General features: G+C 47.2%; 2 protein-coding genes across 7 annotated transcripts in view; one reads left to right on the forward strand and one right to left on the reverse strand.

The window, feature by feature from the left end:
• Positions 1–3347: 3347 nt before the first annotated feature.
• Positions 3348–47302, reverse strand: TSC1 (TSC complex subunit 1). 4 transcript variants are annotated; one of them, XM_065879640.1, is made up of 23 exons: positions 47247–47302; positions 37957–38019; positions 30487–30672; positions 28936–29039; positions 27725–27877; positions 25640–25784; positions 23947–24101; positions 23485–23558; positions 17616–17791; positions 16884–16999; positions 16437–16548; positions 15984–16102; positions 14134–14203; positions 13618–13722; positions 12772–13330; positions 11654–11697; positions 10854–11020; positions 9873–10055; positions 8858–8968; positions 7619–7741; positions 4541–4728; positions 4297–4458; positions 3348–3888 (listed from the first exon to the last, which is right to left on the reverse strand). In XM_065879640.1, the coding sequence occupies exons 3-23, from the start codon at positions 30590–30592 to the stop codon at positions 3348–3350; spliced, it is 3513 nt and encodes a 1170-aa protein (XP_065735712.1). In that variant the 5' UTR covers positions 30593–30672; positions 37957–38019; positions 47247–47302. The 4 variants fall into 4 exon arrangements, with proteins under 4 accessions (XP_065735712.1, XP_065735715.1, XP_065735714.1 ...); XM_065879643.1 differs by lacking the exons at positions 27725–27877; positions 37957–38019; positions 47247–47302 and having other exon boundaries at positions 8900–8968; positions 30487–30592; XM_065879642.1 differs by lacking the exons at positions 27725–27877; positions 37957–38019; positions 47247–47302 and having other exon boundaries at positions 30487–30592.
• Positions 47303–69036: 21734 nt separating this feature from the next.
• GFI1B (growth factor independent 1B transcriptional repressor) overlaps positions 69037–71019 on the forward strand; it is a 4437-nt gene continuing 2454 nt past the window's right edge. For all 3 annotated transcript variants that reach the window (XM_065879088.1, XM_065879089.1, XM_065879091.1), the window contains exons 1-3: positions 69037–69136; positions 69897–70037; positions 70461–70732. In XM_065879088.1, the coding sequence (XP_065735160.1) occupies positions 69037–69136; positions 69897–70037; positions 70461–70732 (513 nt within the window). The remainder of the gene's footprint in view (positions 69137–69896; positions 70038–70460; positions 70733–71019) is intronic.

Consider the following 71019-nt stretch of genomic DNA (forward strand, 5'->3'; position numbering starts at 1 on the left):
ACTACATGTGCTGTTGCAAACGGGGACGGCCCAGGTCTGGAGTTTTGTTTCCCACTGTCCCGGTTTTGCCCAGTGGGAAGCCGGCCTCTGTGGCCATGGTGGCACGGTGGGCTAATCTTTCCAACTGTCAGTGGCTTCCAGGACACTTCCCTGGATTGTAACAGTTTACCTTTTAAGAAGAGTTTGGACTATTTCCACCTAAACACATCACATATATTCTGGCTCACAAAGCAGCTTATCTGTCACTTCTCTCTCCACTCACAGAGCCTAATAGGAACCTTCAGCAGCTTATTCCCAAAGGTTGGGCAGTTTTCCCTCCTGAAAAACCCTGCTGACAAACCTAGGGAGGTCACATCTACCCATCCACCTTATATGGTTGGTCCCAGCACTCATCTCCAAGGAAACCTCTGACCCAAGAAATGGTCTTCATCCCCTACCTTTGGATTTCAGTTAGTTTTCTTATTCATGACCAGGTATTTCTTCCAATTCCACAGTGACAGATTTCATAGACTTGTGACAGAACCTTGTCAAAAGCTTTTAAAATCCGCGAAAGCTCTGTCTGATAGAGATTCGTGTACTTACCTACCTGTAGTAGATTCAGGAGCCCATTCTCTCTATGGAGACCATGCTATCATCTCCCCTCCCGCCCTCCGCAACGATGCTGCAGTGCTCCCTTTTAAAACAAGGGTTCACGCTCCCGAGACTCCCAAGAAGCAGACTCCAATCTTCTCTCGGGGTCTACGCTGACCCTGGCTAGTGTCAGGTGCTGAGTGGAACAGGTCATGGACACTTTTGGCCAAACAGCTCTGAAGCAGAGGCAAGCCTGCTCCAAGCGACTCCGGTGGAGGTTAACCCTAACGTCTGTGAATACAGGCTCTGCCTCAAATGTGACGGTTCTACTGCCTTTGCCCCGCCTGTTCCCAGGCCTGAATTCTCTCTCGGGAGCTCCTCTACCACCGTCACCTTTCCATCCTTAAAAATACTCACTGCCGCACAATCGAGTGACCCGCTGACTCTTGGCAAGTCTACCATTTTCAAAACCAAACCAAACTTTACTATCGACTCAAGTCCTCTGCAATATAAAAGCCTAAATTTTCAGGCCGGGTAACTTCAGCATGACTCCAGGCCTCCATCCCCGAGCCTTGGCTGAGTAAAATCCATGGCCTCCTAGAGCCCAAAGGAAGCCGAGTGCAGCTGCTGGGGTCAGCCATGGTTATAAAGCTGAGCAAACGGATGCCCCGGCTGGAGGAGTATGCCAAGGGCCTCCGGCCCGGGGCCCCGGTCCACTTTACCACGCTGCCTCCTCCTTCCCTGTATTTTTACAACCTGTCCATTAAAAAATTTTTTTCCTTTCTTTACATTGGCCTCCTTGCTTTTGCAGTTAGGGTAAAGGCTTTGATTTAAGCGCCTGGTATCTTTGTTCTGTGGCACAGATCTCCTGGGCTTGGGGAGGGGATAAGCATTTAGAAACAGTTTTAATAGTTACCTTGTAACTTTTCTTTTCCTGGATTTGTTCACGTTTTCCTTTTCTAAATAAAACTTAATAAGAAACCAGAACGTACTGGATTTTAAGCTTTCCTTTGGAAAAAGCTGAATTAAACATCCATGGTGTCATTAATACTCCACATCAGGCATCCAGGGGCAACTGCTGGCCCCACGCTGGGCTGGAGCAGTCGGGCACACACCCTTCCTCAAGCTGGGATCCATCAGTCACACCCAGAAATCCCGTCCCAAGGAGGTGGCCTGCCAGTACAGCCATGGTGACGTCGAGTCTCATTCTCTAGCTCCCTTTGGTTATTTAGGAGGCTAGAATATTTATTGCCACACTTTGAAAAACAGACTTTAACCCTCATGTGCTGGAAGCTTCCATACGCACTAAAGTTTCGTACCATTTCAGTTTGCCGTTTCCCTCTTCATGGATGAACCCTTCTACACTTTTAACTGAAAGATGAGAAAGAAAAAAGCCAAGTTCACTGGCTCTTTCCTACCAGTCTCCCCCTGCCTCAGCCTCGGCTGGATCACCAGGCAACAATTCTTAGGCTTCTAGCATTCATTTCAGGAGCACCTGCTGAGTTCAGATTCTCTGCCACGACCCATGTTCTGACTTGCGTCACCTCTCCCGAGCACGTGCAGGCAGCCCACTGGGTCCAGGCAGTCAGCTCTGTCAACCCTCTCCAGGACTCTGCTTTAATGCTCTGCCATGACCAACACGTGCAAGGGGAGCAGCATCAAGCCCCCTGCAGGGTCGGCCCCTGAAAGTCAGCATTGGGGTGAAAAAGCTGTTACCTTTTTCGTGGCCTAGAATCTACTATAGCGAGGCAACGCTCACAGCCTGAGACACGATGGTCGTAAAACTTTGAAGAAACTCTTTGGACCTCCAGAGCCTTTCTGCTGCAGCATCCCAGAGAAGCTGACGTAAACAGGAGGCACACGGGACAGGGAAGAGAGGCAAACAGCTAGCACCGCCCCGCCTGCAGGGGCAGGTCCTCATCCCCAGCACTGTCCTTTTCAGGAGGCTGCTCCAGCCACCATCCTCCCTCCTGCAGAGAGCACGCCTGACCACCCACACCCCAGCCTGTAATCAGAGCAGTACCAGCTTTCAAGCAAACGCCACATAGGCAAGAGGTAGTGGGGCGGGGGGACAGAGCGTTCCCGAAGGGGAGCATGGTCTCCACAGTGCCAGCTCCAGACTTTTCCAACAACAGACCTTTGTTCACATGGAACTTTCTAGGAAGCTTGTCAGAACGGCCAAAAGAACTCAAGAGAATAAACCATCGTTTTTCTGGATCTGCGGCTTTAGATGATGGATGTTAGAACCAAAAGCAGTGACAACATCTCACGTAAAAGCTCTCACGGGAAGATGATCGACTTTGCATGTCACATCCTCCTGGAAAGGGACAAAACCAGACTTACCTGTGATGCCAGCAATGACCTGGGCTCACGGAGAGCCCGCCCAGCTAACTGGGCTTCAGGAAAGGAGCGGGTGGTGTGGTGGGTTAGACTCCAGGATGAAATTTGGCCTCGTATTGCACAGGTTCAAAGGACACAACAATTTGGGGGGAAAAGGAAGAAAATAAAGCTAGTGAGGAACGCACCCTGGCCCTCGGGTTAGTACACGCTGCCAGGTAAATGAAAGAGAGGGTGGCCGAAGGGAAACCAAAGAGGCATTTCAATGCCAGATGCAAAAACCGTTCTGCGTTCAGTCAACCGTCAAAGGACCCCCATCCCATTTCCTCTGCGGGAGCTACAGCCCCTCAACGCCTGGAAACAGGAAAGCTCTGAGACGGGCACTCGCGCCTCCCGTTCCAGGCCGGCGACACACAAGTTAACACTGATCGACACCGTCCCTAGCTGTGCTCGTGCTGTGCCTCGTTGTAGTCCATGATGCGGAGCTGTCCCACGCTGTCTGGCTTTGGGGGAGGTGGCTGCGGGCCGTCTAGGTTCAGGGGTGGCTTGGCTTCCACACCCGAGTCTTTGCCCAGCTCTGTCTTTAGGGTCTCAGAAAGGCTACTGCTGGTCAGGCTGTCCTCATCGCACTGGCTCTCACTCTTATTACGAAATAGCTCTCGAGCCTTCATGCCCAGGAAGCTTTTTGAACTAGGAAGTGAGCCGACAGTCATAGGGATGCCCGTAGTGGGCTCTCCCACGGCAGTCTCCCACCGACTGCTGCATGGGCCCACCCTCGGGTTTGGGGGTTTCTCTGGGGTAGAAAGCTCACTGCCGCCGCCGCTGCTGCTGCTGCTGCTGCCGCCTCCGCCTCCTCTACTTCCGCTACCGCCCCGGGCGCCGCCGGGCCTGGGGGGCTTGGTCTCCCCGTTAGGGCCAGATGCCTCTTCATTGTTGTGCCCTGTCACAGAATCCGAGCAGCCGTCACGACAACAGTCGAGCCTGTAAGAAATCCGAGGACGAGAAAGGGAGCCGGTGGTTGCAGTGCCCGTGTTTGGGAAGCATGGAATTACCCGGACGCGCGCTCGCACCGACGCTGAACTCTGCCGGCCCGCTCTATGTTCTAGAAGAGAGGACTCCCGTGTTGAGAGCTCATGAAGAGAAACCTAAGCCACAACCAGGGATATCAGATGGCGATCTTAAATAGGAACGCTTCCCAGGACCATTATCAAGTGCCTCGGGCCCCAGGACAAGGAACTCAGAAGGATGGCTGGGTGCTCTGAGGGATGCAGCTGAGAGCTGCAGGCTCGCCTGTCAGTCTGGGACCGCTGCTAACACCACGCGATGCCTCCCTGCTCTGTCAGCGGCAGCCTCACGATGAGGCCATGGCTGCCGACTCTTTGCTCCTACCTTTCTTCCGCTGCTTCGGCTGCTTCTGTTTTTTCTTCTTCAAGTTTTTTCAGGAGGCCATCCTTCTCCAACCTGCCGTATAAATCTAAGATCTCCAATTCAAACACTTGGGTGATCCTCTTCTGAGCTTCATACCTGCTCTCTGCGGCCTGCAGCTGTCCTCTGAAAGATACAGACCACCCCAGAATGTGGGAAGTTCTACTTAAATACATCAGAGCAAAAACCTTTCCCCCTGAAAAGTTACCTTGCCTGGAGTTTGACATCCTCTAAATATTTTTTCTGTTCCAAAAGAAGGTGGTCTTTCTTGGCTAGATGAGATTCCAGTTCCAAAATCCGTTTCTGAGCAGTATCCAGCCTCTGATTCTGCTGGAGAACATGGCTTCTGTTTTTTTCTAGTTCTTTCCGATATGCAGTTTTCATCATTTCTACTTCCTGAAAACAAAACAAAACAAAACAAACAAACAAAAAAGGAACTGGAGTACTTCTAAAAAATGAACATGCCGTATCCACTTTGAAAAATCAATGTAACAAACACTGAGAAGGTACTTTACTAGTATATTGCTAGTGGAAATAGAAACTAGTACAACTTTCTGGAAAGTAGGCTGGCGGTAAGTACCTACTAATCCTTCCCTGAAACCTATCCCTTAGGAAATCATTTGAAACATGAATAGACATTTGGGCACAAAAATAATCAGCACAGCATATTCAGAAGAGCAAAAAACTAGAAACTATGAAGTCTAGCGTCAAGAAAGTAAGTAAATTAAAGTACATCTTCTATTTAATAAGATTTTAAAAATTATGTGTATCAGTAAAGGATAAAAAAGCAGATTATAAAGCCACGTGAATAGTGTGATCAACTATGTTAACACACACATTCTGAAAACACGCCAATATTCAGTTATGATTTCAACACGGTGGAGGCGTGGGCCGGCACAGTGGCGTGCAGTTTGGAGTGGTGGCGGCGGAGGCTGGCGCAGGGGCAGTACGGGTCGTTTGTTTTCTTTTCTACTCTTCTCCCTCCCCTAATACCAACTAAGAAAAAGCTAGAGACGCAACAGGAATGAACATCTGCAGACCAGGTACCCTGACAAGGTTTGTCAATCACGCCAGGAAGACAACCTGCCTGCTGACCGATGGAAACAGCAAGTGTGCGCTATGCTCAGAAGAGAGGTGGAAAGGATGCTTTTCTAACAAGTATATGCAACGTTTGTGTTGTGTGGCTTTTTTATTGTGGTAAAATATGCATAAACTTAAAATTACCATACATGTGTCTTTTTAAAAGAGATAATAAACCACACGGAGCAAGGAGATGAGCTTCCCTGAATGCACCCCACCTCGAAGATGACCAGCAAGCCCAACGCTTCCTCGGTCAGAACGGGATCGAGTTAAGCTCAGGACTGGGACCAGATAATGCGGCCGCTCCAGCTATGCCTGAGGGCTCCAGGCTTCGGCATAGGTTAGGTAAACAAACTGAACTCTTGTCGGAAACGACAGTAAGTACTTATGGAGAATCAAACAAAGCATTGAACTAGGAACATCTATGCACTATCACTAACTCTCACAGCCATGTAAGAGGCGCTACACCCAGTACCTACCAGCCATTCCCCACCTGACGCTCAGATACCCATTTCTCGTCCCCTACTTGACTGAACAAGAGGAAGCCCAGCTCCAGGTCCAAACACAGGTTCAAAGCCATGGCTAGCTAGGGATGGACACATGACATAATCGTGGCCAATAACAAGGGTGGGAGGTCTGGTGGAGAGTTCCTGGGAAAGGTTTCCTTAATGAGAGAGACCTGCAGGAGGCGATGCTCTCCTCCTCCAGGGGACATCATGACATCTACCTGTGACAGTGTTAACTGTGGCACACACTTTGCAACCAGGAGCACAGACCGCCCAAAGACAAGGTTGAGAGGATAGGTCGAGTGGTGCAGAAGAGGGGAAAGAACGAGGCTCCTTGCTGCTGTCCCTCAGCTGCTGACTTGACCAACCTGGAACTCACCTGCCTCGGGACTTCTTGTCAAGAGATACAATGAAACTCTTTATGGCTAAGCCGGTGAAGTCTTTTTCTGTTGCTGCCTACAGCTGAAGGCTGCAAGTCAGTATCACCATGCGCATTTTATGAACGGTGAAGCCAGGCCCAAAGAGGTCAGGTGGCTTGCTTGAGGTCCCAAGGGGGTAAGTGTTCTAACCAAAAGACGGCACCGTGGCACGCATCCACATTTCTCTCGGGAGAGTTAGGAGTGTGTTTAAGTAAGCTTTTTCAGAGGTTCTCTAGTCCCTCAGGTCTCTTTTCCCTTCTTTCTTTTTCTGAGGCCATTATACTTCCAAAATGAACGAGAGCTGGTTTCTAGAGAAAGTTCCACATTTAACATCCTTCTAAAGGGAGTCTGAATCTGAGAGTTGAGAGAAGCTGAGAAATAAGAATAACTATTATGAAAATTCAATCTCTCTGATTCTAAGACTACTCTCTACATTTGGCCAAGGGAAAAGAAAACAAAGCTTTACAAAGCAAAAGCCCAAGAAATCCTAAAAAGAAAGCCTGTGTTTGATGAAGAAGTTAGTGACAGGAAGCATCTAAGCATTTCTTCTTAAAATTCCATTCCCAACTCATTCACCAACATTATCCAAGGCTACTTATAAAGTGACATAAAACTTCTGCCTCGACACCACTGGTAAGGCACTAATTCATGTAAGATCATCCCGACACTGGCCTTGTCGCTAGGACTGAGCCACCAACTGCTGAAATCAAATTCAACATTACGAAGAAGAAAAATATTTCTAGCAGTATAAACCCACAGCCCAGAGAGTTATATGCTAAACAGAATTGGCTCCCCATCCTTTTTCTTTATCTGTTAGCCTGTCTCTCTCTCTTTAAAGACGGGGGCATGGGTAAGAGAAGGAAAACACTTTTGGGACTTCCCTGGTGGTCCAGTGGTTAAGACTCCACGCTTCCACTGCAGGGGGCACAGGTCTGATTCCTGGACAGGGAACTAAGATCCCGCATGGCACGCGGTGTGGCCGACAAAAAAAAAAAAAGAAGAAGAAAAACACTTTTATCACCTAGTCTGTACCAATTATCATTATGTGCTTTCACATATAACTGATTTAGTTTCAAAGCAACCCAACTAAGGGAGACAAGTTTGTGTGACAGCTGAAAAGTGCCTGTGTTGCCAGACCAGGGAGAAGTGGAAATGACACTAGGTCTGCCACGCCATCTTTCAGGAAACAGTTCATAAGCCATTCTCCGTGCTGTGCCACAGACATATTGCCCGGGTCCTAACAGCGTCCCAGGTAGGGTCTGGCTCCTCAAGCCCACATACCTTTGTGGTGTCTGAATGCTTGTTCTGCAGTTGTTCCAAATACAGCTCGTTGACTTCCCCAAGAACCAACAGCTGCCTGTTCAAGAACTCCATCTGCTGTTGGACCGACTCACTATTTGAGAGCTAACAAAAACACAGAAACAAGCAAAGTGAAAGATCTGACGACACAAAGCTAGCAAATGGACATTAAACAGGGAATCAGCTAGGAGCACACTATCTCGGGCTGAGTCAGTGTAAACAACCCCCATGGTTTCAAAGGCCACACCAAAACGGCTGGTGGGGAGGAAGGGATACAAGGGCAACAAAAATGGACAGAAACGTACTTCAAAATTGTCCCTATGCAAAGGGGAAGAGGCGCAAATGCTCCACGTCAAAACTGGCCACCCACAGGGCACCTCGAGGAGATGGGTATGTACACAACCACCACAGCAGGGACGTTAGGTCCAGTGGGATAAAGCCCTGGGGTAAACCCACAGGTTCTTGAGTAAGTGATTTACATATGAGTGCAATGACTTCCAAAGAGGTAAAGATCATAGCTCAAAAGCCTGAACGAACTCTTCACATTTATGTAAACGAAGTATTAAGAACAAGTTCCCAGGATACACATAGACCAGGGCTCAGGCTAGGTAGTTCCCTGCTGCAGGGCCGTCCATGCACTGTCTGATGTTTAGGAGCACCTCGGCCCCTCCCACTCAATGTCAGTAGCATCAAAAACGTCAACCAGTGGTGGTGCAGTGGTTAAGAATCCGCTGGCCAATGAAGGGGACGTGGGTTTGAGCCCTGGTCCAGGAAGATCCCACATGCCGCAGAGCAACTAAGCCCATGCGCCACAACTACTGAGCCTGCGCTCTAGGGCCTGTGAGCCACAACTACTGAGTCCACGTGCCACAACTACTGAAGCCCGCATGCCTAGAGCCCATGCTCTGCCACAAGAGAAGCCACCGCAATGAGAAGCCCGCGCACCACAGCGAAGAGTAGCCCCAGCTCATTGCAGCTAAAGGGGGCCCACGCACAGCAATGAAGACCTAATGCAGCCAAAAATAAATAAAAAACAAAACAAAACAAAAAACGTCAGCCAAAAATGTCTCCAGATATTGCCCAATGTCCCCTGGGGGGAAGGGAGCAGAATCACTCCCTGTTGGGAAGCCCTGACACAGACACACGAGTAATACACGTGTCCTGTCTGGAGGAAGGACATCAGCAGTGGTGTGAGCATGGCCCAGCTTGCCCGCCTCTTACCTTCTGAGACACCTGGCTGAGCAGCAGCTCGGTGTGGCACACCTTGCTGTTGGCCTTCTTCAGTTCTATGCGCAGCTCCGCGATCATGTTCCTGCAGTCCTCCAGCTTCGTCTGCCCAAGGAGACGTGCCAGGAAGTTACAGGGTGCCAGCAGGCCAGGCCACGGGTGCACCTGGCCATCGGCCCACAGAGAACCGGGAAAGCCTCGTGCCTCTGTTGCTCTACTATTCTTGGGCCATCAGGCTTAAAACTAACTTCTTAGCTTTAAAAAGTAAGTTATAGTTAATTTCTGAGTTTCTGACTGATTATCAAAAGGAAAAACAAAAAAGCGCTTAAATCTGCAGTTCCCAAACTGTGCACCAAAGAGCCCTAGGGCTACACAGCAGGCTCACAGAGGCGCTGTGGGGCTAGTTTTAAATTTCGAGGGAAACACAGCGACATCTACTGGTCATGATGTGAACTACTAGCTAGAGGGAGCTCAGCGTTTCAGTTATCAGGTGCTCTACGTGCCCGTGGAACACGTATCATCTTTGCAAAGCTGGGCTTGTAGGTGGTTGCTGTGATAAACATCACCATGAGAAAACCAATGTGAAACAGGAATTGAGACAGGAATTGAGGGCGTCAGTGTCTCATCTGATTCCAAGGTCTGAGACTCGGCAGTGCCCAACAGGTACACACACCGCATTTGTAAGTGACCATGGTCACTCAAAAATGAGATTGAAAATTGAAAAAAAAGTATGTGTATTATTTTCTAACAGCTACTAAGTCGTTAGGACCTAAATCCTAAGTTGTCTGGATCTACGTACTAGGCAGAACTGTTAGATGTTTCTTTTGGCTGTGGAGTACCAGGAAAAAATTAATGAAATGCCGACAGAACCGTGAACCCAGAAAGCTGGGGACCCTCTGCCCTAAATAAAAGGTACCTGACATGAAATCTACGTGCCACGATTTCAGAGATGAAGCAGGTGCCTTCCCGCCCTTTCCTGGCGGCCTCTGCCGGGCGCCGCAGCGCGTACCTGTAACTCCTGGCTCTGGTTGTAGAACTCCTCCCGGTCATGCTGAAGCTGTCTGATCTGGCTGTGGAGCTGGGTGACCACCGTGTCTCGCTGCTCCTGAAGCTGACTGTATCTGGCTTGTTCCTTCTGCAGACTAACCTTCCATATCTGGATGTCTTTCTCTTGTAACTTCAACTGGTCTTTCTAGCAGAGACCAAAGAGGCCATCATCTTAGCTGCCTTCCAGCATGGGCAGCGACCCTCAAGTTCAATGCATGCTGCAGACACTTCGTCTGAACAGGCACGAGCTAAGCACAGGCCCAGAATCTGACAGCTCACTGCTGTCTAACTTGGCTTTTGGGCGAGGGTTTCCAAATTCCACATTAGCCAATGGATCAAAAGTTGCTTAAAGGACTTTTCTCAGCGATCACCTTGCTCCTGATACTTTCAGAAGTCCTAAGCACCAGCAATGAAGTGCGTGCTGGTACCGGCCAAGGTCGCTAAAGTGAGCAACACTGACTGAAAGCTTACCTTGCACCAGCAATGCGCAAATGCTTACTGACGCGGTTTTTTTAACCACCACAGTTAGAAAGTAGATGCTGCTATTATTATTCTCATTTTACAGAATGGGTAACAGAGGCCTCCAGAGGCTAAATGACTTTCCTAAGGTAATGAGTGTTAGAGCCAAGGTCACTCTCCAGGTCTGACTGGCTTAACTGCCCTCCAAGTTTCTGCCATAAAACTGCTTCAGGAGAGCTGGTTTTACACTTGGAGAAACAAAATCACCTTTTGCCTCTGTTATCATCATAGCCAATTACAGACCAACAGACACACAAAAAATCACTTGTCCCCACGGGTTAGAAGAGCTGCAAGGGAATTCAGGGATGTGGCCGTTCACGTATTAGCCTCAGAGACTAAGTGACCTGCCCCAAGCCACACCAGCGGGCAGAGCCGGGATGGAGAGCTGCGGCCTCGACCCCCGCCCGGGCCCCGAGGCGCTCACCATGGCAGCGTTGTGCTCCTCCAGAGCGGCTGCCCTGGTCACCTTGCGCAGGAGCCGCCTGTTCCGAAGTGCGTGCTGCTGCCTCTTAAAACGCTCATAGAGTAACTGGTCGTGCAGTAAAAGCAACTGGTTACGGAGGGCGCGGGTCTCATCTGAGGGAGCGGAGCCTGATTGTAAAGCAGAGGGAGGGTGGCAGAGGTGCCTTTTACATAGCGTTCAGTCAAGCCCCAGCCAGTGGTTTGTTAGCTTAAGAAACACGATTCTTGAAGGAACAAAGTCACTCACTTTGCAAATGACCACCTGGTTTCCAGCCACAGTCACTCAATGGGGAAGGGGGAGGGGCAGTACCTACTACCCGTCTTCCTTTTAAAGGAACGCACAGGGGTACAATGTAGGATGGCTCTTTGAGAGCTCCAAGTGTTTTTCCCCACAAATCTGCTATCTATCTATCTATCTATCTATCTATCTATCTATCTATGACTCCATTTCTTGCTTCTTGGTAGGCTATCGCTCAAGAACTGTCCCAGCACCCCTCACTTCACTTGGATCTTTTCTAGGGAAGGCTGGCATGAGGCCTGCCTCTTTGCACTTCTGTTCTCAAGCACGTGGTACTTGCCACTTTTCAAAAATAGGAAATGCTGACTTTGCAACATGTGAGAGACTCTGTACCCAAGCAGATAACCCAGCTGGAGCAGTAGGGAAGGGGAGATGTTTCCTATAGGGCACCTCCTTCAAGGACAGAAAAGGCAACAAAGCAGGATCTCTATGGGCTGGCTTTGGAGCTAAAGTAACAACTTTACCTCCGAAGTGGGTCCAGTCGACAGACTTGCTGGGTAAAGACAACCTAGGAAAAAAAAGTTTTTGAGTGACAAAGTTACAGATCTTACCTAGAAAAACTTAACTGGACTTTTAATTGCAGCAACATTAAGTCACTTCCTTGTGGTCACAAGTGCACAGGCATGAGAAAGTTTCAAACACAAAGCCCACCTGGGGTAAGAGGAGGGGCCTTATAGCTGATGGAACGGGCCCCCATTAAGCACCACCAAGTTTCCAGAGTGGAAAGGCCCTAACTCGGAGCTCATACTGTAGCCTCTGAATTTTGGTCAGCTCTCCAAGGCAACTGAGTGATCAAACACACTGAGAGCTGTTTTCAACCCTCTCTGTTGAGAAGCTACTGTCACCCAAGGTTAAGGAAAAAGCAGGTAATTTACCTGAGTCTATTACACTAAACTTCATTCAAAAAGGGACCATAAACACTACAGCTATCTGTCAAATTCCACCTTAGGTTATCCTACAGAAGAAAAATTAAAACTAGCATTCCCTAAGAGCCTATTTAGAAATGGCATCACCATGGACTAGTGATTCCCTTATTCTTTCTCTAGATCACCTTTAAAAGTGTAATAAAGAAGGGGTGAAAACAGTGCTCTCCGGCAGGTTCTTAACCCATGTGAGCAGGGGCAGGCCGCCATGAACTTGCATTGAAATGCTGACGGTTTTTATCTTCCATCTAATGGACTATGTTACCAAAACAACAAATCTGCAGCTGGAGAAGGAGACTTGGTGACCACTATTTCTATATTATTTGAACACCATACCTCATCCTCAAATTTTCAGAGAGCAAAGATGAAAGCGTTTGAGCTTCTTCACAGCACAGTGGCACAGAACAGCCCAAATATAAAAGATTCATTTTTAAATGGCCTGTAACCTAAGGAATTACCTGAGTTTAACGCGCCTGTGTGGAGGATACACACATTCATGTACATCAAAGGCAACAGGCTAGAAGGACGCCTGACAAAACAGCAAACCAACTGCCTCTGGTGAGCACAAGAATAATTCCTGTTTCCAACCACCAGCTTCTTGTAGTTTATAATCAAACGGAACGTTTAAAGGAAAAGAGAACAGCGCTGCCGCGCCTCACCTGTTGAGCTCCTTGCTGTGCGCGTCTGCCCCTTGCTGTATCAGTCTGTCCAGCACTTCCATGGGGGAGGCAGAGGGCATGAAGTCCTCCTCCGTGTTCCCTTTTGCTTTCTTTAGCAGTCCCTCCGTCTTCTTGCTGACAAAATGACGGGCAGTCTTTGGCAGTGCCACCTCAAAAAGATGATCGTATGGGGGAGGCTGCCCACCGCCAAACCCCACTCCCCTCTGAGGTGGGATTTTAAAAGGGCTGGGAGTGAGGATGCTGCTCTCCAGAGAGGCCTGGTGCTCTCTGTCCCCGGCAGGGCTCTCCTCGGCGCCTCCGCAGGGCAGGTCTATGGGGGTAAAGGCTTGCTTTGGGGTGTCAGGCCCCAGCCTGTCCAGGGCGGAGTTCAGAGGCTCAGGGTTCGCACCGGTGCCCTGGGCACTGGAGACAGCTGAGTGGGTCTTCCGCGGGCAGCCCGGGAGACTGTCCCGGTAGAAGGGAGAGTCAAAGCCTCCGCGAGGAGCTAGGGGCTCGGCGTCGGCTGTTGTGATCTCGGAGAGTTCTTTAGATATTGCCGCTGCGAGCAGGGAGGGAGAGAAGAGACAGCACAGTCAACAGGCCAACCTGGGTAAGGCCAGGCAGTGTGGGGTTGCACGCTGCCCTGGGCCCCGCAGAGGGACAGATAAACAGTGGCCTCCCTTTACTGGGCACAGGACTCAGAATACAACTCCCATCTCCTCCCCCAAGAGAAGAGAAACCAAGCAAGCCTGCATGTGTTGATGCTAAGTCCCGGTACTAGGGCAGAACGAGGGCTTTATCAACTCGCAGCAATCCCACACGAACCCAGAATCCCGCACGTGTTACCTTCTTCTTTATCCTTTTCAATGCTATCTTCTTCAGAAGCCAGGCCACCTAAAAACCCTGGCAGGTCACTGAGAGCGACAGACCCTTTGCTCCCAGGCAGCTCTTCTGAAGAGAAACAAAGACAATGAAACACACTGGCCACCCCCGTCACTGTGAAAACTGCTTCCACTGTAACAGAATAGGCGTACTATGGTTCCTTCTGCTGAAGACAGAAAGCTACCACAGAAAGCCAAAATATTACAATAATCTAACTAAAGGTACCAAAAAATAATCCCACAGAAAATATAACTCTCTGTTCCTAACATCTCAGAGAACAGATAAAACCACAGTTCGACCAGCTCAAAACACAGGCACTTAAAAGCTTTGGGGGCTGTTGTTATGAGGCTGGCTTTTCGAATTAATTATATGTTTCATTATCTCTGGGCTTCAGTGATTTGTGGTGTTCCAGAATTTCCCTGTTTCCACATATAACCCATCAAGAATCAAGCAAGGTCTACTGTTACCCAGAGATTTTACCTAATCCTCTGTCATTCGGAAGATGGTGTTGTCTATGTAGACAGGGCCTTGCAGAATCTGTTCTCTCTTCCTGAAAAGACAGGTACCATTTACATCACAAGGCAGAAATCTGTGTACATGTTCTCTAACGTTAGAGAAACATCCTAAACACCTACAATTTTAGCATATTGTAGAGGAGTTTAAAGTTCAGCCCCACGGTTCTCAAACTGTTCGGTCTCAGAATGCCTTCCTATTCTTAGTAATTATTGAGAATCTCAAGGACTTTGTTTATGTGGTTATACCTATTGATAGTTATCATGTTACAAACTAAAACAGAATTTTAAAATTATTAATTCACATAAAATTAACAAACCCAGGAATTCCCTGAAGGTCCAGTGGTTAGGACTCTGGCTTTCACTGCTGAGGGCGCGGGTTCAATCCCTGGTCAGGGAACTAAGATCCCGCAAGACGTGCGGCACGGCCGAAAAAAAAACGACCCAATACATGTAAACATAAATAACATTTTTATGATAAATAAAAATAAGTTTAGTGAGAAGCGTCAAGCTGTTTCACATTTTTGCAATCCCTTTCATATCTGGCTTAGGGGAAGAAAGCTGGGTTCTTATGTCTGCCTCTGCTCTGCTGCTAGGCTATTCTGGCTCAAGTGTATGAAGAAAACTCTAGGGCCCACAGATAAGTAGTTATAATAAGTAAGCAGACTGTTTAGATAACTGTGGATAGCCATCTTTGATACTACACTAAAACTTGACAAGGGGTGTTTCTTCAAGGTTAGCTACAGTGCAGAATCTGAAACCATGGCAATTCACTCTTCACACCGTGTCAAGATCCACTGGTCTGCCTTGTCCCCCAAATGCGTCTTTTACCTACGTGTGATTCTGTAACATATACACTGGGCGTGTAGAATACTGGGTCACCAAGTTATGCAGATCTTCTGAGTGTGGCAACATTTCATTATACAATATCAAAACCTCAAATTATTAACCAAGCTTCCCAAGACTTTTCAATCTCATCATAAAAGACTTGGGGAAACTATTAAGCTCTTGGTGCCAGATATAAGTTTTTTAATATTCTAGTTTCACCTTTTTATCACTGGCAACAAATACCGTCAGTTGTTTATCTTGAAGTGACAGACCCAGTTTGTCATCTAAGAAGCTAACTGCCTGCCAGACACTCAGGTATGAATAACCATAGTTTGTCACCAGTTGTTCTTTCAAACAAAACTGCTGCTCCATGAAAAAAAAGCAACTAGTCCAGCTCTTAACTCAAATAATGGCACAAGTGCTTGTGGTGGCCATCACACACTGGTACGCACTCAGGTGCTTGATGTCCATTTCCTACTTCATCACAAACAATATTAAACATATGCGTTCTTTCTATGGAATACTCAAGGTTTGTTTTGTTGTTGTTTCTTTTCTTCTGTTAAACTGAAAGAACACATCGAGGAAGAAGAATGCAACGCTTACTAGGAGAGTACGATTTATACTAAGGGGCCAGCCCTTTTACCCATTGTTTCTGTGCCATGAGTATAAGTGCCAATGTGGTAAAAAGGGCGAATAACCACTTAGTATTACTAAGAAAGTAGTTCTGACCTGGCAGATGCCCTTAAAGCGTTTTGAGACCCCTGCAGTGCGCAGATCACACTCTGAGAGCTGCTGGTTAGTCTAATTTTTCTACCTCAACATAATAAAGGCCATATAGGGTTAGTCTATTCTGAATTGATCTGATTCAAACCCATTACATTTTAGGTCAAACTTCTATCTGGCATAACAGGCTTCACAAAGTGAGGCTGGAAGCACGTCACCGTGCTTGGGCGGGGGGGTGGGGAGGGCAGCAGAGGAGCCCAGGCAAACCTTCTTGGGGGCTGTGGCCATGGCCTGCGGGAGTGAAATGTGCACGTAGTCGTCCGAATGGCAGGGTGGGGCTGGAGGAGGAGAGGTTGCAGGGGTTCCCAGAGGAGTTCCTTTTCTACCTGCTCAGAGACAAGAGCAGAATATACACACTTTGAGGAAGTAAAACAATTAGGAAAATTGCCAAATTTTTTTCCGCTTAACTATTACTGCAAAGAAAGCTGCTAGAGTTAACTTTCTGGGGATCTAGATCAGTCTTTTTTTTTAATTTTTTTTCAGTCTTTTTTTTTTTAGGTTCACTTTATGTGTTCTGAAAGCTCCAGGGGTTTGTATTGTCAAAAATAGGTTTACTACTACAAATGGCTCTCAAACTCACTATTAGATCTAAGAGATAGTTCCTTATCATAAAAGGCCGGCCCCAACCAACCAGTCAAATCTAACCTAAGACATACATACCCGCTGTACCAAAGACTTTACTGTAAGGGTGTGACAAATCAGGTGGGACATTTCCAGGAGAAGTTGGAGGAGTGGTCATCCCACAAACCACAGATGGGCTCCAAAGAGTAGCCTAGAAGTTAATAAGGCAGGTCAGCGATGAGGAACGAATAGCTATGCTTCCCAAGGTTTAAGTCCATGATCAATGATCTTAAACTTAGCCTTTCAACTGGAATAAGGCATCTTATTAAAGCCTTAACAAGAGACACATTACATTTTGTAAGTCTAGACTCCAAGAGAAACCCAAGTGGCAACAGTAACTTTTCTTGCAAATGTCATGCATCCTTAAAAACTAACTCCTGAAATGAGCAGTGAGAGATTTTCCCAACCATAGGCTAAATCCTGACCCAAATGGTCAGCTTCACCAGCAAGCAGAGAAGAAAGCAGGCACACTATTTGACACCATACTTGTGGCGGCTCAGTTAACAGCCGTGTCGACAGGGAACTCAGAGTCTGAGGTAGCTGCCCTGGCGTGTTTAACAACATCAGCCGAGAAGTGGAGTGAGGGGTAGAAGTAGCATTGCCTACAACGGAAGGGAAAGAACACAGGGGGTCAGTGTGTGGCTTCAGATTATTCTGATAAAGAATTACGGTCCTCGAGACCATTTGATCATTTAAAAGCCTCTTTAAATACCCTTTGGAAATAAAGTTTAGTACGGTTTGATGTCTAGTTAAGCTTTAGGATAACTTGAAAAAGCACAACCTGTATGACAACTTCGCTGGGTGCTACCTATAGATAAGCCTAGACTTTTACATGAATCCAGTTCTGAACTGTCCAGGTTCATTCAAAACTGTGTCAATGTGACAGCCCAGAGGGCCTCACTAAAAGTGTCTGAAAAAATCTAAGATTCCTTTATGAGCTGGAGCCTAGAAGCCAAATCCTTTAATCCATTTTCTTTGTTAAGTGTTGACACACCCCAAGTCTGTTGACATACTATCAAGAAGGAGATCAAGGACATGGGACTGTAAATTAAACTTAGGGGAAAATGGAGGCAAATTCAAATTTTAAATATTTGGGAAACAGTTCCTAGGAGCTGACCTAAATCTTATTCTAGGAAAGGGAAAAAAACTCAACAAAAATAAACAATGCTTTCTAGAGACGAAGTTGTAAAGCAGATAAGTACCAAAGTCACTTTTTACCATAGCTATTCTGTGTGTCAACATAAGAGCTGGCGGTGACATCGGCTGAACGATGAGGAAAACGGGCTGAGATTTGGTGAGACACAGAATAGCCATCTTCATATGAGGCTTCTGTAGGGTCCAGAGAGATTTTGGCACATTCTATGACAACATCATGTGTTTCTAATCTCTTCCACCTGTGAAAGTCAAGAAGTGCATGTTATAATCCATCTATTCAAACCATCAAACACTGAAGAGTGCTAACTCAGTGCCAGCCACTGAACTATGGCTAGCAAAGAACAGGCAGAACCGTGCCAGCCCACGTACTAATCAGCACTATGATATAAAGAACTAGCCATTCGTTTTACAAACCTATACCCTCCCTATTTAAAATGGTTATATCACGGTATCAGAAACTAGTCCGAACAAAAATTCCATCAACCAAAGACCAGGCATAGCCTCAGAAGAGAACACAAACTATGCAGAGCAGCCACCAGGGGCAACTCTCCTTTGGCACAAAGGTAATCAAACAAGAGGGAGACCTGGAAACTGCCAGGTAGCTGAGGCTGACTTAAGGTCTCCTATCAAAGCCTCAGGACTCTAATCCATCCCTAGACCAGAAATACAATGCAGCCAGTCTCAAACTGAGAGAAAGCCCATGAGGATATCTGAAGAATTGTCTAAAGAGTCCTGTTATGTGATCCAGAGTTCCACTTCTAAGAATTTAGCCTATGGAAATAGACACACATCAAGATGGACAACACTCTGCGTAGCTTGTAATAGAAAGAAAGGTCCAGCCAAAGAGGAAGATTCTACAGAAGAAAAATTATTACACCACCGTGAAAAAGCATGCTTTCAGCAGATCAATGGTTGCCAGGAGTGAGAGAGGAGACTGAACACCCCTCAAAGGGCATGAAGGAACTTTCTGGGCAGCTTCCAATTTTAGCTGCTTCCAGCTGAATTGTTACCCTACCTCCATATTTCTATGCTTCAAATTTCCTGATGTCTGAATTTTTAGACATCAACTATTTTTTAAAATTAATTAATTAATTTATTTTTTGGCTGTGTTGGGTCTTCCTTGCTGCACGCAGGCTTTCTCTAGTTGCGGCGAGCTGGGGTTACTCTTCGTTGCGGTGCAAGGGCTGCTCGTTGCGGTGGCTTCTCGTTGTGGAGCATGGGCTCTAGGCATGCAGGCTTCAGTAGTTGTGGCACGCGGGCTCAGCAGCTGTGGCTCGCGGGCTCTAGAGCGCAGGCTCAGTAGTTGTGGCACACGGGCTTAGCTGCTCCGCAGCATGTGGGATCTTTCCGGACCAGGGCTCGAACCCGTGTCCCCTAGTGTTGGGAGGTGGATTCTTAACCACTGCACCACTAGGGATGTCCCAAGACATCAACTATTAAGGTCCTTATGGTAGGAGAGGATTTAGGTCACTTCTGTATATCCTTTTCCCTTCTCCCCAGTGCTCTCAAAACAGTGTATCATTGTTTTGTTGTTTCAAAATTGATTTTGAACAATTCATTATAATGACTAGATAAGCACCACTCATGGCTGAGCCAAAGAATATACTGCAGTATTTCCTCTGCTGCTCAATCTAGTTTCTCCTGGAGTTTGAATGTTGTTGCTCCTTTTCCTCAGTCTTCTAATGTGTCTATTACTAATCCTTCCTAATGTGGCTCTAGCAGTTCTGAAATAATGCCTAATATAATTTGTTCATAATGAAATGCAAATAGTCTACCAGGATTATTCACCCTCTCCTAAAGAGCTCCCTGCTGGAGCCCTCCCTCTCCCACTGGTTGTTCTCAGCACTGCTGTGTTATACCAAGACTTCCCTTGACCAAGACCCTAAGTCAGGTCCCCCATTTCGTGAACTCTGTGTCTTCCTCGATTCTACTCTCGTTTTGGTGGAAGACATGCTCCAGTGGTTCACTGAGGAAGGGTACATGTGAGGTAAATTTGAGTCCTTGCATGTCTAAAAATGTCTCATACTTGATAGGCAGTTTGGTTGGGTATAGAATTCTAAGCTGATAACCTTTTTTCTCTCAATTTTGAAGGTGTTTCAGAAGCTAACCTCATTCTGATTTCTGATCTTTATAGTTTTGGTTTTTTCTCTCTGAAAGATTTATCCCTGGTGTACTGAAATTTCACAGTATTGAGGCTTAGTAGGATTCTTTTTCATTGACTGTGCTGGGAGCTAGATAAGCACCTTCAATCTGGAAACTCACGTCCTTCAATTCTTGTATTTTCTTGTATCATTTGTACTTGTATTGGAAATTTTCTTCTGTTATTTCTTTCACAATTTCTTCCCCCACCAAAGTTTTCTCCTCCCCTTTAAAGACTTCTTTACTAGACTTCCTGGACTGATTATTTTAAATTTCTTCTTTCATTTTACTCATCTCTAGCCTTTGATTCTGCTTTCTGAGATATTCTCAACTGTACCTTTCAATTCTTTTACTGCAATGTTTATTTTGGCTATCATTTTTCATTTTCAACAGTGCTTTCTTTAGTCTCTGACTGTGCCCTTCTGTGGCATCGTGACCTTTATCTGTGCACAAATGCTTCCTCTCTGTAGCTACTGTAGATGTTTTCTTCTGCTCTCTGTATTATCATTGTTTCTAGCTCCTTTTTCTTCTCTTTACATTGGTCTCTTATCTTTGGTGTTAGAATTTCCTTCAAAGGCCAGATGACCCATCTATCCAAGGTGAAGGAGGCTCTGTAGGTTGATCCAGGAGGCTTCCGAGTTAACACAGATTGGACATACACATCCAATTGTAGACTCTCCCCAAACCCCACCAAGCCTAGAGTAAAGATTCCTTTGTTTCCTTTTAAATATAAACCCACAAGAAAGAGAAGAATGAGAAAACAGAGAACAGCACCACATGTTTTTGAAACTAGAAAGCAGATAGGCAAGTGGTGACTGACTCAGTGAATCCAGGAAAGCAGAATCCTAAGCTGCCAATGTTTCAAAGCTAAAAGTCAACCTGATTTATACTGAGGAACCCTTAAAAAGCTAAAGAATTTGTATACGTCGAGTACTTCTGTATACCTGTACTTCTGGAGATGAGTGACAGGTAGGTGAGGGCAGCTAAAATCAGTAAGACAGGGTAAAATCTACCGAGGAGCAGTTAGAGCCCTGACACTCTGACTCTACACTCCCACTTTTCTCACCAGAAATCCAGATTATTCTCTGAGGAGGTTAAACAGAGAGTATCGGGACTGAGGTACTCCAGAAATGGTTGAGGGCACAAGTACTATTCAAACAAGAGGATTAAGTGAGCATGTACATTCTGAATGCCAAGACCACTAACCTCTCCCCACCAAGCAGCCTCTTCCCTCTAGGAGTAGCCAAATCCTGGCCAGATTAGACATCAGAAGACCCTTTCCTGAAAAAGTCCGACCAGCTCAAATGGAAACCAATACTGACATCAGCATCTCCAACAGATGCTCAGATCGACCTACAAGTGAACAAGCCCCATCCCTGTGAGCAAAGCTTTTTAGTCTCCTCACCCAGATATAAACCAATCTCTGCAGAAAGCCTCAAATTTTTAAAAAGAATAACAAAAGAGCAGTTTAAAGGAAACAGATTATGTAGGGAAAAGAAAACCTTAAAAAAACACCTATCAATCTTATCAAAGACATGAGAGACTGCATCCATGAAATAAAAACAGGCTACTATAAAAAAGGAGCATTCAGAGAACTAAAAAGAGCTCTTAGGTACTGAAAACGTGGCAGAAATGAAACTATAATAGAAAGATTAAGAGCTAAAGACAAGGAAATCTTTAGGAATATTTCCTAAAGAGAAGAGGAGAGCAAAGAAAAGCAGAGAACTGCTCCAGAAGTCCCAAGCAGAATACTAAGAGTTCCAGAAAGAAAGACAGAGACAGTCAAGGAAAAGAAATCAAGCAAAAATAATTAAAGAAAATTTCCTAGAATTTAAAGATAGGAACTTCCAGATTGGACAATGAGAACACATTCATATCAAGGGACATCACTAGGAAATTTCAGAATATTACAAGAACAACCAGAAGACAGTAAACACAGATGATCAGAAATCAAAATGTCTTTTGATTTCAATGGCAGCATTGGAGGCAAGGCAGCAATGGAATAATGCCTTCAAATTGCTGAATGAGAATGACTCCCAATCTAGAAATCTATACCCACATAGAAAATGACATCCTTTCTCTAAAAGCTACTAGAAGATATATTCCATGAATGTAAGAGTGACCCAAAAAAGAAGGCATGAGATACAGGAAATGGGAGAACCTGCACAGGAGAGAGGCACAGAGAAGCCCCAGGAGAACAAGATGACAGCTGTGTACGAGGCACAGAAGACAACCTGGTCAGATCAGAACAGACATGCCAAGAGACAAGCGTGTTGCAGGCCATCTCTAAGGTTTCTGCTGCCACCATACCCTCTTTGTAACTGAGGGACAGAGTGTCTAGGTGACAATAACTTGTTGGTACTGAGCTTGTCTTGTTATGCACTAATGAAGTTCCTACTCTCCCTTCTCTGCCAGGATCAGCTGAGGACATTCATTTCATCCCACAGAATGATTCTGCTCTGACCTATTCCTGGAAGCAGCCACAGTGAGTTCAGGAGCACAAACAGAGCAGTCCCCTCCCTCTGCCATATTTCGGCAGCACGTCCAGCCCCTGGCCCTCACTATCTGGCCTCGCCAGATGCCCTGATTGGGGAAGCCTTATGTTTCCCAGGACTTGTTCATGACTTTGCCCACCGACTTCCCTGGAAGGGACTCCTGTAAACTCTCAAGGAAGGGGACACCCAACCAAGACTCAGACACTCAGTTCCTCCTCTCGCCTCCTGGGAACCTTCACCTCATGATGACAAGATGGCCTTTTCCAAGGCCAGACTTTGCTTCCTAATTAGCTTTTCAAAATGAAACAATACATGTGGTCAAACTATAAAGAAAAGAAAGAGAATGATTAAAATAAAAGCAAGAATAGTAGGTGCCTCTGAGGTGAGACATGGAACAGGGAGAAAGATGGCTGCAATTGCGGAGGTTAATGTCCCATTTTTTTCAGCCAAGTGGTAGCTACACAAGTATCCATGTGTTATTACTAAACTTTTCTTACACATTTGCTATGTTTCTCTACATATATCTCACAGCAAGTTGCTTTAACCTGAGGTTCGTGTGGCAGAAGGAGGGCTCGTAGAGAAGTGAAATTTGCTGAAGGGGGATCATGCAGTGAGCCACCTTTCCTAGTGGGAGATCCTCCAATGTCAATACCCGTGGACCCCTTGTCCCCCAGAAGGCTTCAATCCCCAGCCTGGGGAGCATGAGGCTGGCAGCCAGCCAGAGAGAAGCAGCGGGGAGGGGCTGAGCCTCTCACAGCTCAGTGTGTAGGATTTCACCCTGGTCCCCCCTTTCCAGTCATGACTCAGCTCCACCCTCCATCATGCTTGGCGTCCTCAAATCAGGAGCCTTGCAGGCTCCACTTCCCCAGAGAAGGAACCTGGGCACTTCTGCCAAGCCCCGTGGAGGATGGCAGTCGCTTGGCTAAGCAGGACAGAGAAAGGGACCCGGGGAGCCCGGCCACTCGACGTCCAGACTCTCCACAGTGCACTTGGTTCCAACCACACACCTCAGCGCCCGCCTTGCACAATCACACTGGGCTGCGAGCCTTTCTGGGGTTCTGCGGCATGGGCACCTGCACTGCAACCTCCTCCATCCTGTCTGTGGGGAATACGCTTTATAGACTCACGCATACAAAGTTATTTTACTGTAAAAGTCCATATGGACTTCTATGGAATGATTCCATAAACAGAAGAACATGCTTCCCCAACAACACCTCAGAAGGGACATCTCCGAGGTCACATTTTCAATTTCTTAAGTGAGCCTATAAAATTCTGTGTCACTAGTTCAGTTTCTATACCTTCGAGGGTCCAGTTCATGGTCCTTGGATCCAGTCACTAATTCTGGGTGAATTCGCACATGCTCCATCATTGGCTAGAAGAGTTTGGGTTGACAAGTTATAAAAGGCTTAACTTTCTATGGTATTTCTACACAATGAAATATTATTTGACAATAAAAAGGAATGAAGTACTGATACATGCCACAACATGGATGAATCCCGAAACATTATGTTAAGTGAAAGAAGCCATTAACAAAAGACCACATATTATATCATTCCATATAAATGAAATGTTCAGGACAGGCAAGTCCTATAAAGGCAAAAAACAGATCAGTGGTTACCAGGGCTGGGGGCGGTGGGCAGCACAGGGAGAAGGCTGAATTTCTTTTCAAATTTCCCTGTCTATCATTTAATACAAAAGTTATAAATGCAGCCTATCTACACAGTTGCTATGTAGCAAATAAATGAGTTTTTGCTACTTACCTTGACCACCTCTTCAAAAGTCTCCAGGTTCTCCTTCATACTGTAGTGAGAACGTAGGAAGGAGACAAAGTTGCAAGGGTACATCCCATACAGGCGATGGAAGAGAGCGTAAACGCTGGCGTGGAGGTGGACGAGATAGATTTCCGTTACGTGGCCTGAAAAAGAAAACATTGAAAGGAGTCACCGAGCTGAACACAAGACTGATGTGTGTGAAACAGACACGAGCACAGGGCTGCCAGCGTGACTCTGCGTACGTGTGCTCCTACCCTGCTCCAAAGACAGTTAAGTAAGTAAGAGCGGTTTTCTAAAATCCAAATCTGAACACACGGGACACCCCTGTTTGAAACCCATCAGTGGCTCCCCATGGCCTCTGGATAAACTCCCATCTACTTAGAGTGACCCATAAAGGCTCACACTGATCTAATCTCTGCGCTCCTCTCCAGTCACCCCTAAAATAGGACCCCAGACATTCTCATAATACTGAACCGCCTTTACAACGGTACTCGCTGAAATCTGTAATCATACTTCTCCACGGCCCTACTCAGTACACGTCTCTTGAGAACAGCACTGACTCACTCACCTCTGTACCCTTAGTGCCTCGCACTGGGCTTGATGCGTGAGAGGCGTTCATATATTTGTGAAACGAATGTGTGAGAATGTTCTAAAATCAGTTTGTAGTCTTAGCTCTGCAGATTTGTAACTATAGAGTGAAAAACTACCACCCAGAAATTAGCTTAAAGAGCTAAGAGTGGGAAAATTAGAAAATTTAATTCACCTAGCGTTACCTAGCCCCTATGGAAAACCCCAAGTCCACAGTGTACATAAAGCTCCTCTAAATTAATGGACATCCCCAGGAAAAGCCTACGAGACAAGCCGGCAGCATATGCGCCTCAGGCTTGCCACTTAATCCTGCACAGGAAGCCAGAGTATTCCACTTCCCAGGGCTGACACATTTCATTCTCTCAACATGAATATCTCATGCTGGGATGACCAAAGGATTCCAAATTTTGCGTGTTTATATAGCTTCTGAATCATTTTGATAGAGCTGTACTACCTGTCGATATGGAAACAAAACCCCACTGTACTGGAAACTAGAACACTAATTAGGACGAGTTGCATTCTCTCTGCTCCTTCCACATTCACGATGGACAAGTTCTCTGAACCTGCAGCTTGTGTTCTGTCACTACAGACCAGCAGAGGAAGACAAAGATGTACCACAAGCTTAGTCCTATACTGCTATGACACAGATTGAAGTTATTTTTCAGTTTATTGAAAATCAGGAAGTTGTACCTACCACTCAGTTTCTCTGACAACTAATCCTTCTAAGCCAACAATATAAGGAAGGTATCTCAACAGTCGTGCTGCCTCTTTTTTTTTTTTTTTAATTTGTTGGCTGTGCCACATGGCATACGGGATCTTTGTTCCTTGTTCCCTGACCAGGAATCGAACCTGCACCCCTTGCACTGGAAGCATGGAGTCTTAACCACTGGACCACCAGTCAAGTCCCAACAGTCATGCTTCTTATTTGTGCCTCTGGTGGACGTACCTGAGGTATTTCCTCATCTGGCTGGTGACAACCAGCCATTTCAGCTCTAGAATGCTACAAGTCCTTCCCTTCCAGCACATGACCTGTTAATCAATCATGAAAGCACTCACTTGGTGGGGCATGACAGGTATAGAAGAAGATCTTTACCTGGTTTCTTCAGGCACCATGACGAAAGACGGCCAAAAATATCAAAGAAATCACGAAGGTGCTGCTTCCCCGACTGTGGAATCATCGGTAGCACGGTTACCAACACTAAGGCCCCTGTTGTGAGGACAATGGCGTCCGTGTCCACCTGCAGGAGGGACGGTCAAGAAAGAGGAAACACCTGTCAGGTGCAGCATTAGAATCCGCACGCTTGGAGGTTCTAACACCAAGGGGTCACAGGTTAGACGCCCAGCACAGACTCATCCTCCTACCCCTAAGGGTGGGGGCACAACACTGAAACAGACGCCACCAAAAGCCACTGGGGACCAGCCCGGCCATGCTAAGTCTGCAGGGACCACGCTGACGCACCAAACTCATCTGGGGTAGGGGCCTGAGCGGGGCGTGTGGGGACACCCAAACCCAGAGACTTAGGATGTGCTATTTATAGCCCCTGGAGGGAAGCACAAGAAGCTGCTTTTTAACAGAACAAAAGAACACTGCTATTCTTGTTCATTCAACCAAATCATAAGATACTTACTTTTTAAAAGTCAATTAAAAAGAACCTTATACATTGACAAGTCGTTCACTATTTTCAAAGGATTACAACAGAAGTATAATTTAATAAGAAATTAGTATAGCACTAACAAGTCTACTTAATGGCTCACCTTCACAGCAATATTTAGAGACCAGCAAATAAAAGAAGATATGGTGACCTCTGACCATGTCTACAGTTTAAATATCAAGTCATATAAATTTAGACTAATTGAAGACACTTAATAACCAATGAATAATGAATCAACTCAGACTAGCTACAGCAGCTCACATGATCCATAATTAAATTATGAATGTTTGCCAAGTAACTGGAATTCAGATTGAAGAAACAAGATATTAATCAAAAGACTACCATGCAGGCTAAGACATTCATTATTCCTACTAAAAAAGGAATCTATGAGTCTGAAAATAAAGTTTTAAATATATTTAGCTTTTACAGCAAGCACCAAGCCATTTGTTGTGGCGGATATCTAGTAGGAAGAACGTACAATACTCGTAGGAGAATCAAGAATCTATAATGAGTTTGGGTAAAAAGGACTAACCCTAATTTTGGTTAACAAAACATTCTTACTGAAGGTTTGAATAACAGTCCGTAAGTAATTTTCAAGGCTTATCTTTTTGGAAAAGATAAGTATTTTGCAATCTGAACTAAACAGCGTGCCTCAAAATGGGATTATATTCTCATCGATCCATTCACTTAAAAAAATTGTTAAAATTGTTCCTGCTTTTCCTTAACATTAAATGCACATTCTTATGATACCCTACCAATGTGACTCCTTGAGATCCACCTCTAGGGAGATTAAAACAGTTACCCTTGTTGGCAGAGACAAAAATCAATTTGCACGGTGCTGTGTCAGATGACTCCAAAGGCACTGCCATTCTGGCACAAACACTACTGGATATTTTCATGTCATATCTCTGTGAGGTACAGGTAGTTCATATTAACCACGTTTCCTTATTTTATAGATAGGAAACCAGTCCAGGAACTAAAACAGACTAAGCAAATAACGCTGAGTATTTCAGCAAACCACGGTCAAAACTAAAAGCACAAAGTTCTACTTAGGTTTTGACTCCCTCTGTAGAAAAACACACTACAGTTAGTGCAAAAACGTAGAATGCAACTCAGCTGCAACCAGAACATGCTCCTCAATAGCTGAAAGAGCCTCTCAGCCATCTTTCTATTAGCCAAAAGAGAACTTAGAAATGGGGGTTCCCCCAAGACAAACCAGTATGTTTTCAACGGAGGAAAGGCTAGACAACGATGAAATCAAAAAGGGCTGGAACGGCGTAATGTCAACCAATCTGACCGAAATGTTACCACATTTGCTTGGGCCAAACATATTGCAATAGTCACAGTGATGCACTGAGAGCTTACTAAGCACCAATCTTGGACTACTTTACATTCGAGAAAAACCAAATGTCCGGAAGTTTTCAAGCTCTCAAAGTTAAAATCTAGCTTGCTTGCTTTAAGGTACCCAGAATTTCAGAAATTATATTCACAAAGCTATTTCATTCAAATCCTTACAAACATTGTACCTTGAGACATTTTAGTAAAGAAGGCAAAAGAGGTGCTTGAGAGAGCTTATGCTTCCAAGACGGCTGCAGCCTCACAACGTGGCCCAGTAACGAGAGGGTGGATAACCGAGAGGCGGCTTTGCCCACGTATTCATTCATTTTGTCCAAGAGGTGCTGAAAATGCACAAGAACAAGAGAAATATATCTCAATAAAGCTGGGAAAAATCAAGGGAAACGCACATATGAATGTATGAAGTTCACACAAGGAGAGGCAGCAGTGATACAGCCCAGTCTCTCAAGTCTTCCCTTTGATGTAAAGAAAGGATCATGCAGGTAGAGATCAAATTCAAGATTTTTTAAAACCATGCTAGCAAACAACACACTGTTGTATTTGGCCTGAGAGAGGGAAGCCAGTTTGCAACTTCTGAAAGAGGATCCCACAATACAGGTCTATAAGCCGGGGGGAGACTCCTTCATAGGCCCTCTTTCTGTAATACATATAGGCCACTTCTTATAATAACCAATGTTATAATAAGCCTGTGGTAGGTTGTTGAAGCTTCACGGAATCCTGCTGGAAGCAGTTACTTATTGCTCCCATAGCCCAGCCTACGTGGATTTGGCCCCAGATATAAATCAGGTAGTAGTAGAAGTTAAAATTCAGCCCAGAGTTCTACTTAGGTTACAAAACCCAAGATGTACTGTAAAAGGCAGACAATGGCAAGGCCTTCAAATCCCAGCAAAGTAAATCACTAACACATACAAACTCAAGACGTACCAAAATCTGTAATTGCAATGCTTTGTTAGCTATTTACCATCAACAAAAATAAAAACAAAACATGAAGGAGTCTTCCAAGTGCCTGGTGCTGTGAAACAGCACCAGTCAATTAGCCCCATTAGTTGCCCACACTTACAGATTCTGCCATATTGATTAAAAGTCTGAAAATCCTACTCAGAGCATGGGTTTAAAGATGGGTGCCTTATGGATCAAACTGTCACTGCACAATTATAGTTTAGGACTACAGGATTTCTTTAAGCAGAAAGAGCCTTAAAAGCCTCTTGAATATGTTGTATTTTGAAAACTTTTCAGGAAACATAGGTCCTGACAATTGTTTTTATATGTAGTTATAATCTGGGAGCAGTATCATCAATGGCACGCATAAGCTGAAGGAGTGACACTGCCACACCACTCACAGAAAATGTATCAAATCTCTACCATTAGTTCCAGCAGTTACCTTATCATGTGGCTCTTGCAAGGTAGTCAGGATGTGCAATACAGGCTGAGAATTGGTTTCCAGGTAATAATCCACCAAGGTGTTCACAAGCACCGGACCACGGTCTAAAGAAGGAAAAGGGCAGTTTATAATAATTTCCTTTAACGTTCTAAACTTACCTCAAATACTTGCCTGTCACAAAATCCAGAAAACGTCTGTGTGCTACCCAAAGTTATATGAAGTGTTGTATTTCTGCTTCCTTAAATGAATTTAGGTTTAACAATAGGATAATACCAAGTTTATTTGCCTAAATAGCCGTAAGAGCACATGAAATACTATCTTCTCTTTTTTTTATATTAACTTATTTATGTATTTGTCTGCATCGGGTCTTAGTTGTGGCATGTGGGACCTTTCATTGTGGCGCACGGGCTCTCTAGTTGTGGCGCGCAGGCTCAGTAGTTACGGAGCACAGGCTTAGTTGCCCCGAGGCATGTGGGATCTTAGTTCCCCAACCAGGGATCGAACCCGCGTCCCCTGCACTGGAAGGTGGATCCTTAACCACTGGACCACCAGGGAAGTCCCCTATCTTCTTTTTTTCTTGCTTTTTTAATTACAAAAATAAGTCATGTCTATTGTTAACAATTCAAGTTATATGAAAGTACATAACATGCAAGTGAACATCTTCCTCACCACCTGCCTCCCAACCCACTCTCCAGAGACAAACACCCTTGGGTTTGGTTCGTGTCCTTTCAAAACTTTTCACACTTGTACAATCACACACACCTAGGCCCCATGTCCATATACCCATGGTCTGTGTATGTGTGTTTTTTCCACTCAGCAAGGTGTTGTAGACACCTTTCCATGACAGCATCTATGACCTACTTCATTCTCTTTACTGAGCTCCTTGTTCTCCACTGCATGGCTCTACGTAATTAATTTAACCATTCACCTGCTGAAGGATACTTAGGTTTTCCCAAGTTTCCACTACATTTCATTCAAGGCTATAATGAAATACAGATTCTTGTAAGTCTGTAAGCCAAATGGCACATGCTTTTAAGTTGATGACAGATACTCCAAAAGGGCAGAGCACCCATGTATTCGCCTGCTAACAGTGCCCATTTCTATGACCAATATTTGATTCCTGCCAACCCGGTAAGGAGGAAAGGATACTGTTTAAATTTATATTTCTCTGATAAAAAGAGAGGTTAAGCATGTTTCATATTAAAAATTACACGTGATTTACAGATGAAATGATATACCTGGGATTTGCTTTAAAATACCTGGGTGGGGGGAAGTCAGGGAGGTAAGATGAAACAGGAGAGGCTGGGTATATGGAGTTCATTATGTGACTCTTACTTCTATGTTTGTGTGTATATTTGAGTATTTGCACAACTAAAAGCTTGAAACACATGTAGAATGCAGAATGAATCCACCGATGCATGCTTTTCCTTGGTGGTTTTAAAGACTCTCTTTAGAAGATGAAAACCAAAATTTATCAGTGGGATTCTAGTCACCTCTAGGTCAATCCCGTCTGATTAGCAGATAAGCTAACCAGGGTACGATTCTGCTTACCAGAATTGAGGTTCTCTTTAAAGACAGCTGTTACATCATCACGCACACTCAGCATGGGGGAATCCAACATGGAGAGGAGCTCCCCAATATTTGCTTGTTGGGCCATTATCTTACACGAATGCGCTGTGCTGGGTCCAGGATGTGTGTTAAAGACTTTGAAGGCTCTTCATTGGTGCCACTACCAGACTGAAAAGAAGAAGAGGAATGGTGTAACAAAATGGCCCCATTTTTCCCCACGAAAAACTACCTGCCAGACAAACTGAGCATATATTCGAAGCAGTGAAAAGTTTGTCCAGAACTTTGCTGATAAAAGAAGCTAGGGCATGTAAATAATTCTGTCCTTGACAAATTTATGAAGAGGAGTTCTAGGGAATGCAACAGAGAGAAACCTAAAAAAAAAAAAACCAATACCAGTTGGAATCATCACAGCAACTTAATAATGGGACTAAATCTAAGTTTTATTCCTACTCTAAGTCTACCTTGGGTTTTGGCTAAGCCTATGTTTATGTTTCAAATCAGTGATCTAAAGAGTAGATGAACTATTTTCAGAAAAAGAACTGAAAGCATGCTATCTTCTTCTTGACAACCCCATCAGAGTCTAGAAGTTAGTATGGCCAGCTAGGTCACAAGTGCATAAACCTCATTTGAACCAGGGATGGTTCCTCTATTTTTAGTGTACGCGCCTCACCCCAGACATCTACCACACACTCAAATGCTGCTAGTTACAGGGAAGTAGGCATGAACGGGGGAAGCCTGTACCTTCAAAAACTCAGTCCTTTATGGCAGTGGAGCAGTCACCTTATCTTTATAGAGAAAAAGCAGCTCATTCTCCAGTGTCACTATACACATTTACAATTATTCATTTCTCCCCACTATGGTCCCTAAAGCTATATTTTCAAAACCAAGTAAAGACAGCTACCATTTATTAGACAGGCACTGCACACCTTTCACAAACATCATCAAATACACTCCTTATGTAACTACAGTATGACTGGCTCTTTTGTCCCCATTTTACAGGGAGAGGAACAAAGATCAACCCCATTTGCTTACGGTCAAAAAGCTAGCAGGAGGCAAAGCCAGGGAGAACTGAAATTTGAGCCGAAATCTGCTTCACTCAAAGCACTGAGCCCATACATGTGACATTAAACTAACTTGTGGTTTTGATCCTCACAGCAACTGTGAGGTAAGCAGATATTATCCTTATTTTACAAATGAGAATATGGATACTCAAAAAGGATAAATAATTTTGCCAAGGTCACATAGTAAAGCAGAACTTAGATGCCTCAGCTCCCAGGCCAACAATTGTATGCATCACTTGCAGTCACATCAAAATATATTCTTATTTTCTATTTGCTTGTCTTTGGGTAAGCTAAAGTAGCAGTTCTCAGGCTTCAGTGTGTATCAAAACCACCTCGGATCTAACTTCCTGGGCCCATTCCAGAACTGAACTGTGGGCTTAGGAATATGCATTTTAATAAGCACCCCAGAATAATTCTTATATGGGTGATAAATCAGCCGCATTTGAGAAACACCACGCTAAGGAAAAACTCCGCTAAAGAGTTAAGCTCCTACAAGGATGCCAAATTTAAATTAGCAATGACCCCTGAAACTGGCGAGTATTAACTTACTATCATCTATGCTCTGGTTTAATTACAACCTGGTGATATTCACTGATTTTGCTCTTGGTGAATCAGAAATTCATTAGCCAGAAAAATCAATTAAAATGTATAAATGTATTTTTGATAGAAAATCCTGATGTAGAAAGTATGATGTAGGAATATAATACAAATTTATATTTACATAAATATAAATCTTACAGGTAAATCATAAAGGAAGTCAATTTCAAAGGACTCAGAAATGTGAGACCATAACTGGTAAGATTTTATTGTAAAAGTTCAAAGCTGAAAACAATAAAATTTCACCTTATTGTGAGATGGATTAAATTAAATTTACAAGTGAAGATAATACCAACCTGTCAGGGTTTATTGTTCACCAAGAGGATTAAATGACATAACGTGTATCACACAGTTAGCACAGCACCCGGCACAGATAGACACTCACTGAGTAGTACTCACATATTATCAGAAAGAATACTGGTAAAAATCTTTGGGCCACCACTTTCAAGATGACTGGAATAGCACATTTATCTAGCTGGCCTCCGCATTCATTTTTACTTCAGGTAAATCACAAATGATTCTCAGGCTTAAAAGTAATTTGTCCCTAAGTTTCGTTTTGTTCCAATAAAACTGCTACTTACCCAGTCTCAGGCTAGTGAGACTCCGCGTTTGTCTTTTGTATATTCAGAAGACAGTAATGTCAGAGCTGTTCCTCCAAATGCAGGCAGCCCAGAGCAGAGTGCCATGAGCTCAAATCTAAACAAAGATGGCGCCCATCCAGTCACCTTGGCGATACTCAGGGCTGACCGTCATGGGTCACCTAGCTTGTTTTTCAGATTGTAAATGCAATTTAGGTATAAAAGTCTGATTTATGGAGCCTACTCTTTCCAAATGCTTTATAGAAAGCAAAAATAAGGTTTTATTCTAACATACATTAGTATCTATTTTTGGCAACAAGCTTTTATTGCTCTTCTCTCCAGTTCTAAAATTCTACCTTTTAACCGTATTTTTTAAACCTCAGAAAAAATATAAATCATGGGCTTTGTGTGGGATTCTTCATTTAAGTGCCTCAAGTTCAAGGATTTTTGACATTCTAAAAAGCCCTCACGGGAGTTCAATCATAAGCTTTTGGAATTAGCTCCATGATTGGAATATCTCCCCTTTTAAACTTATTCAAATATTTCTTGAGGGACTGAGTGCAGGATGCTAAGTAGGGAAGACAGACTTAGCAAGTGCAATGAAGAACTATATGTACACGAGCAGGAAATGGACATGATTTAGTGAGTACACAAAGGAGGGAAGGGACCAGCTTCACCTGGATGGGGTGGGAATGGGTGAGTTGTACACATGTTAAACACACTTTACAGCCTAGAGAAGATAAGGGGAAAGTCCCTGAGAGGGTAGCACCACAGGCACATGAAGCATCCACTTCAGCCATGAAAGTCTCTCTTCCATCTTGGAGGTAACCAAGTATAGAAAATAGACAGGAGAAGCCAGAAGTCAATATTTAGTTAATACATTTCTGTACCCTACACACCAAAGCAACATTCCATTTAGTTTAATATTATCTTTGGAGCTTCCCTGGTGGCGCAGTGGTTGGGAGTCCGCCTGCCGATGCAGGGGACACGGGTTCATGCCCCGGTCCGGGAAGATCCCACGAGCCGCGGCGCGGCTGGGCCCGTGAGCCATGGTCGCTGAGCCTGTGCGTCCGGAGCCTGTGCTCCGCAACGGGAGAGGCCACAACAGTGAGAGGCCCGCGTACCGCAAAAAAAAAAAAAAAAATTATCTTTGGCGCCCACAAGCCACAGTACCGCGCTATCGATGATGCTAGTTACATTAGGGAGCCATGACTTCCAACGCCCGCCCCGCCCCCACCCCAAGACCTGTCACTCTGATAGTCTCCTGGACCTCAGTAAAAGGCGTGGTCGTCAGTCTCTAGCAAATGTCTAGGTGACATCCGTGCTCTTCCACCACTCGTACCCTCACATCTAATCCGCTGGCAAACCCACTGACTTATCCCTTTTGTTGTCACCCCAGCCCAAGCCCCCAGCATCCCCTCTTGGAGACAAGGGAGCAGCAGGCTCCCTCACTACCCTCGCCTACAACTTATCTGCCACCAAACAACCACAAAAGACTCTGAAATAGGGAAATCCGAATCTTTCACTCCCCTGTTTAAAATCATCCAGTGGCTTCCCACAGAGCTAATAAGCGCCAGCTCCCAAGGGGCCTGCAAGGCTCCCCCAGACTGGGCCAGTTGTGAAGTCCCCACTCCCTCTGCCCCCGTTTCACAGCACTCCACCCCCTCGTCTCTCTGCTCTAGTCTCAGGCTCCTGAAACTCAGGAAAACAGCTTCTTGCTCAGGCCTCTGCACTTGCTGTTGCTCTTCTCCCAGATCCTCGTGTGGCTGTTTCAAGTCTCTGCTCAAAATGTCACACCATCTCTGAGAGGCCTCCCCGACCACCCAATCTAAAGCAACGGCGGGGTTCTTAGTCACTACCTTTGAATAAACCAAACTGAAACTCTACACTGGTAACCAGATTTGAGATTTATGGTTGGAAAATAGAGATTTACCAAAGTTCGATTTTAGTCTCTATACTTGGCCAAAATCTGGCTGCAGCCTTGGTCTTTAGGACTGAAAGCTGAACAATCGCCCACTTCTGCAGCATTTCTGGCATCTCTGACTGCGTATGTGTGACCAACAACTATATGTTAATGTTACCATCATACCGAATCCACATGATGTCAGTAATGCGGACAAGGCATGCGTACAGAAGTACTATTAATATCTGAATAAAGGTAAAAACATTCTAGATGTAACATCTAAGTTTTGTGTTTTATTAAGTTGAAATTCTGTCACTACAATACTTATTTATACATTTATTATTACAAAAATAAAAGCTTCAGTTAACGATGTGATTTTTATGTTCAAAAACAATTAAGAACTTTCAAACAGTTAAATATATTAACTAATATTATGAGTATTAAGCAGGTAGGTTCGCTAGATAGCTTTACAAATAACAGTAATTATTCTTTGAGCCAAATGTTTATAAAAATTTTAGTAACACATGGCTAAATAACAGAAATTAAACTATATTTTAATTCTAACTTTTATAGAATTGTTTTATAACATTTATTACAAACAGAATAATCTTTAAGAACTTCACCTAATTTGTAGTCCTGATTTGTAGTCTTTCAAGAAAAAGTCATATTTGGGAATACCTCACATCTTGTGAGGGTGAATTAAAAATAAAATGCCAACCTGTCACCTCAATTTTATGACATGAAAAAAACCCAAAATCACAGTCAACAATATCCATGATAAATCATCTTCAAGCCAAACATAAAGAATATACAGAGGGGCTTCCCAGGTGGCGCAGTGGTTGAGAGTCTGCCTGCCGATGCAGGGGACACGGGTTCGTGCCCCGGTCCGGGAAGGTCCCACATGCCGTGGAGCAGCTGGGCCCGTGAGCCATGGCCGCTGAGCCTGCACGTCCGGAGCCTGTGCTCCGCAACGGGAGAGGCCCGCGTACCGCAAAAAAAAAAAAAAACAAAACAAAAGAATATATAGAGTATGAAGAAAACAATGTTAAGAAAAAATGAAATACTCAAACACATTCTGTACCTACTAATAAAATTTCAAAACAGACTTTACAAAACTGTTTTAAGAAGACAATTTCTTGTAGTTGTGTGTATACGGAGGCTAAAAATTTAATCAAAAAGCTTTTCAAAATGATTGGTATAGGGCTTCCCTGGTGGCGCAGCGGTTAAGTGTCCGCCTGCCGATGCAGGGGACATGGGTTCATGGCCCGGTCCGGGAAGATCCCACATGCCGCAGAGCGGCTGGGTCCGTGAGCCATGGCCGCTGAGCCTGCGCGTCCGGAGCCTGTGCTCCGCAACAGGAGAGGCCACAACAGTGAGAGTCCCGTGCACCGCCAAAAAAAAGATTGGTATAGATTGTCAACAATTTTTAGTAGCTGAAGATGAAGGATCCTTGAGGCTTGCCCAAGCTATGAATCCCAGGTACAGGTTCCTTCCAGAAAACAATTTACCAGAAACTCTCCCGAATTACATTCTGCTTTGTCTAAAAAGGTTAGTGATGGGACTAAACGTGGCAGCTGAAGACAAATGTCCCTCCGGTATCAAACACGTGTTAACCCAGGAGCAATCTAGCGGCTGACACAGCTGACCAATTTGCTAAAATTTCAAATTTTAACAATCTGACTACTAAAACGGAATACAAATGCAATACTGAAAAATGTTTAATAAAATCTGAGATTTGTGGGACTTCCCTGGTGGTGCAGTGGTTAAGAATCCGCCTGCCAATGCAGGGGACATGGGTTCAATCCCTGGTCCAGGACGATCCCACATGCCGTGGAGCAACTAAGCCCGTGCGCCACAACTACTGAAGCCCATGCGCCTAGAGCCCATGCTCTGCAACAAGAGAGGCCACCGCAGTGAGAAGCCTGCACGCCGCAATGAAGAAGCCTCCGCTTGCCGCAACTAGAGAGAGCCTGTGCGCAGCAACGAAGAGCTAATGCAGCCAAAAAATAAATAAATAAATGAATAAAAATTAAAAAAAAAAATCTGAGATTTGTGATGTGTGATGTTCAGCTTGGGTCTCAATGATTTGATCATGACCATCTGACATTGGGTTCAAATTCATATGCAGTGGATTTCCGACAAAGGACAGGGTGAAGTACACATAAAATATTTTAAAGTAAAAAGTTAAACTTAGAAAGCTTCCCCTACTCGTGAGGGAACAATACTTCCACCTTCTTGTTAGACAGTCTACAATCTGTATTAAGTCCCTGTTTGTGAACAGACACCAATCTTTAAGGCAAAAATCTCCACCTTATTTCACAATTCCTAGGAGGTAAGGTGAGGAAGACAGTGACAGAACACAGCAAATAGCAACCAGCGAGGCATTAAATGAATCCCATTAGCCATCTGTGTATAAAGACAGCAGACCAAACACTTCCCTATCTCCCCTACACCCTTCCTGCAGACACGGAAAGCTGTTGCACTGCACACTCCTGCCAGTAAACTCAAAATTAGAGCTCAGGGATCAGTCAGGTCACTCAGACTACACTAGCATCCACAGAAATGCCAAAGCCTCAATATTTAGGAAGGATACATTCCAGGGCTCTGAGAATCCTCCAATTCCCAGAAACCACGACAGAATGCAACTCATCCCCAAATAACTAATTAAGACAATTAATAAATAAAGCCACGTTACAATGTAAATGCTAATTCCTTAGCTCAGGGGTCCTCAGCCCAGGACGTACATTAGAATCACCTGGAGAGCCCACACGATCCTGAGCAGGTTAAGGGGTGGGGTCCAGACAGGACCTCTGGCTTGTTTTACAGGCCTGTGCGGATTGTTAAGGCACAGCCAGGGTTGAGAACCTCTGTGCTAGTTAAATGACTTGCTCACACACACAGGCTTCAATTTTATCTAGGCGTTAGAACCAAATTCTGCTGCTAGATTGAACTGATTTGAGTCGCAGGTACACCAGGTACTAACTATACAACCTTAGGAAAATTACGTAACATTTCAGAGCCCAACTCCTCATCTGTAAAACGGAGATACACCAAAAGTGTGGCTGTGAAGAACAAAATAAATAACCAAAGAATGCACTTAACACCATGCCTGGCACTGAATAAGCAGTTAAGAAATTACCGGTAATTTGACTAATTACTTCACGACACAGAAGGTCTAGTTCCTGGCAAGTAGCTAAAACCATCAAAGTTAATCCTGAATGCAAAGAAATATCTTTGCCCCAGTACAACCACAGACAGGATAAATGATTCTCTTCCACCTTCCCCCAACCACTGGATTGAGTTTGCCCCTTACCTGTTCTGGGGACAACTGGTACTTCAGTTTCCAGTGCTGTCAACCTGGTGTCTTTCATGGCCACTGAAGAGAAGAAACACGCATCTGTCAATATCAATCTCACAATGAAGTGAGATCTCAGAAGCAATCAGAGGAAGTTCAGGATTCACTGGCTTCCACCTCTTTCCTACTGCACAGCCCTGACAGGTGGCCATCTGGTTTCCGCTGGAATGGACACTTATAATCACTGGGTGCACATGCCTCTCCCCGTCTACATTTCTGAACAGTTGGTTGCTGGAAAATTCTTTATATTGTGCTGAACTTGTAAACTCTGCCTTTTGTTAACTGTCTTTATTAGAGCTATAAACGAATGGGCAGGAAATGCATGGGCAGGATGGGCTCCAGAATTAGAGCTCCGAGTTGAAATCCAAGCTCTGCCACTGAGTAGCTGTGTAACTTTGGGTGATTTATCTTATGTCTCTAATGTCCAACCTTAAATTACGTCACTGTACAGTGAGAAGAACGGTGGCACCTACCTCCTAAGGCTGCCTCACTAATCCAGGAGAGGAACACCCATAGCCCTCGGCACGGTACGTGGCACAGAGAAACCACCCGAGGAGCCCGAGAGGAAGAGCAGCGCCAGACACGAAGCGCTTGGTGGGTCCGCATCACTTCAAACCCACCACGCCCTCTCCCTCCCCACGGCCCTGCCCCACTAGCCGCACAGTCTCTCAGCCAAGCCACACGTGTCCCCACTTCAGGACCAGGTACATGTTGTCCCTGTGCCCGAGAGACTCTACCTCTGCCCCCTCCCAAGCTCAGTCTTCACCCTGGAAAACCTCAGCTTAAACATGCGCTTCATCAGAGAAGCTTTCACTTCCCTCCACTCAGGACCAGACCAGGTCAGGCCCCATCACATACTCTCAGCAGCCTGTATTTCTTGGGGTCATGGACCACAACCGACTAAGCAAGTGTAATTAGTCACTGAATATGTCCCCCTCACCAGAACAGCAGTTCCAGCCAGGGAGAGACAGGGGTCTCTCCAGTACTGTGCCTCTTGCAGCTGCCACAGTGCCTGGGACTTGTTCACTGAATGATTAGGAGTTGAAATATTTCTTAAATAAATGTACAAAGTTGAATTCTGCCTTTGAAACCACACAACCTTAATCTAATCCTTCTACATGACAAGCATAAAATATTTGAGAACAGCTATCACTTCTCCCTATTTTCTTTCCCTTTTTGCCCTGCTTTCTACCTAAATTACCTCATATTAAATATCCTTGTTAAATATGAGTATATGTAAATACATTCCACTTTGCTTTTAAAATGTGGGCCCTTCAAACTACGTTTAGGTACAGCCTGATCACTAGATTGTAAGCTCCATGGGGACAGGGACCCAGGGCCTATTGCAGCATCTGGCACACAAGGGGCAAATATACCCTGTTCAAGTCAACAAAGATTTCATCAGCTTCTTTGGTAGCCATTCCAGGGTTGAATACAGATATGAAAAGCTGAACCTCATACACTATATATGCCTAATTACACTGAACACGGAAGAGCTGGGAAACGAGATGTTCCACATACGGTCCTGGTCAAAGCTGAACTAGCGGTTTGAGCAGCTCTCTAACAATTAAAATCTCTTGCTCCAGATGACGCGGTAATTATACTTCCCTGTAGAACACATTCTAGGCACTAACGCCGTTAACTGTGGTCCTCAGTGGCATACTGCAAGTGTGTGTGCAGAGCTGGAAGGCGGGCTGGCTTTCCAAAAAGGCCAACGAAACCATTCACACAGCGGGTGCTTGCCCAGCCACAGTCACGCAACCAAAAGAGCTAGAATTAAAACACTGGAGCCTCTAATCTTTAGAATCTTAGCTTCAGCTGTTACTCCACTGAGTCATGTAGACTTCCTCTTGCAATTAATCCCAGTTGGATCTTTTACCTGAAAAGGAATATCTAAGGTAAGGGTAAAATTAGGATGTATACAAGATGAGATCTTATAGCCTGCCTAGCCAGGATCACTGTCCTATATAAAGGAACTGGCATAGGAAATCAGAATGTTTTTTGTCCAATGCTCGACATTAAGACTTCTTACCTTCTTTATTGCTATGCTAAAAAATGGTTATGGTGATAAATGTTGGCCAGTCAGGGGCTACCTGGCATTATTTCTATTTTAAGTGTTTACTTACGCATTTATATTTAAATCCTGCCCTGTGGAGGTACTCCTAGGTAAAATCATGCTACCTGGCATTATTTCTATTTTAAGTGTTTACTTACGCATTTATATTTAAATCCTGCCCTGTGGAGGTACTCCTAGGTAAAATCATGCTACCTGTGAACTTCCTGATCAGAAGTGAGGAGCGGAGAAGACCCTCTTCAAAAACGTGTACCCTTGAGGGGTATGGATGGAAACACCTGTCAGAGCATAACAGGGCCAATCCACATTCTTATCTTCAAAAGCCAAATTAAAAAAGAAACATGCCCTCAGATCTGGACTCTTCCTCTTGGACCCAAAAGTTGTATTCTCATCAGAAAGCAACACTGTAATTGCACTTCTACGAGTCCTTCTGAATAGAAATAAAGGGTAGGTTTGGGGAAGATGACAGCTCTGTGCTTTAGTGTTTTGAGATTAAGCAGAAGGAATATAGGTCAACTTGTTTTCACATTTCACCTTCATTTCATTCTGTAGGTGTTTACAGAGCGATGGTGTGTATATGTGGGGTACACACAAACTCCAGCTCAACAGCCATGTAGAGATGTCATTAGCAGGACTTGTACACATTTTTTCACACCTCTCTGCCCTAGGCAAGATGCATTACGAGGCATGAGAGACCTGAGAGCTGTAATATACCTTCATGAAATACTACTGGCAGGTACCTAAATGCCTTCACAAAGTATTTTATCTGAAAATATCAGCTGAATATTCAGACTTTTGGAAAATCAGTGCTGTGTGTGGCCTTCTATCCCCTAGGACTCCTCAGAACCCCAAATCACATAAAATATGTAACTGCATATCACATCGCCTAGATAATTTTGTGCAACTTTTCTATGATGTAAAAACACAACTACAGGTATAAACGAAAGCAGATGTCTCTTCACTGTAACTTGTTTTCTGTACTGAGGTTTTTATCTAAAAAAGTTCAAAGACAATTCAGATACAGGTTCAGGCATAGATAGACTATTTCATTATCAAGTACAATATAAGTAGAACAGAAACATTACACAGATAATACAGATAATAATAATATGTCAATAACACACTACTGGGCTTCCCTGGTGGCACAGTGGTTAAGAATCCACCTTCCAACGCAGGGGACATGGGTCCGAGTCCTGGTCTGGGAAGATCCCACATGCCGTGGAGCAACTAAGCCTGTGTGCCACAACTGCTGAGCCGATGTGCCACAACTACTGAAGCCTACACACCTAGAGCCCGTGCTCTGCAACAAGAGAAGCCACCACAATGAGAAGCCCATGCACCACAACGGAGAGTAGCCCCGCTCACAGCAACTAGAGAAAGCCCACGCACAGTAACGAAGACCCAACACAGCCAAAAATAAATAAATTTATTAAAATTAATAATACACTACTACACAATTATGTTTGGCTCAGCAACGCTCAGGTGATTTCTTAAGAGTAATATTCTATCAAGTGATAAAGTTGCCTTCAGCACAAATGCATCCAAAAAAGGTAAGATACAAGCTCCAATTCACTCTTCCTACCAATGCACAGAAGGAAAGAAAGGGGTAGGAAATACCACTCAGTGTGTGAAAGTAAAACAGCTGGTAGCAAAACCTGCCAAAATGTGTAGTCACGTGTGATTTACATGGTCTCAGCAGTTGTGGTCTCTCCCAAGGTTGTATAAACAGGGGCAGGGGAGCTCCAGATTCTCCACTCAGAACTTTTGCCATGAGGGACCTGGAAGGACAATTTGCTGAAGCGGAAACCTACCCTATTTCAGAGGTAAATCCTCTAGTAACTTGCCTACAGGGACAGAGCTTGATTTTGGTAAGGTGTAGCTCTTCTATAAATAATGTTTCTTATGTTTTAACTTTCTATTAGCATGAACAAAATTACTTACCAAGAAAATAAACCAAATATCATGTATGTTTCAAAAACAGAGCTTCCCTTAAAAGAAATCTGAGAGGGGCTTCCCTGGTGGCGCAGTGGTTGAGAGTCCGCCTGCCAATGCAGGGGACGCGGGTTTGTGCCCCGGTCTGGGAAGATCTCATGTGCCGCGGAGTGGCTGGGCCCGTGAGCCACGGCCGCTGAGCCTGCACGTCCAGAGCCTGTGCTCCGCAACGGGAGAGGCCACAACAGTGAGAGGCCCACGTACCGAAAAAAAAAAAAAAAAAAAAAGAAATCTGAGGAAAACTGTTAAGATTTCTTTAGGTTTCAAGTTCACAAGACTAAAACAGAAATATCCTAGGGAATAAAGGCACAGGGTTTGATAGTCTAGGACTAAGACATGTGGTTCTCAAATGTGGTCCTCACACCAGCAACATCAGCATCACCTGGGGACTTGCTAGAAATGAAAATTCTTGGGCCTTGAGCCTTGGTGGTCAGAGACCCTCTGAATCTGGGAGTGGGGTCTTCCTGGCGATTCTGATGCCCACAAGAGGTTGAGAACCACTAGTCTAGGAAGACGGATGAAGGCAAGAAATATTAAAAATATATATTTTATATATATTTTATATACACTTTTGAGGTTCTAAAGGAAAAAAACAGTGCATAAACCCTGGGGAAAAAAGCCGAATGGAATTCTGCCAGGTGCTAAAGGTACACACAGACCAAATGCCAAGCTTGACAAGCATTTAGCAAGTTACACACTTGAGTTCTCCACTTATAATTTTTTTTTTAATGTGGCACCTAAGGTTGATCTCCCAATGAAGTGTAAAGAACCTTTCAATATAAAAGTTTAAGAAAATGATTTATAATACAAACAGTACATAGTCCATCTTTAAAAGACGTGGGCCTTTCCTATCTACTGTTTTGTTTCTTTTTTAAAGCCCAAGTCCATTTTTAAGAGCAGTAGTCTATCTAGAATGATCAGCTGGGCTTCAGGCTGGGTCTGTAAAGTTCCTGAAGCCATATCCAGAATTTCATATCTGTATGAATTTTGTTCTTGGTGCTGATGGGACAGAAAACGATATTTGGTCCACAGCTTCCCACAGATCCTCAGAGGGTAACGGAGGCCCCCCCAAAACTTAAGAACAATTGATCTTTGAGTTAGTTTATGAGATCAGCAGTTCAGACAATTTATCACAGTGCAAGATTAAATGTGTGTGTTCTGGAGTCAACCAACAGGGCTCAAATCCCAGCTCAGCCACCAAATAAGTGACCTTAAGCCTCGGCGTGCTCCTCTCTCTCTCCCGCCCCTTAAGGCTGCGGGAAGAGCTAACAGGATCACGCATGTAAAAAACATAGCACGTTGTTTGGCACTGTGCCCATAAATATAAACTTTATTATAACAGTATTACTACTAAACAAAATGGGTACATAAGCCTTAGAAGTCTACATTTAATAACTTATACTTGAAACATTGATACAGTCATTCTGTAGCTTAAAACGGATACACTTCATGTTTGTTGCTGTACTTGTGTGCTCTGTGGAACTACTCAGAGCAGCACAGGTCTTAACAACTGCAGACATTACGGTCACCACATCTGTTTTTTCTTACCACTGCCCATTGAGTCCTCTATCACCGACCAAAGGTGATACTCAAACACTTCTTGGCTTCTATTGCCATTATCTTTACTTGAGAAAGTGACCTGTGAATTCTAGGCCAGTAACTACCATGTCTTGCTCTGTATCAAAGCTAGGTTTTTAGGGCACTTTACTCACTAGATGACAATCTGAATCCATTCAACCTTAAAAAGTGTTCTATAACCTTTTGCTACTTCCCTGTATAGAACAAAAGTTAGTACTGCACAAGAGAATGGACAAGAAGAAATTAGCAAGGTCCTGGGATTACATATGTTTCACATATACATATTTTTTTTAATTCTCCCCCTCCCAATAATAGACACTAGACATTAAATTACTAATGTCTAGGAACTACACGCTTAATAAGTAAATCAGAAAAAGGATACTCTAAAATTGCTGATGGTAATTTTAAACCAATTTAATTGGTCTAAAACCTTTTTCAGACCAATAGAAAAAATCAGTATTTCATGCAAACTAAACACTGAGGGGGGAAAATTCAGTTTCTGAGTATATGCTAATTATAAATATATATGTATTTTTAAAGCAAAAAGCTCGAGATTTAAATGCTATCGAGTATACTCTTCTTTCATGCTTGCAGCTACTTAAATGACAAACAAAACTAATACAAATAAAACTAATCTCTCGAAGAGAGATTTATAATATGAGGAACTTTTAAGGAATACCTTCCTAAAAATGTGATATAAAGGAAAGGATAAAAACAGGTCGCACTAAAGGTCATCCATTTGCTCAGTTATTATAAAGCCATTAACACTTTGATTCAATCAATGTAGAATCTTTAACTGAAGCCCCAGAAGGACTTGAAATCTCAGAAATTTAGACTTTGAAATACTCATTTACAATCCAACTCTCTTATGTCACAAATGAATAAACTGAAGCTCAGGGAACTTAGTGGCTTGTTAGAAGTCGAAAGCTATCTGACTTTTAGAAAAGCTTGAAATGGTTGATGTATTGCTGTATTTGGCTCATCGGCAGCCAAGAATATCCAGTTAATTCCAGAAAAAGTTAACTTTAGTCTACCATGGCCCTAGAACCCGGAAAAAAACCATACCTGTACCTTAACAAACTCTGAAAGAAGACAGATCTGTAAGATCAAGTCAGCTGTAATTCAGCGCCCCGAACTTACCCACCACTATATACACCAGAGGTTAGAAGCTGTTTTAAGAAATGCCTCTGCAATAAGTTATAAATTAAAAGAAAAATAGCCAAAGTGGCTACTTTAGCCACTGGTCCGCAACCCCTGGTGCACATCAGAATCACCTATGACTTCTTCCAAAATACACTTAAAGACCAAACATGCAAATCTACCTACTATGGGGCCAGATACCTGTGCATGAAGGTTCTGATGGACGCTGTTAGAGATCTCTCATTTCCGGTAATTTCATTACTCTATAAACATCCCATAGACAGGCATGTATTTGATTTGTCCTAGTAAGACTGTTCAGTTTCACCTCACAAATGAAAACAGGTATGCACAGAAGACATCTTATTACACCCGGACAGCAGCAGCATGGGACATCTTTGCTCTCAAGAAACCAGTGAGGAAGAGTACAACTGAGTCACAGGATTTGAGACACTCCAATTTCATGAAAACAAGTAAGAATGCGTGTAGCTGCCTAGGAATCTGTCTAGCTAGGCAATTAGGAACATCCCAAAGTCTTTATGACACCAGGAAATGCGTGAAGCAAAGAAAGCTTACATCGTTCGCCCTTCCATGCACGTGACGTAAGAGCGTCTGGGTAAGATATATAGTTTGGTAAGAGGATAGTTTCCATTGCCACCCTCTATAAATACCCCTTAAGTTTACACCAGGTGGTTAGAGGGAGAACCTGTGACTCCCCAGAGAAATAGCAAAGAATCTGTCAGGGTTTCTGAGGCACCTCATTGGCCTGATGCGTGACTGTTAAAGGTGCACTTCCCCACTCGACCCTACATCAGATTTCACACGTGCAAGTTCCAGGTTTACTCAGGAATGGGCAACTTAAGAATCACAGGTGGTTGCTCTGTAAATCAAGGGTTCCCACAAGGGTTGGTTTTATGACGCTTCTCGAAATTTACAGCTCCACTTTGCCGGCACGTGTGAATTCAGACGACTCCAAGTTGATCCCCAAATTATAAACCGATGAATCTCAGAAGAGTATTATTCTATTTTAGTACTTTTACAGCTTACGCTATGTAAAATGAAGGGCTATTTCCATGCTTTCTATAAAAAAAACCAGCAAGGATTTTAGCACGACTTCTTTCTGCAGTAAACGCGTTAGTTTTATGAAAACATCAAATACTTTCCGGCGTGATTTAGACTAACATGTTTACAGGCACAACCCTGCCACCCCCAACAAAAGCTAAGGTATATAAGCAAGGGTGTCCCTCCTCAAAATTAAAGACACACACACACACACACACACACAGGCACTTATGCACAGACCTCAGCCAACTGATTAATTCTAATCACCTACTTAGAATGACGGGCCAGCTTTGATCAAATAAGAGATAAATGAGAGAGTCGTGGGTGTACAAATAGAGACAGGAGCACAGTCTGGGAGGCAGTCAGACCCCAGTTCCAGTCCTGGCTCACATAATCCTAGAGGGGTGACCTTGGGCAACGGACCCTCATCTCTCGGGGCCTCAGTTTCTTCATCTGAGAAATGGAGGCGTTAAGAGTGGCTGCCTTTCCCCTTTGTCTCGAGGGCTACAGGAGAGGATGAGTGCAAAGCACTTGCACAGCGAGTGCCCCATAAACAAGCTGCTGTTGTCGAGAGGACCGTGCCCCCTCCAAAGCCTCCCCCCACACCCCCAAATCCAAAGCACACGAAGCAAAACTCTTGAAAAGGAAACACAAAGAAACAGCATTCATTCTCAAAGGGCTCTCTGACTGCGGGCTCTTCACCCTCCAGTTCCTCAAATGAATGAATGAGCGTCTAGGAGTGGCTCTGCAAATAGCTGTCTCTTAAGAATCATCTCTGCTGACTCGAAAGCAACTGTCTTTCACCGTCGATTAAATACCCACGAGCACACCCGGAGCGACGCGCTCGGTCATGCAAATTTCAGCGGAGACACAGAGTCCAGGCGGGTCCTTGATGCCCACAGGCAGCCTCCATTCATCCCCCGCCCCCCCAACCCCTGACCCCTCTCAACAAGCCCGGGGACCAGCCCCACCGCCCGGCCCCGCCCTCCAGCCGAGGGTCTCTCCCCCGCTTCTCCGCACCCCGCGGGAACCTGTCACCCCGCCCAGCGAGGGGCTGGCGACCAGGCCCACCTCACCCCTGCCCTCGGCTCCGCGGTGCGGGGGTGCAGCCGTCCCCTCCGTCGCCGAAGAGGGGCGACGTGCCGGCCGGGGCCGCCTGTCCTCCCCAGAGACCCGCCAGCCTGGCCGGGCCCCGCCGGAGATAGAGCGTAATAAGAGGGAGGGGAAAGCTCTCCGAACCCCCCTTCCCGGAGCCCCTTCTCCGGCAAGAGAGCCCCTTGCCCCAGCCCCACAGGGCCTCCCAGACTGAGGCCATGGTGCCAGGACTGCCCTGAGAAGCCCCCATGAAAGGGAGGGGGCGACACCCTCATACTCACACACCGTCTCCTCCCCCTCAGCTGTTTACCTCACAGCTCCTCCAGCCTACAGGGCGCCGCCATCTTGGACGTACAGCACCTCCCCCCCGTCGTGAAATGTCCGCGGCCGGTGCAGCCTCCGCCACGAAAAAGAGTCCCAGCGGGGTCTCACCCCCCCCACCCCGTCGAACCCGACGACAGATGACCGCGGTCGGCAGCACCTTTGGAAGGAAGGGGAAGTTCTACTCATTACTGATGATGCTAACCAGTCGAGAAAGAAACAAGGAGAGTTTGTAAGGTAGGGGGGCGGGGACGGGCGGAAGGATTCCGAAAGGGAGCCGCGGAGAGGTCTTGTGACTGCGAAGGAGGCAAAAAGAAGGGCCGGCGCGGCGGGAGGAGCTACGCGAGAGAGCGAGGGGCGGGGCGGCGGGCCGGGGCGGGCCGGGCAAGAGGCGTAAACAAGTTGGCCCGGCTGGGTGTGGTTGGAGTGCCTCACGCCTTCCAGAGGTTCCTCCTCCGCTCGCAGACCCGGGTGCCCCTTCCAGGGTCTCCGTGTGCCCGGCCGCAGAGCTGCGTCCATGTTTCCCGAAGAGCCCGTAGGGCCCCTGTGGGCGAAGGGTCTGCTGTGGAGCCTCGGAGGAGTGGCAGCTCATCTGCGGAAAGAGAAAAGCTGCACCAGGGCAGCCTTCTTTCCTTCGCGGAGTATTTACAGAAGCCCACCTCTGGGCCTACGGAGACCCACAGTGGCTTCCAGCCTCAGATTGCTGGCGTTTCAGACCTGGTCGCGACGTGTATGGAAAACCACCCTGATCAGAGCAGGCAGCTTTAAAAGCAGAACCCCTCAGTTCAGTTCCTGCTCCGCCGCTTCCCAGCAGTGTAAACCTGGGCAAGCCTTGAAGTCCCTTGAGCCTCAGTTTCTTCCTCTGTGAAATGGGCATAATAACAGGAGTGAAGTGAGGATTCAGGGAGAAAAAGTGTGCAGAGTGTTTAGCACAGCGACCCGCGCCGAGTGAATGCTTGAAGGCTGATGGCCCTTATCAGAGGCAGGGTATAGTAGACGCTGTGACTGATACAAAGCAGCCTGAGAGAGGCCGCAGTTCAGCCGTGGTGTCTGAAAGGCTTTCTGAAAGAGTGAGCATCCCGCCGGGTTTTAAAAGAAAGGTAGGTTTCATGAAATAGGAACGGGAGAGGCGTTTGGGAAGAAAAGAACTAAAGAAGAAGCAAGCGCCTACCGGGCTGGGGGAGTTATGGAAATAACAACTTTGGGCATGGGAACTAGTTGGGTCACGAGGCAAGGCGGCATATGGCTTAAGGGGCCTGCTGTGTGAGTGGCTGGCACGGTGGGTGCTGTCAGAATTCCAAGAGGCCCAGGGGGGTCGGCTACTGTTAGCCCGTGGGTTGCCTTTGTGAGAATTAAAAAAAAAAGGCACTCCTTCTGGGCCCATAGCCCACGTGAGCAGAGCCCGGGCTGTATTTTGGCCTCTACCCACCTACCCGCACCCACACTCCTCCTGGGGACCCTTGAGCCGTGCGCATCCTTTATAATCATACTGGCTTCTGGGGGAGGTGAGCGTTGACCTGGAAATTCCACCAGCCTAACACACCATGGAGGCAGCTGGGGGAAGCCAAGAGGTCGTGATTCAAACAGACGAGAGCGTGAAGGCAGGTTTCTGCCATCGGGCTGACTGGGTGAGCCTTAGTTTCCTCATCTAGAGCGTAGGGGTAATAATAACGCCCACCTAATGGGGATTTGGGGTGGATTCAACGAGACGTTAAGATGTAACCAGCATAGAACCTATGTCGATACCCACAGTCTTCCTGGGCTCCGTGATCTCATCCTGCTGGCATGCTCTCCTCCATGGAAGGGAGCAATGACACAGGATCCTCATCAGCTCCTGGACCTCAAGGGGGCCATAACCACGCTGTTCCTGTTTATACAGTGTCTGGAAGAAGAATGGTAATTGTTCTCTCAATATGGACCCCCAGGGGCTGTGAGAAGAAGCTGGGAAGAAAGGCAGAGGCAGCCCTGCCGCTGTCTCCGTCCACTCCCCAGGGGCTGCCTTGCTATTTTCTGCTTTCCTGGGGTTGATTTTTGTCACTGGCTAAATAGACGTTGATCAGACCACTACCTTCCACGTACCACCCTGGAGCCTCCCCATGGCAGGGGCTTCCTGACCGGGCTTTCTCCAACCGTCATGTCCAGCCTGTCTGAGTGTGACAGAAAACAGAAGGGGTGAGCCCTTGGAGGCAGGTGGCACCCACTTGATGGGTGTGAGGCATTCATCTGTGCAGCATCTCCCCCTCCCCTTCCCGGGGACAACCGCAGCATCACCCTCAGGCCACAGGCACCTGGACCAGGTCTAGCCAATCCAAGATCCTGGGCCTCCAGCCAAAGGGGTTGGTACAGTTGGACATGTGACCCAAGTTGGGCCAATCAGGGTGCTTCCCTGAGTCGTTATACGTGGAGGCTGAAAGAGATGTTGTCTTTCCTCTGGGGTCACTACACTGGGATGAGAAAGCTGTGACCCTCCCCCTCTCCCTCACCTATACCAGACGCTGTGAGGAGTCCAGCCAAAAGATGGAAAAGACACAGAGAAACAGAGACAAAGAGAGACAGAGATGGAAAGAGAAACGTAGGTTGCTACCCCCTCAAACTCCGGAGTCCCTGATGCCAGCTTCACCCTGGCCCTCCGAGTTCCATGAGGCAAAAACTATTTCCACTGATGTTGGTTTCAGTTGGGTTTCTGTCCCTCACAAACAAAAGACCTTCCAGATGCAATGAGATTCGAAGGCCTTTGGAAGGACACCACTAGTCAAAAATATGTCCTTTTCAGTGTCGTAAGTTCATCCATTTGAGTGGTTCTCTTGCTTCAGCTTTCTGTGTGGCAGCCCCCTGCTTTCAGGGGTCACACATTTACTGGAGGGTGGACTCCAAGCTCCTGGCAGTAGCCCCTGAGACTCTCAGCAGCCCTGGCCTCTCCAGTCCTGTCATTGTCCCCTTGCTGTCCAGCACTGTGTCCGAATGGACACATATGTATATAAATATATGCATATATTTTTAACTTAGTTGAATGAATTATGTCATAAATGGCGATCTGCTTCTTTCTTTTCTCCCCACTCAACTTTATGTCTTGAAGCTTCATGTACCTTGCCCTGTATACGTGCAGCCAGTAGCTTCTAACTGCTGACGATTATTCAATGATGTGGATCTACCCTGATCTACTCTCCACTCTCCCAGGGAACGACACCCATAGTGCCACCAGAAACAACACTGTGATAAACTTCACTACTTGTTCCCGTATGCATCCAGCTGAGAATTTCTTTGGGATACGTAACTAGGACTAAAACTGGTGGATCATAGAGTATGCGTGGACTTACTCTGTTGTTTTTAGAGAAAAAAAATTAGCTTTACAGGGGTATAATTGATACACAAAAGATTAATGTTATATCTTGATGACTTTGGACATGGCATGCACCTGTGGTACCATCACCGCAGCCAAGGGACTAAACATATCCATCACCTCCAAAATTTTTACACAGACTTACTTTTAAGAAACACCACCCAACTGTTCTCCAGGACAGCTGCCCCAGGCTACAGTCTCACTAGAAGTCTACAAAAATGCCCACATCCCTGCCAACACTCTTAATTGTAAAGTATAATAGGGCTACAGTGACCCATTCTTGTTTTAACTTCCCTCTCTCTTAATGAGATGGAGCATTTTTTAATATTCTTGTCAGTCTTGTGGGTTTCATCCTCCATAAATGGTCAGTTCTTATCTTTTGACCATTTTTCTCTCAGTTACTATCTTTTCCTTGTTGCTTTGCAGGATCGCAACACACGGAAACGTGTCCTTCGCTGACTATAGATATTTCAAGTGTCTTCCCCCACCTGTTATCTTCCTATTAACTATATTGTACTTTGCCGGAAAAGAGACATTAATTTTGAAGTAACCAACTTTTGCTGGAAAAGACACATGAATTTTGAAGTAATCAACTCCTTCTCCTTTTTTGACTTATAATTTGGGTTTCTGTGGTTTTGTTCAAGAATGCCTTTTCCAGCCCTTACTCCTAAAGGACAGTTGGCATGGCGGCCACAGGTGTGCAGTGCGCGAACCAGGCCATCTGGGGAGGACAGAGGGAGTAAGGCTGAGTTGGGATCCTGGCTCTACAACTTGGCAGTGTGCCCTGGGTGAGTAACCAAACTTCAGTTTCTATACCTGGACGTGGGGATGCCACCAATACCTTAAATACCCAACTCAGAGGGTCACTAGGACAGTCCAGTGAGAGACTCATGTAAATGCCTATCAGAGCGCATGCCAAAGTGTGGGCACCTATGAATATCGTCATTACTGTTCCCTGATGCATGAGTGTCCTCGGGCTGCTGTGACAAAGTACACAAACCGCGTGGCTTTAAACCACAGAAGTGCATTCTCTCTAAGTTCTGGACGCCAAAAATCTGCAATCAAAGGGTCAGCCGGGCTGGTCCCTTCTGGAGTCTGTGATGGGGAATGTCCCGTGCCCTCTCCTACCTTCTGGGGGTTGCCAGCCATCTTTGATGTTCTTGGCTTGCAGCTGCGTCCTTGGCTTACACTGACCATAAAAAGGAATCTTTGGAATGTAATGTAAATCATTGAAAAAATACAAATCCATGAGTTCATAGTGATACTCAGAATTAAGAGGGGAAAAGGAGAGAGAAAATTTTAAAAATCCAATTATGCCAACACCTTATTATGGAAATCAGCAATTAAAAAGAAAAGATGAATCATTTACACCCTGATATTTGGAAGAACTCTGGCTCATCCACGGTTAATGAGGGAAAGCTCATCTTTACAGAAAAAAAAAAACAAAAAACAGTTAATAAATGTGGAAGGAGTGAAGGAATTAGAAGGATCACCATTTTGCAACCGTCAATGAAACAGTTGACTCAGCGGTGGAAGCTGAACCCATTAGGAGAAGCTGTGGGGAACAGGATGCTTGCATGACGACAAAGTCTAACTCTACAGACTGCTTCTCACCTCACCTTTATGATGGAGAGAGCTGGCTGTCACCTCTTTAACCCAGTGACCAAACTTAGCATCACTAAGGTGGGACAACCTGACATTAGGTACCGCCAGTGCTGTGGCGCACACAGCATCACCTGAGAAATATCCTTGCCTGAGACATCTCAGCTGAACTGCATCAAGCCTTGGCCCTAACGTCCAGTATACATGGGATGGAGGAACAGGTTAGACGGCACCTCAAGGAAACAATCAGACAAATCCGGAAAGCGGACCCTTCTACCAGGCTGGCCTGAGCTCTTCTGAGGGGGTGGGGGTTGGGGGGGGGGGAGGGATCAATGTCAAAAGAAAGGGGTAGGGGGCGCTGTTCTATCATAAAGGAGGCTAAAGAAACAGGCAAACGCAATGCTTGAAAGTTGGCATGATCCTGATTCTAAAAGAGCCACTCTACGAGAAAATGGGGGGAGATTGCAAAAAAAAAAAAAAAAAAAAAAAATGTGAGTCTGAAATGAATATGCAATGATACTAGGAAATTATTGACAGTTTTCTTAGGTGTGATAATGACAGTTACATGATGATATAAGAATATCTGTTTTTAGGAGATACATGCTCAAGTATTTATGGGTGAAGTGTCATGATGTCTGCAATACATCTTCAAAATGTTTTATCAAAACGAAACACATTTATATGTACATATATATGCATATAGAGACATAAAGCACAGTTGGCAAATGATAACTTGCTGAATAACAGTGAGGGATATATAGGTGTTCATTAGACATGTTTCACTTGCTTTCTTTTTGGAAATTTTTCATAATAAAAGCTTGCAAAAATACGTGAAGATCAGAAAATAATAATTGGACTGCATAGCGAAGGGAAATCTGAGATCCTCATCTCGAGATGGTGAGATACTCCGGGCTTCACTCTCACCCTCTGTGTCTGTGAAAATGAAGGATTGGGCAGACGTTTGTTTTTAACTTTGGTAAACTACGCATCACATAAAATTTGCCATCTTAACCATGTTTAAGTGCATAGTTCAGGGGCATTGAGCACGTTCACATCGCCGTGCGGCCATCACCCCCATCCATCTCCAGGACGTTTCCATCTTGCAAAACAGAAACGCCGTACCTATTAAATAACTCATCCCTCACCCACAGCTTCTAGCGACCACTGTTCTACTTTCTGTCTCTGTGATGTTGACTTCTCCAGATACCCCGTGTAAGTGGAATAAAGTATTTATCTTTCTGTGATTGGTTTATTGGACTTAACAGAATGTCTTCAAGGTTCATCTGTGTTGTAGCATGTGTCAGAATTCGCTTCCTTTTTAAGGCTGACTATTCCGTTGCACAGATATACTCTATTTTGTTTACTTATCATTTGTCGATAGACACTGGGCAGCCTCCCCCGCTTGGCTGTTGTGAATACCGCTGCCGGGAAGACGGGCATACGGGCATCGCTTTGAGTCCCCACTTTGATGCTTTAGGTGCATACCCAGGAGAGGAATGGCTGGATCTGGGCGGGGTGATTCGTAAAGGATCCTTTCCTGCTTTCCAAATGAGCTTATTACACGTGTCCTTTTAAACTGCAAACCACTCGTCTTGCAGAAATGCGTGGCCAGACCACCTTTCAAGGATGTACCAAACTGTAGTCAACAAGACTGCTATGGCCTCACCCTCTCCCCAGCTTCTACATTCTTTTCTTCAGAGAAGGAGACCTCCCTACGTGCTCTTGGGTAGATAAGAAACGACCGGAAGAGAAAAATGCTCACCCTTCAGGGGACAATGATAAAATGGTAATTTGAAAACCTCTGAAGGTACAGGCAAAATAAATGTAAATTGAGTGCAAATCCTAGAAGCTGGAAGGCAGCGCCCCCTGCAGGTCACTTCTAATGCTGATCAGCCCTGAGATAGACTGCTCTTTCCCCGATGGGTTTGTATTTCGAGTTCTCTGCAGAGAGGTGTATGTCGTCCTGAATGACTTTCCTCGGCTCTCACTTCTTTATGGGTTCCTTTGAGGCTTTGCTTCCTCGGTCTGGAGACTGAAGCCATGCCCAAGGCCCAAAGCCCCCTGACCCACGTAGGATGTCGGGGGAGAGAGGGCCTCTCCCCACTCAACAGCCACAGAAAACTCCTCTGATGGCTGAAACTACGCAGGCACCAAGGCCACCACTCCCTGGGGCTACTTGATGGGGCTTGACCGAGGAGGTGAGGACCCACTGGGGGATTTTCACCCTCCTCAGGCTGGCTAATGAACCGCCCCCCCCCCACACACACACACATGCACAGTGCTTGTTGGGAAGAATACAAACTAGCATCCATGCATCACAAGCTTACTGATCCTGGGATGTGCCAGGCGTGGTGCTGGAGAAACCCTGGGGATAGGAGGTGGGGTCCTTGCCCTGGTTGGTCAGGCAGATGCCCCCACCTATCACTGTGTGGACTTGGCTGCGGTGCCAGCTGCACCTGGGGGTTGATGCTTGGTTTCCCGTCATTTGGTCAATACTTCCAAGTGACAAAATGCTACCTGGGACTAAAAGAGGCGAGGCTTGTGAAGGCCCTGCACCCTCTCTGGCATGGGTGAATGTTCACGAGACTCCCATTCCTTCCTCTGTGCCTGCAGCCTCGCGAGGGCTTCCCGGGAGTATCCAGAGAACACAAGCGCGGAAGTCACCGGGAGTTTATGGCGCAGTAACCAGATGCCGTGTGTTTCGTTAATAACCAGCCTGCCATGTAAATTAGCACAACCCACCTGGTAGGAATCAGGCTGACACGCCCTGTTTGCTTGTTTGCCCTCAGCAGCTAAGGCTTCTGGACTAGCCCATGAAAGAGAGGGCAGAGTTCCACAGCTGAATATTCCTGATGAGATGTGATAACTTACACATTTAAAGCATTTTAGCATTTATAAAATGTTTTGCATGTATTATCTCATTTGCTACCTACAGCTCCAAGGGAAGCTTTATCTTAGCCCTGTTTTAGAGACGGCAAGTCTGAGGCTCGGGGAGGCTAATGTCTGCCTGTGGTCTGCAGCGGGTGTGTGTCAAGGCCAGGAGCAAGCCCAGGTCTGAGTACAGGCACGATGCACCCATTGCCCCCAAGTGACTCTGGAGAATCCGACGTTATCCGCTCTGTTAATTGCCACCGGGGATTTATGTTTTATAAAACATATATGAGGGATTCCCTGGTGGCGCAGTGGTTGCGAGTCCGCCTGCCGATGCAGGGGACACGGGTTCGTGGCCCGGGCCCGTGAGCCATCTGAGCCTGCGCATCCGGAGCCTGTGCTCCGCAACCGGAGAGGCCACAACAGTGAGAGGCCACAAAAGTGAGAGGCCCACGTACCGCAAAAACAGCAACAACAACAAAAAAACAAAACATATATGAATCACCTAGATGGGAGGCGATAAATCACCAGTCTCCATTATGAAGGGCTGTCAAGAAGAGTTGGCCACTCCAGTCCTCACGAGCCTCCTGCCAGAGGGTTTCATGAAGTCGCTGTGGGGTAGAAGGAGCAGATGAACTACTTGACAGCATCCCAGCGCTCTGTCTGATGCCCCTCCCGGGGATGCTGGGAGGCATCAAGCAGGAACGCTGGCCCTTGAAGGGTCCTCTCTTGTACCTCCTGCTTCCCTGCCTGATTTCTCGAAGCCCCTCTTTCCTGTCGTGCTCCTCTAGGCGAACCAACCATCTTGTGAAGTGGAGGCACCCCAGAACCTCACGCCGTGGTCTTCCACCAGGAAGCTGCCCGTCCCCATCTCGAGATTCCTGGAGGCAAGAGGATGGGAGGGTTGAGCTTACAGACCGAGGGAGATGATGCCTGTGTGGTACCCAAGAGCAAAGGGCCAATAAATATTTGTTTGAATCGAAAACATGATACACACATATGTATGTGTGGGGAGAGGGAGACTGAAGAGAGGGGGAGAGGAAGGAGAGGGAGAGAAAGGGAGTGGGGAAGAGGCAGGGAGAGAGGGAGGGAAATTAAAAGGATACACGTCAGGATGGAGGTGCATACTTTATTTTCTTTTTTCTACTCTGATCATAATTAGATAGATGGATGATGGATGGATGGATGGATGGATGGATGGATAGATAGATGGATAGAGTTTTCGGGCTGGTTTTTGCTAAAGGAAAAGTAGGCAGGAGCGCCACCGTGTGGCGAATTGCTGCCTTCCGCGGAGCCCGGGCGCCTGGGAGGTGGGGTCGGCCCGCACGGAGTGCCGTCCGCGAGGGGCAGGCAGGGCGGGGCTCCCTCCACTTCAGCTGCCTGCAGCTCCTGGGCTTGGACAGAGCTCCCCAGTCTCCCTGAATGACTGAGTCGCAGCAGGACCGCGATGGGTGCCTTTCCGGCGCCAGGAGACAGAGGAGGATTGGTGGTGGTGGTAGGAGGGTCACCGTTGGGCAGCATCTGGGAGCCCTCACCCCCAGGGCAAAGACCATCTGGTCCGTCCTCTCGTCCCCAGGATGGGTGGGCTCAGCTCAGCTCCCGCTTGCTGCATTCTGTGGCCATTCTAAGCCAAGGCCATAAATGTACCCAAGGTCACAGAGCTGATGCCAGCTGATGCTGGGACCAGAGGCTGAACCCTGCAGCACACCCAGCACAGCACAGGCCAGCCTTACTGGGGTCAGTCTGTGCCTGTCGTCTGCTGAGACAGGATTCCACAGGATCCTTCCCCTCAGATAGCTGCTGGTTTTATTAAGAAGCAGCTGAGTGCCCATGACAATGGACAGAGACAAGAATCCAAGGGTTGTCGTGGTGGGCCAAATCCTTTATACTACAGGTGACCCAGAGATTGTGGGAAGTCTGGAAGGCTTCCTGGAGGAGTAGACTGAAGAAAAAGGACATTGCAGGCAGGGGGAACAGGAAGGGCAAAGGCAGGAGTTGGAATTTGGTCTGGTGGATAAAGAACTCACCTGCCATATCAGTAAACAAAGGATGTTGTGGCCACCAAGCCCTTAGCCACTGCAACCACACACAAGGGTGCACCCCAGGGGATTCAGGATGGAGAAAAACAGGATACTGACCCTAGATAGCTAAGATACATATCAAAGGAATAATTTCATTCAGCCCAGACTCTTGCATTTTCCCATTCATAGAAAAGACCTAAATTCATTAACTGGAGGTGCTGGGTTTTTTGGCTGTGCTGTGTGGCATGTGGGATCTTATTTCCCCGACCAGGGGTCAAACCCACGCCCTCTGCCGTGGAAGCGCGGAGTCTTAACCACTGGATCGCCAGGGAATTCCCCGGTTTTTCTTTAATTAGCAATAATCTTTTGATGTTCGACTACCTGCTTTTTTGTTTTGTTTTGTTTTTGCAAAAACATATATCCTGGTATATCCTGGCTCCTCCCTTACCTCTTTAGAACAGTCCCTCAGAGCTACCTGCGAGGCTGTCTCCTGGGCTTAAGTCCTCAGTAATGCCTCAAATAAAATATAATTCTCAGCTTTCAGGTTGTGCTTTTTTTTTTAATCGACAGTCTCCAGCAGGAAGGACACAGCATATTCAGGTGACAATGAGAAGATGGTTAGAAGGTGGCAGCTACAACCCTGAACACTTTTCTGGCTTTATTCTGTGTCCTCGCCCAAACCCTTTTTCCACTCTCCCGTGGTTTTAGCAGGTCGGCCAGCCCGGGCCAATGAGAAGCCCATATCCCTCTCCCCGCTACGGTGAATGGTGCAGAGATGAGCCAATCAGAGTCACTCCCTGGCCTCTAACTGAAACTATTGAGAGAGCAGCTTTCTTTCCACTGGAGTTTCTAAGCTTATGGACTCAAACTGGTAATGCTGAGGATCTCAGCCGCAGGATAAAGCAAAGCTGAGAGATGGAAAGTGAGATATTCATGCATTGATCGATTGATCCATTCATTCTGTAACCACATCATCAGTATCTACCATACACTGAGATTCAGCTGTGAGCCAGGGAAATGAGACCCCTGCTCTTGTAGTGCCCACATTCCTTGTGGGCAGTGAGGCCCCAAAAATAAATAAATAAAGAGGAAATAAATCCACAAGATATTTTCAGTTAATTATGAATGCTAAGAAGAGTAAGGCTGATGAAACAGAAAGTGTCTGGGGTGGGAAAGTCAGGCTTTAGTTGATGGCAAAGGAGGTCTTGCTACAGCGGTGACATTTCAGCTGAGACCTGGATGACAAGGGGTCAGCCATGGAAAGATCTGGGGTTGGGCCATCCAGCAGAGGGGACAACGAATGCAAATGTCCTGAGGCCGGAATGAATGAGATCCAGGCAATATCATGTGAGCATCTGGATCCAGCCATACCTGAAGTAGACGCTTTTCAGTGACATGAAGTAATTGTTTTGTTGTTGTTCTTTTTTTTTGACAACTGTGTGGCCCCTGACCACAGGGAACCATTTTCTTTTTAAATATTTATTTATTATTTATTTTTTGGCTGCATTGGGTCTTAGTTGTGGCATGCGGGATCTTTCATCGAGGCGCACAGGCTCTTCGTTGCGGCACACGGGCTTCTCTCTAGTTGTGGCCCACAGGCTCCAGAGCACGCAGGCTCAGTAGTTGCGGCATGTGGGCTTAATTGCCCCGTGGCATGTGGGATCTTAATTCCCTGACCAGGGATCGTCCCCTGCACTGGAAGGCGGATTCTTAACCACTGGACCACCAGGGAAATCCCTTGTTGTTCTTAAACAAGTTTAAATCGGGTTTCTGCAACTTGCATCTGAAAAAGTTCCATCATTTGAAAGAATTCTGACACCATGAAAACACTGAGCGCTATTCTCTGAAGCTGAGATTTCTGTCCTGTAGGCAAAGGGAACTCCTTAAAGGTTTTTTTTTTTTTTGCGGTACGCGGGCTTCTCACTGTTGTGGCCTCTCTCGTTGTGGAGCACAGGCTCTGGACGCGCAGGCTCAGCGGCCATGGCTCACGGGCCCAGCCGCTCCGCGGCATGTGGGATCTTCCCGGACCGGGGCACGAACCCGCGTGCCCTGCATCGGCAGGCGGACTCCCAACCACTGCACCACCAAGGAAGCCCCTCATTAAAGGTTCTAAGCCAGGGAGGAATCTTCCTGATTGTGCTCCTTCTTTCCTCTCTAGGCTCATCTCTCGAGTGTCCTATCCTTCCCTCCCCTTCCTTCAGTTGCCACCCTCCACTCAGACTGAACTTGGCTGCTATCACTTCCCTGAAGGTCCTGGCCTCCAGTCCTTTGCACATCCTTCCCTACTTTCCTTCTCCCAACCAACTCAGCCTGGCGTCAACTTAGATGCCACTTCCTTCACTAACTCTCCTGGGTCCATTTCCCGATGCCCCAAGCTCCTTGTTTACATGCAAACCATGTTCACATCACAGCACTTATTAGCCCAAATTGTAAATGTCTGGGTATTCTGTCCCACCTGCTAGACAAAGAAGAAGCTCACTAGGGCTCCTGTCTGGTTCTTGTTTGAAACCCTAGCGTCTGGTACCTAGTAGGTACTCAGTAGACATGTATTAGCTAAGGGAATGTAATGGACCAAATGTCTGTGTCTCCCCAAAATTCATATGTTGATGAATGAATGTGATGGTATTTGGAGGTGGGGCCTTTGGATGGGAGATGGGTTTAGATGAGGTCATGAGGTTGGGACCCCCATGATGGGATTAGTGTCCTCTTAAGAGGGGGAAGAGAGACCAGAGCTTGTCCTCTCTCTGCCATGTGAGGCCTCAGCAAGATGGCGGCTGTCTACAAGCCTGGAAGCTTGTCCTCACCAGAGACTCAATCTACTGGCAACTTGACCTTGGACTTCCCAGCCTCTGTGAGAAATAAATGCTGTTTAAGTCACCCAGTATGTGGTGTCTTGTTCTGGCAGCCCGAGCTGGGAGGAGGGAAGGGGGAAGAAGGAGAGACCTGGCACGTGAAAGGTACCAACAGAACTCGAATGAATGAATGAATGGGCACAAGGAGGCTGATGTGACCTAGCCCTTGGAAGAGTATAAATGAAGGCATTTCATTTCCAGGGCTGCCTACCAAGAGGAGTGGTGTTGGCTCTGCAGGCAGCCCTGGAAGGGATCCTGAGGCTGGGAGGTCTCAGTCTGCAAGAGCCTATGAGAGGCTGCCTGGGGCCTCCTGGCTTCAACTGATGTGCTCATGGGGCCTGGCCAGTGCTCTCCCATAGAGGGGCTCCCAGGTGGCTCCAGGGAAGGCCTGCCTTTACTTGCAGGCTGGGATCCTGGTCTAGGAAAGGAGTCCCTGAGTTGGTTACTCAAGGGGGCAGAGAAGGACCGTAAGTGGGACTACATCTTAGAACAATAGCTGAACTGTACATGCCTGTTACAGCAGCTTTACACTAGAAAATACCCCACAAACTAAATGCCCGAAAGGTAAGCCATGAAAAACCGTGAAATCGTTAAACATGTTAATGAAAGCCACAAGAGAATTTAGGAGGTCCTGAAACAAAATAACATTCAGTGAAAAGAGAAAAAGACCTGCTGGTTGACAATAGCAAACTGTGGACATGTGTGTATACCAAAGTGAATTAAGGGACAAGTCCTTGAATTAATTTTTCTTTTTCTTTCTACTGTAATCATTTTTCTAATTATTTTTTATTTTTCTGAACGTCCTTGAATTCTTTGCATAATGACAAAGAGTTCCAGTTGACTATGGGCAAACTGCGGCATCCAAAGAATATTCCAGGAGTTTCCACTAATCTCTCTGTCCACCAAGAAGAGAAACCAGTCGTCTCCTGTGTTTGGCCTGTGGTCCAGAGAGTACCAGCACTGCACAGACCAGGGTGACCCCCAGGCTGGCGCTCCCTCGATGGCCTGGCCCAGCAGCAGTGATACCCTGCCCGAAACCCCGCCTTTCTCTCCATGTCGGACCTTGGACTTCAGTTATGTCGGGGCTTCCTGTCGCCAAACTTGTTTTCTTTAGGAGGGAAACATAATCTCTCCAGCTCTGGGCTTGCAGTGCGTATGCAAATCAGCCTAACACTGCTCTATTTTGTGAGTTCTCATATGCAAAACCTCCTGAAATAAATCAGCCATCCCGTAAGCTGGGGGAGGCTTGAGGGGCAGAGGAGGAAGAAAGAGGTGGCTTCTGTGCCCAGTGGGCTGAAATGTCCGAGACTGGCCATCCCAGCCTTCCCGCTGGTGACGGACATCTGGAGGCAGCCCCCATCGCCCGGCCCTCCCAGTACTCCACAGCGGCCACCAGATGGCAGCACACGCGGGCCTTGGGACCCGAGAGCAGCCTGCCCGGCCTGAGCGGCTGAGGGTCCCGCACATGCGGGAATCACCCACGTTCAATATCACACCTGCTGCTCCCCACTCGCTCTAGGGTCAAGTCTGGGGAAGCGTGGATTTGACTTTTTTCTCAACGGCGACCTCTGCAAGGAGAAGAGGGGCCCCTCTAAAAGCAGTTTGCAGCAGCGCAAGCCAAGGGCTTTGTAGGGGAGTGCTCCAGGCTGGGGATGCTGAGTGCTGAGCTCGTGGAGTGAGGGAGGGAAGGAAGGAGAAGGAAAGGGAGAAAGGAAGGAGGGAGGGAGAGAGGAAAGAGGGAAAGAAAGAGAGAAAGAAAAAAAGAAAGAAGAAAGAAAGAAAGAAGAAAGAAAGAAAGAAAGAAGAAAGAAGAAAGAAAGAAGGAAGAAAGAAGGAAGAAAGAAAGAAGAAAGAAATAAAGAAGGAAGACAGAAGAAAGAAAGAAAAAGAAGGAAGGGAGGAAGGAAGAAAGAGACTAACTTATGAGTTCTCTACACAAAATCAGGTTTATAAGTAAATGTTTTATTTTAACTTCAATTTTTAAAATTTAATAATTTAGCCATTACTTTTTAAATCCACATGTTATTAAAAATTTCCGGAGAGTGCGTGCTGCTCCAGGAGTGGCGGGTTAGAGAAGAGAATGGAGAGTCTTGGCTCCTGGAAAGCTTTGATAAGCAAATACAGCCCAGAGCTCTGGCGCGCTCTCTATTGGCTGTTCCTTCACCGCCAGATTTTGACACAAATAATCAGATTGAAAATCAGGTAGGGAAACAGAAGAGGAAACACACGCACACACACACACACACACACACACACACACAGAGAGAGAAGGGGGTGGAAAAGGAGAAGTATCTACTTGAGCAGAGAGTCACAAATTGACTGGGTGGCACCATCCCCAGAGGGAGCAGCGAGCTTCCCACCGTGGACGAGGAGCTCCGGGACAGGTGAGTGAGTAGAACGCCCCTGCCTCTTCTTTTGAAATTTGCATATCCGACTTAGATCGTTTCCAAGCAGTTTACCTAGTCCCTTTGGCAGTCCTAGGAAGACTAAGGTGGGCTGGAAAATCTCTTTTATGAGAGGTGGCTTTTAGTCCTTGAACCCAGAGAAGAGGTGGCAAGGAGACAGTCTCCTCTGAGATGCTGCGAGCCCCCCGTGTACCTGTGGAGGAATTACCTTCCGCCAATTGTGCATGTATACCCATTATTGTTGTTATTTTTGCTTTTGTTTTTTGGCCGTATGGCATGCGGGATCTTAGTTTCCTGACCAGGGATGGAACCCGTGCCCCCTGCAGTGGAAGCGCGGAGTCTTAACCACTGGACCGCCAGGGAGGTCCCATGAATGCCCCTTGAAGATTTGATTTTAGTCTGACGGAGATCACCTACCTGCATGATGTCATACCCACACCCCAGCTCTCCCAGGGACCTGGGCAGGCGAAGCAGGACACAGGTGGAAGTGCCTGAGTTGGTGTCCGTCTTCGGAGACAGACTGGCCCTGTCCCCAGGGCACTCTGAGCCTTTCTTTGGCTGTGAAATAAGAGAGTGGGATTGAGGACTCTGAAGGAAGTCTTAGCTTCAGCACCCACAGTCCCAGGCGACCTTCCCCAAAGTTCCTGGGACACTTTGAGAGGGAGGCACTTCACATTCAGAGCCTCCTAAGGGGAGCAGGGGACTGACATCTCCACCGCACCCTCCCACCCAGCCTCCAGGAACAAGAGATGGGGAGGTGGTACCTCAGCCTTTTCTACCTAATTTTGAAGAAAAAGCCAAGTTAGAGTCTGGGCGTCTGGGGAGAGGCGCTTGCTCTAACGTAGGGCTTGTTAAGGGGGGCAGTCCACTGAAGCACCGTGGGTATGTGCCCGTGTACGTTTTGCTGGGAAGAAAGTCCACAGCTTTCATGAGATACTATGGTGGGAGGTGCAAAGTAATTTTTGGTCTCTGCACGTGGATCTGGTGGGAGCCAGCCGAGGTGCACCTGCCCACACGGGCTCACTCCTCTGCACATTTCTTAGTGGGCAACGGGTAGAAGACTTCAGTCTTAGAGAAGGGGCAAGTTTCTTGTCCTCAGAGGTGGTGCGGAAGGGATTTTTTGGATAAGAAGATGTGTGAGGTTTCTTCCAACTCAGATTTGGGGATCGGAGGGAATTCCCTGGTGATCCAGTGGTTAGGGCTATATGCTTCCATCGCAGGGGGCACGGGTTCGATCCCTGGTCGGGGAGCTAAGATCCTGCAAGCCACTCGGCCAAAAAAAAAAAAAAAAAAAAGATTTGTGGGTTGGTATGTCAGTTTCCCAGCGGAAAGTTCTTGGGGACCACCAGGGAGTTATACTTGGGTTAGGTTTGATTGATGGAGTCACTCAAAACCAGTGCAGAGCATTTTCTCAAGGCTTTCAGGAGACTGGGTGGTGGTATCCTACTGGAGAGTACAATGGCTCCCGAAGCCTTTGGGGCCAATCTGCCCCGCCCCCAGGAAAACTAACCTGATCACACGTGATGCTTCAGTGTGACACAACCTCTCAACCCTTTTCAGAAACAACAGAAAGCTTTACCCTTCCTCAGTCTAGAGGGTGGTTTTTGTTTCTTTGTTTCCAGGAATTCAAACCGATGGGAACTGCTTTGACCTCTAATTCAGAGATGCTCAGGAAACGTTTTGTTCACTCCTTCTTGTTTTTTCGATTAATTTTTATTGGAGTATAGTTGCTCTACACTTCTTTTTGTTTTTATTGAGGGAAAATACACATAACATGAAATGGACCATTTTAATCATTTTTTAAGTGGCCAGTTCAGTGGCATTAAGCACATCCACATTGCTCTGCTACCGTCACCACCGTCCATTTATAGAACTTCTTTCATCTTGCAAAAAACTGAAACTCTGTCCCCCGTAAACAATAACTCCCCAGTCCTCCCATCCCCCCAGCCCCTGGCCCCCACCATCCTACTTTCTGTCTCTGAATTGGACTACTCTAGGTAACTCACATAGGTAGACTCCTACAGTATTCATCCTTTGGTGTCTGGCTTAATTTCAAGTGGCATAATGACCTCATTGTTCATCCATGTTGTAGCATGTGTCGGGATCACTTTCCTTTTGAAGAGTGAATGATATTCCATCGTTATGTCTATACTATATTTTGTTTATGCACTCTTCCATTAATGGACATATCGGTTGTTTCCACCTTTTGGCTATTGTGAATAACACTGGGTGTACAAATATCTGTTCAAGTCCCTGCTTTCGATACTTTTATATACCCAGAGGTGGATTCACCTCTTTTTGACGTCGCATCCTCTGAACTTAGGAAGAGACATTTGAGAACTCCTTCCGAATTTTGAATAAAAGTAATGACTACCCTCTGCTGGGGCCCCAAAAAGGACCTGGGCTCACGTCCCCTGACTCCTACATGGAAAGGGTGCTTTTTTTGTTTGTTTGTTTGTGTTTCCCCTTGAGTCGCGTCTTCAAGCATAAAGGAAGTCCAAAGGGTCCTCTGTAGCAGACTCTGAGAAACAGCGGAGTGTCTTACTCAATCCTCCCAAAAAGGGAACCCGAGTGATGAGTTTCTTAGTCAAGGTAGGTCGGTCCCGTGCTAAAAGTCAACGAACCCCAGCATGGGATTTTAGAGCAAAAGGGAAGTTTAGAAATCTCTTAGTCCAACTGTCCCTTCTGAGAGATAGGAAAACCAAGCCCCAGGTTGGCGGCTGACGCGGTTAGGCTCAAGGTCACAGAATCCGATTCAGCCCCACGGGAGGAGCCTCGTTGCATGGAAATCACAGGCCTGCTGCTCTGGCTCCGTCTGGAAGTCAGGGTGCGGGGCTGCCCCTCTTCAGAAGTACTGGCCGAGATTCTGACTCAGGGTCGGGGAACCCTCTCTTGGGATTGGGGGTTTTTGAAGAGATGTTAACAGTGAGGCTCTTTCCGGAGGCCCGATACCATCAAGGCCTCTGTTATGAAGAAATCTTGGGCTTCTTACACAATCTCTGCTCGTAGCTCTTTCTCAGGACAGGTTAGTGTGAATCAAGCCGTGTGGTTGTTAATTAACTACAGTATAGGTGACTGGTTCCTTTTTTTAACTCAGCTCACAGGGGTCAAAAGGAAGTTCTCTGGGTGCATTTGGCCTCCACGGTGAGCTTGATGGCTTCGCCACCGTCACTTTGCCAGGCTTAGCGGAGAGAATGTTCTAGGGAGGGAAGGGGAAGAGATTGGGGGCCCCGGGGGGATCACTAGAGTGGGCCCTGAGAATCACCTTCCTGGGACCCCCTTGCTCCCCTGTGTACCTGCTTCTGAACCCCAGAGAGCCATTGTGTTGTCATGCCAGGTTCCAATGAGCTGACCTCTAGAGTCTCCTTGGGTTCTGAGCCCAAGGGATCACTGAAGCTTCCTAAAAGAAGCCTGTTCTCTCGCCTGCCTCTCCACCCCAAACTCCTCACGAGCCTAGATGGGGCCTGCTGGATCCTGGAAGAGTCCAAAGATCAGGGGAATTTGATTTGTCCCCCATCTCGCCCCACCAATGAGACTTCTCCTCCCTGCTCCAGGCAGGCTGTCTTCGTCCGGTGTTGAAAGGACCACAGGTGCAGATGGGCAGAGCAGCTTGGGGCCAGGAGTCAAGTCCTAGCAAGCAGGGGCTCTGGGTCTGGCTCTGCTGTGAGGCCCTGGACAAGCCACTTGCCTCTCTCAGCCTCAGGTTCCCCCCGTGACCCGGGAAGACAATCACTGTTTCCCTTGCCCCAGTGGGTGTCAGATTCAGTGACGCAGTGCACGCTGGGGAGCTTCACGCGCTGTCCTGGTTTCCTCCTTAGCTTGTCAGCTCAGTTGCCACCGCCCTGAACAAAAGCCCACCCCGTGGTCTGACAGCCAAGAGCACGGAGGCCTGGGAGGCAGATGACCAAGTCCAGCTCCGCCTCACTCTGCCCTGGGATTGTGAGCCAGTCTCTAAGCCTCAGTTCCTCCTCTGTAAAGTGGAGTAATAGCCACTCAGCTCACGAGCCAGGATTATCAGAGCTGAGGCTCTGCAGATCCAGGCTGCAAGAAGTATTTCCTGGTGTTCTAGCTCAGCTGCTTTAATACCTACTTTTGGTTCTAGTTGATTGACTAATAAAATACTATGTTTTTAAAAAATCATGGCTACGGAGGTCCCCCCAGAATAAAAGGCGAGGGGAACCCAGCCACCCGGCCCTCCCCCAGAACGTGAGGGTCTCCTCTCGCTCTGCCCAGGCTCTGGCCTCTTCAGGGGGCTCCTGAAGCCAAGAGTTAGAAGGGGGCAGGAAGGGGCAGTGTGTGGAGCCCTGGGCGGGGGGAGAGGGGGAGGCATGAGGAAGAACACTGTCCCTGGGAGATAAGAGCTGCCCCACAAGCCTGGGGAGGACAGCAGGCTGGCTAAGCCTCATGTGGTCAAAATCTGACAGCTGGACCGGACCCCAGAGGCCATCAGGTCCCACGCCTTCATTTCAGGGCCCAGGGGGAGGGGCCTGGAGCGTGTCTCGGCTCCTGGTCAGGGCTTGACCCCATCCATAGAGCGTGCCGGCTTTGGGTCAGGCACTGGGGATGCCACCAGACCAGACAGGACCCAAGCAGTGCCTGCCCTCCCAAAGCCTCTCCTCTGTGGGCTGAGTACCTCCATCCCCCCAGCAGCCCAGGCACCACACTGGGCCCTTTACACAATTGTTTGTAATAAATAAAGTTCCTTTCTCTCCCCAGCAGTCCCAGGAAGTTGGTTTGAGATCGCCATTTAGCAGATCTGGACACTGAGGCCTCCATTCAGGAAGGCTGGGCCTGGAATGGCTCCTGGCAGAGCGGCATGGCCCAAACTCCTGCTGCCCCCAGAGGGGCGGGCAGGTCTGGGCACGGGTGTGGGTACCTCTTCTGCCTGCTCTGGGTCATCCCCTTGGGGAAGGGGTGGCTCCCAGGGCCGCTCCCAAGGCAGAGCTCCAAGCTCCCTCTCTAATCTGCCTGCTCCCAGCCGGCTCCTTGGCCACGGCCTTATCAGCCAGGCCCTCGCTGCTGTTCAGAGCTTTTTCCCGCGATCTGTTTCCCCGCGCTTAGCCCTATCACGCCTGCAGCCGTGCCTGGTGCCTGGGCTGGCCCAGGAGTGGGGGGCTCCTCCTCTGAGGCCTGGGGAGTGGGCCCAGCTGAGCTGCCATCAGCACCGGCGTCGGCTGAATATTTCCTCTGAGCTTCTGCCTGGGGGTGGCCTGGGGGTGGCGGGGACAGAGGACCACCAGGAGATGCTCTGTCTCCTGGGAGCCCTCAGGAGAGCCTCATGGCTGGGCGCAGGGATGTGAAACATTTGGGGGGTCGGGGCGGCGGGCAGGAGATACTCTCTGCCCCAGAGGGCTCTGCACCAGAAGCCAAGAGCACCGGGTAGTCAGGCTGGTCCAGCTCCGCACTCCCCAACCCGCTGACCCGTGGGTTCAGTGATGGGCCTGGGCTGGGCTGCCCCGTGCTCAGTCCCTAGAGTTGGTGGACATTGGCCTCTTCCTGCCTGTGCACAAAATGACCTCAGGCCTCCAGTGGGGTCCTCTCAGGCCTCGAGCTCCACATAGAACCTCAACCATCCCCTCCACCCACGAGGAGAGAGGAAAAGCCCCTCCCTCTCTGTGGGCCAGATTCTGGGCTGGAGCTGTGGACAAGGTGCAGCCCCGCTCTGGCTACGTCAGCACCCAACTTGCACAATAACGTGGATTTGCGATTGAGGTGGCCCCCCTCGTTGCAGCCCACCTGCCAGGTTCCTCTCTGATAGGCGCTGAGCACGTACTATGCACTCACCAGCACCATCAACCTGGATTACCATCTTACAGAAAAGGTAATAGGCCCAGAGAGGTTAAGCGTCTACCCCAAATTGCACAGCGGGTGAGCTGGGATTCTAGCCCATGAGCATCTGACTCCAAAACCTGTGCTCAGACCACAACTTTCCACGGCCTCTGAATGCAGACCCCACCGGGATGCGGATGCAGTTTTCTGGGTGCAGGGTGCAGAGTGTTTCACAAATGGAGGTACCCTTGCCCTTCCTTCTCTGCTCCCAGTGTAACTCAGGGCATGCAGCAGGGGCAGGCTGACCTGGGGTTTTCTAGAAGTGGGTGTGTTGGTTTTCCAGCAAGAGAAGAGTGAGGGACACTAGGCTTTGTAGCCGCTGTAACAAAATACCATAAACTGGGTGGCTTAACACAACAGGAATGTATTCATTCAGGGTTCTGGAGTCTAGAAATCCAAAATCAAGGTGTCAGCAAAGTCAGCTCCTCTGGAGTTTCTGAGGGAGCATCTGTTTCAGGCTTGTCTCCTAGCTTCTGGTTTGCCAGCAATCCTTGTCTTGAAGCTGCATCCCTCCAAATCTCTGCCCCCATCTCCACGTGGCCCTTCTTCCTGCGCGTGTCTGTGTCTGTGTGTCCAAGTTTCCTTCTTCTTATAAAGACACTTGTCACATTGGATTTAGGGTTTCTCTGCACCTAGTGTGACATCACCTTAACTTGATTACATCTACAAAGACCCTATTTTCAAATAAGGTCACATTCACAGATTCTGGGTGGACGTGAACTTTGGGGGACAGTATTCGAACCAGGACAGTGGATTTTGATTTTAGGAGGAGGTCCTAAAATATAGAGGAGTATCGTCCTCTCGTCCTTCCTAAACTTTCTCGTCTTCTCCCCCTATAGGTGTGGGGCACCCGGTGACGATGCCACGCTCCTTCCTGGTGAAGAGTAAGAAGGCTCACACCTACCACCAGCCTCGTGCCCAGGAGGATGGGCTCCTCTGGCCTCCTGCCCTTGGTCCTGGTGAGTCATAGCCCGGGCTGGCCTTCTGCTGTACCCGCCAGGACTCCCTGCCCGTGTGATGGGGGTGCAGCAGCATCCCACCGGAAGTAGCCGCTCTTCCAAGTCTGGAAACAGGAGGAGTTCAGTAAATGTGGGTTGAAAGAATGAATAGATGCACCTATCTCTTCTCACCCCATGGGGGTGATGAGAGCATCCTGACTGGTGCTGTCCTCAGCAGCTGACGTGTGACTCGTAATCAGAGGGCTGATCTAGGGCTGAGGGTGGGTGCTCAGAAAGGAGACTGGTCCGAGAGCTCTCCTCGGTGGGGGGGAGGGGGGGAGGGGGGAGGGGGGAGGGAAGGGAAGGGGGAGGGAAGGGGAGGGAGGGGAGGGAAGGGGAGGGGAGGGAAGGGGAGGGGAAGGGAGGGAAGGGGGAGGGGATGGGGAGGGGGAGGGGAGGGGAGGGGGAGGGGAGGGGAAGGGAGGGGAGGGGAGGGGGAAGGGAGGGGAGGGGAGGGGAGGGGAGGGGAGGTGAAGGGGAGGGGAGGGGAGGGGAAGGGGAGGGGAGGGGAGGGGAAGGGGAGGGGAGGAAGGGGAGGGGAGGGAGGGGAGGGGAGGGAGGGGAGGGGAGGGGAGGGGGGTCTCCTCCTGGCCTCCACGCTGCTCCCACCATCCTGGGAAGAACCAGGGGTGGCAGCAGTGGTCTCTCTCTGGTGCCCCTCCTTCCCCCAGTCCCTCCGGACTTCCCAGAGCTGAAGTCTGACGGTCTTGTCTCCCCACAGTGGCCAGGGACCAGGTCCTGAGCACCAACCCTGTCCTCAGCACCCTGCTCCCAAACCAGTGCCTGGACTGGACTGACCTCAAACGGGAGCCAGAGCTGGAGCTGGACCACAGCTTGATGACCAGGATGGCCTCCGCCCCAGGTACCCAGCAGGGGACCCCCGCCACTCCCCAGCGGGTGCAAGGGGAATGGAGGATGGATGGGCCTGTGGAAGTGGGGCCCCTCGGAGTTGTGGAGCCAGGGAGGATCGACAGTCCGGGCTCTCAGGCTTCTCCTTGAATCCCTCCAGGACGGGGAGTTCATTCCCACATGAGAGCTTCTGTGTGGTGGGGCAGAGGAAGCAGCTGGACAGGCCCACGTAGTGGGTGAGGTGGGCACTCTGCAGGGGTTGGGGGACATTTCTGGACTGAAAAGCCAAGGAGCCACAGTGAGGACCCAGACCACCCCCCAGTAAATAATTGGGGCTACACACCAAAGCCTCAGCATGAGGTCACAGTGGAGGGTGGCGGGGAGTGGGTGCCCTGCTTTTAACGTCACCACTAGGTATATGTCCCACTCTCCACAGAGGGGCCTGCTGTGACGTCCCGACCCCAGGATGAGGGCTCGCCATCCTCCGACTCACCCCCGTTCTACAAGCCCAGATTCTCCTGGGATGCCCTGGCTTCATCCTACGGGCACAGCTACCAGCAGGCCCCCTCCACCATGCAGTCTGCCTTCCTGGAGCGCTCCGTCAGCCTGTATGGCAGCCCTCTGGTGCCCAGCACTGAGCCGCCCTTGGACTTTAGCCTCCACTACTCCCCGGGCTTGGACGCATACCACTGCATCAAGTGCAGCAAGGTGGGTGGCCGGGATGCGGGTGGGCTCTCGGGTCCTGCTTGCATCGCCTCTCCAGCACCCTGGCAGCTGCAAGTGTTCAGAGCTGGGTGCCCCCTGTGATGTGACTCTTGGGTCCTCTGGTGGGATCAAGGACTCACAGCATTCGCCCTCATCGCCACTCATTGAGCCCTGACCACGTGCTCATCCCTGTGCTAAGCGCTTGACACGCATGAGCCCCGGGAGGTGGACGAAGGGCTAAGGTTCAGAGACGTTGAGCCACTTGCCCGATAGCACGCAGCAAGTAGATA

This window comes from Phocoena phocoena, chromosome 6 (genome assembly GCF_963924675.1).
Source record: "Phocoena phocoena chromosome 6, mPhoPho1.1, whole genome shotgun sequence".
Lineage (NCBI taxonomy): Eukaryota > Metazoa > Chordata > Mammalia > Artiodactyla > Phocoenidae > Phocoena > Phocoena phocoena.

What these genes read in the sequence shown, in the direction of transcription:
- TSC1 (XM_065879640.1), bottom strand. Translation starts at nt 30,592, where the DNA reads ATGGCCCAACAAGCAAATATTGGGGAGCTCCTCTCCATGTTGGATTCC. An exon ending in TAAAGTCTTTGGTACAGCGG is followed by an intron (nt 16,103 to 16,436) that starts GTATGTATGTCT and finishes GTCTCTGAGCAG; the next exon opens with GTAGAAAAGGAACTCCTCTG. An exon ending in TCCGAATGACAGAGGATTAG is followed by an intron (nt 13,723 to 14,133) that starts GTAAAATCTCTG and finishes GTTTCTCTTCAG; the next exon opens with AAGAGCTGCCTGGGAGCAAA.